The sequence below is a fragment of the Manacus vitellinus genome, unplaced genomic scaffold (genome assembly GCF_001715985.3).
Source record: "Manacus vitellinus isolate BGI_N305 unplaced genomic scaffold, ASM171598v3 scaffold_35_pilon, whole genome shotgun sequence".
Taxonomy (NCBI): domain Eukaryota; kingdom Metazoa; phylum Chordata; class Aves; order Passeriformes; family Pipridae; genus Manacus; species Manacus vitellinus.
In genome coordinates, this window is record NW_021940498.1 from 4738936 (window position 1) to 4804014 (window position 65079).

Below are 65079 nucleotides of genomic sequence, written 5' to 3' on the forward strand. Positions count from 1 at the left end.
GACTAACAAATTAATTGGGTTTAAGATGTGTAAAATTTAAAAACTGCCGTGGGAGGAAAGAACAGGAACCTTTTCCCTAAAATAATACCCCGAGTGCCCATTTGCTGTGTGTGCTGTGTGTTCATGCATTTCTTCTCCTCACAGGGCGGTGGGTGTGCAGAAATGAGACCTTCCTGTTCTCTTCTTTGCATCTTGTTAATGCTGTGAGCCTCTTCTGTAACAGCAGCACCTCTGGCTCTTGCACCACTTTTGCTGGGGAGCCTCCGAGCTCCTCTCCCACCCTCAGACCCACACAGGGCCACTCCACACTCCCCCCTCGGGACGCAGCAGCGTTTTCCCTCCACCCTGTTAGAAAACCAGCTTCGAATTCCACTGCTGGTTTGCAAATCCCAGCTGAGACCCACGGGCTGGAGGGAGCAGTGTCTGTTTTTGCGAGGTCCCAGCTCCCTGAGGGGAGGAGGTGGGAGCAGGAGAGGTGCTGACCCTGTGCCAGATGGGCACAGGGCAGTGCCAGGCCAAACCCACACCTCATCACAGCAGCCTGTTAACCAGCCCCAGCAGCAATCCCACCGGGCTGCAGCCCTGGTGTGGCCATGGAAGGATGGGGAGACACATCCCAGTGCTGGAGGCAGCCAGGACAGCTGGAGCCTCGTCTGCCTGGGGAGCTCAGCAGGGCCTCCTCGGGGGGATTTGCTGAGATGATGCCCGGAGTTTTCTCGTGCTCTTTGGGAAGTGGGACGAGAGGGAACAGTTTAGGTTCCAAAAACACGCTCAAGGAATGTGCCTGGCCATGGGATTGTGGATCCATCCACTGCTGTTTAATGAGCTCCCCCTGGGAGCAGCACCAAGACCCTGCTTGGGAGCTGTGTGGGGCAGGGGCCTCCACCTCCCACTCCGGGCAGCAGGGAAGGACAAGGCACCACTGCACCGAAAACACAGCCCTACTTCGGCTCCAAAAACATTCTGGCACAACTCACTGACTTGGATTTTATCTGCAAACGTTTTCAGCCTGATACCACTGGGAATCCTGATTTTTTCCGAGACTTACCAACAGGAAATCCTGGGGCTGGAGGGCTCAGCTGTAATGAACTTATTGTGTACTCAAGCACTGAACGTCGATTTGGATTACAATGTCAGAAATAAGCACTGAGAGAAGGCAACTGTCCCCTGGGGTCACCTGTCAGGAACTCCCTGAGACTGCCCAGATATGGACCTGAGTTATATTTGTCCCTGTGCAAATGTAACAGCTAAGACTGAACAAACCTACTGTGCCTTGGAGACGAGCCCCCTCATCCTCTCCCAGAGCCTTTTCCCACTTTTCACAGGGATTCCTTGGCTGGGGATGCTCCATCAGAGGCTGCCCAAAGAGCTCAGGGGCATTGGGAGCCTAATTCCCCGTTAGTGCACATCTAAACCAGGGCCACTTGGGTCAATCTGGGAGCCCAGAGCCCCAGGCACAGCCGGGATTCCCACCCTCCCAGGCACACACAGGTGAAGACAAGATCTTGCTCCCTGGGCTGAAGGCACCCAGGAATTAATCTGGAGTGTGGGATGCCAGGGGAGAGGAGCACAGGGGGAAGAGGAACAACACACACCTTGCTCTGCAGGCACGTGGCTCATCCACCCTCTGCTCTCCACAGCCTGGCTGCAGACAGGAGCAGGGAGGCTGCACTGGAAAGCTGGAGACCTCCATTCGTTTCTCACGCCCCACCCTGAGCACTCTGATAAAAATGTGCAGCAGGAACGTGGCTGAATGTGCTTGAACTCCACTGGGAACTGAGTGAGAAGATCCTGCAGCATCATGAACAAGAGTCTTTAGCTCCAAGTTAATGCTCTGAACACTCACAGAACCATTAAGGCTGGAAAAGCCCTCCAGGCCCATCAAGTCCAACCATTCCCCAGCACTGCCAAGGCCACCACCCACCCATGTCCCCCAGTGCCACATCCACAGGGCTTTTAAACCCCTCCAGGGATGGGGACTCTCCCACTGCCCTGGGCAGCTGTGCCAGGGCTGGACAACCCCTTTGGGGAAGGTTTATCTAGATCAGATCCACTCTCTGCAGCAGCATCTCCAGCTACATTTCAAGGCAAATAACTTCCATCTTATTCTTTCCATTCCTTACTCTTCCCTTTCATGCAGCTGCATTTCAGTCACGCTGTTCAACATTGCAAAATAGCTTAAAGTGAAATTTCTGCCTCCTGTATCTTCCCACTCCAGCTCCAGGGCTGTACAGATGATGCCTTGGCTTTTTACTCTCTGCTGACAGACAGATGGGGTGGGAGAAAAGCAAAAAAAAAAAAAACCACCAAAAAAACCCTGCTGTGGGTTTGATGACCAATAAGCCAAGGACTTCTGGGCGCTGGGAAGGACACTGTGGTTGAAAGCAGGAACACAAAGGAGCCATTAAGGAAGACACACAAGTTGAGAGATACTAATCAGTTTTATTTTATAAATACAGATGAGCTTTCCCGCGATTACCAACATGGTTTTAACGTGTCATTTACTCTGGGATATTCTGGTCTTGCTTATTTGAAATACCTGGTCAAGCAAGGATAAGCCAATGCTGTTGTGCTTGCTATAAAAATATAGTGGGATCTGATCTTCCAAAACTAATATTCTCAAAAATCTCAGGAATTCCTAAGCGAGGGGAAAAGACTGCAATGAAATGCTTTCTCCACTTGAAGACATTTGCAGACATTTAACAGTGTCACAGCTGTGCAGGAACTGAAAGGCTTTTGACAGTTGAAAGCACACTGTGATCTATCATCTCACCTCCAAACCTACTGTTGGTTTCTCTCCCACTGCGCTGTTTGCAAAGTAATTTACAGGGGGCTGGATAAAAATAAACACACAAAAAAGGACAGCTAGGAGGTGGCTGCAGCCTGTCCAACCCCCCCCAGGAGCTGGGCAGCGTGGAATCAGCCCTGGGACGCTGTCCCTCCTCACACCACCTGCCACATGGGAAGTGGTACAAGAGGAAGAGAAACCCAGGGATAACTGGAGGCCTCCTGAAGGTACGTCCATGGGAAGCCCACGTGACAGATGCAGAAATCAACCCTCGTGTCAGACACATTAACCATCCCAGGGCTCAAGCAGGAACAGCAACACAACACTGGGGAGCACAACTAGACTTCATTTGGTTTGTGCAACCTGAGAAAACGAGCGAGTCACGAAAAGAGCAATGCTGCCAAGCCCCACTGCTGCCCTGCACACCCCTTCCCACACGGGGCCCAACGACACCGAGACCCCCACGGCCGCCTACGACACACGGCCACCTCACCACGGCTCTCTGGGCTGCTCTGAGGAGTCACCACCACACACAGGTCACGCCTTTCTGTCACACAGGAACACCAGGGCGCCCACAAACAGGTCTGGGCTGCCTCCAGAGCGCCGGATCCCCTCCCACAGCTGAGCCCAGGTACGGAACTTCCCCTGCAGGACATGGTGAGACACAGGCACAGGGCAGAGGATCTTCACTCATCACTACTCAGTGCTGTGCTTCAGGGTGTTCATCTCTCCAGCCAAAGCACAGCAGGAGTTTCCTATCTATCCCTTCCCAAAGATGATGGCAGTACTTCCTCTGGGGAAGCTTTTATGAGGTTGGAATAGGGGAGCTAATTCAGGGGAGAAGATACTCCTGGATGCGTCCAACTTTGCACCTGAAATCACGTTCAGTGTCTCAAATAATCAAGTTCTCTGAGTGCTCCCATCCAGCACCTCATCCTGGGACAGACCAAAGCCAACAAATGGCTGCAGAGAGGCTCGATCCACCCCCCAGCTGCAGACAGAGCTAACAGGGGAGATGTGACTATCATTCAATACAATCACTGAGGTGTCAGCTGGAAACAATGCTTATCCTAGGACAGTGTTATTATGGATATTGGTTCTCACATAGACATCTTGTTCTGACAACAGAGAGCTGAGATTATACAATTCCACATCTGAACAAGGGAATTTAGGCTGGTCTTATGTGAAGGCAGGGAAAGACTAGGTCGTGGTTCAAAAGAAAGCATAAAACCAGGGAAGAACAGAAAGCCAGGCATGATGAAGTGTTTTTTATTCTGCTATATATTTTTATATTTCAGAGCTCGCAGGTGAGCCCAGATCCTCGGGTACACAATATAGAAGGCAAGAGCCATGAAATCCAAACGGAAACAAACACCAGGAATGGCAGAGCAGCTGCAAATTGCTTTCCCATTAGTGCAGCTGAACACGTGTGGCAGTGCTGACCTGCACCTCCAGCAAAGCCCTGGAAGCTTCTTCCTTCCAAGTACAGATGGTTAAAGAAAGGATATTAATTCAGATGAATAATGCAAAGTGCCTCCTTCCTGCAGAGGGTGGAACAATTCCACACAGTTTGCCTAATTCCAAAGCGCTGACTGCACTCTCAGGGATTTTAGGAAGGTGTCTGCAGTGCCCCTGTGTCCCCAGCAGACCCCTGGGAGGGCGGCAGCTGAACCCTCTGTGTTGGCAGTGGGTCCATCAGGTCTCTACTTGTGCCCAACCCCAGTGGGGAAGGGTCAGGCTGAGATCACTGGACAGAACCCTGGAGGCGATTTACTCCTCGAGGTTTCCATGGGAAGGAAGAGCGAGTATGGAGAAGAGGAGGAGTGGGACAAACCCCCAAATGTCACTTCTGATTAACCAGGTGCAGGTATCACACAGGTGCTCATTCTCTGGCATGTCCTCACTGCCAACTGAAGACCCATCAGTGCAAACTAGAACTTCGCAGGCTCCAGAGCCCAGTCAAGAGAAAGCTGCTCAACTGAAACAAATCCATGGTATTTCTCTAACACTGGCTACATTGCTCAGGCACACACAGGAGTACCTGGGAGAAGGCAAAGATGTCTTACCATAAATGTACGTTTAAATTAAAGGTTCTTTTTTTTTTCCTCTTTTGAAAAGATTAAAATAAATTTAACTCTAAAGAATAATTAAGAAATCAACAAATATTCATAGAAGGGCCTGATCAGCGCTAGAAGTCGTTTTCAGGAAAGCCTTTATAAATGGATTTCAAGGCCTAAAAAAAAAAAAAGAATTCCAACAGATTATAAATACCAGACATAAAAGGACTGGAAGCAGAATAAACCTTTACCTGGGGCTGTGCACATACCATGATCCTGCGGCACCGTGCTCGAGTCCACTTGTCTAACACCATAGGAACAGCTTTAGCTCTTTTATTTTTATAATTAATATAAAGAATAAGTGCAATTTGATTTCCCCCCGGAGCACTGATTCCCCCCCGTCCCGGCTCACTTGTCCGAGCTCTTGCGGGCCCTGCGGAAGCTGGACATGTTCTCGTTCAGGGCGTAGATCCTGCGCGAGAACTCCTCGAACTCCCCCAGCACCTGCTCGTCGCACTCCACGGCCACGGCGTGTTCCACCGGGATGGAGTTGAAGTCCTCCAGCTGGTCCCCCGAGCCCAGGGCCGTGGCCTCCATGCCCATGATCTCCTCGGCCTGCTCCACGGCGCAGCAGAGCGCGGGGCCGGGCAGGGGCGGCTCCGGGGCCCCCGGCCCCACCGCCCCGTTTATTGCACTGCACCCGCCCGGCGAGGGGTCCCGCCGGCCCCGGGGAGGGGGCAGCAGGGCCCCGCTCTCCCCGTTGAAGCCGCCGCACAAGTCCTCGCCTTTCCCGGCGTTGCCCCTGGAGGAGTCCAGGGAGGTGTCCAGGGAAGAGCTGATGGGCCCGGGCGTTTTCTGCGGCTCCCCCGCGGGGACGGGCTGGGTTAAAGCGGAGCTGTAGCTGGGAGGAGGGGTTTTGTACTGCAGTCTCTCGTTGCCGGTGCTCGTGGCCCGTTTCCGGGGTCCCTTGTCCGGGGAAGGAAGCCCACTGGAGAAGCCGATGTGCAACCTGCCGAAGCTGGAGCTCTGTCTCTTTGGGACGGGGATGGCGCTGGACGTGTGGTGCCGGTCGCTGCAAGGGAAGGGATAAATCACGGCTGTGGGGCAGCTCCCCAGCAAGGCAGATGTTTAACCAAAGGCTGCAGCAGTTCTTTTATCACAACCCCGGGCTCCGCTTGGCCAAGGACTCGTATCCTAAAGTGCTAAACCGCCCCCCCGTGTTTAGTGCCGTGAGAACCACAGAACACGCCCCAGAGGACGACCTCCCTGAGCAGGAGCTCTGACAGAGCCCCACGGTTTGGAGAGTCAATCACCCAAGAAACCACCACATTATGTTAATTCGCACTGTTAACACCGTTTTATAGGCCCAAGCTGCGCTTTATGAATTATTGCTGTTGACTGTGTATTTATGGATTTATGGCCTGTACTGGGCCGTCATAAACTCTTCAAAAGTGAGGAATTATGGCTGAATCCTCCACGAGCAAAGAATTCAACAGTGGACTTCCCTAACAGCTGCTCAAAGGAGGAAAACCACACCAACGTCACTATTTGCAGAGGGTTATTCTCGCCAGACCTTCTGCTTTTCTGTGTCAATCATTCCAAAACTTTTGGGCAATCATCAGCCTCTGTTTCTCAAGGAACACGAACCAATCAAGCTTAATTTAATTTTTGACTTCACTATTTAATTCGGTTCCACAAACCGCTTTCACTGTCTCAGGTTCCGTAATTTGGAACATCCCCTTTGCACCATCTGGGCTGTGTTACGTGAATTTTCCTTCACTGGCTTAATCCTTACCCAAATATAACCACCACCCTACATGCAAATACATAATATGTGCATTAACATAAGCAACCAGTTCATTTTCCTCCAAATTAAAAAAATAATAACAAAAATACAGCTATTCACAGTTATACACATAACTCTGAGATTCAGCTGCTGTCAGGATGAGCCTCCTTCATGAACTCCATTTAAGAGAAACTCCTGCTCAAGGCCTGATACATTTTGGGATCTGCCTTGCAGGGGAAAATCTTGGAATAGCAGTTCTGAGGAGTCCCCAGTGGGGATCCTTTTCCACAGGACTTTTCTTGTTTTGCTGCCCCTTGTAAATAGGAGAAAGCTGATTGCAACGAGTCCCTGTGTGAAGAGTGAGTGTCCCCACGGCAGGGCAGTGAGCAGCACTGCTGCTCTTCCATTTCCTCTCCCACCCCACCTCCTCCCAGGCTGCCCCTTAATTCCTCTGTAGGGCTTCCTTCTCTTCCATAAAACCCTCAAATCACCTGAAGGAGAGGTTGGTTTTCAGGATACACATTTGCAGAAGTGAAGAAGAGAGGTAAGGGCCACACATGGAGGCAGCAGCAAAACCACCAACGTTTCCTTAAGATTCCAACAGCTGCTTCAGACCTTTTGAATGCAAACTCCACAAAGCATTTGCAGCTTCTTCTGTCAACCAACCCCTTCACAATGAACCATTTATTTTTAAAGTGATGTAATGTGACAAACACAAGGATCTGAGGCAGCAGGCTCGTGAACTGTACTCAGGCAATGTGCACTGCAGATATACTGGGGATGGTCTGCTGGCCCTCCCTTCCCCCAGCTCAGAGCCTTCTGCCCTTGCTCAGAAAACAAATGAATACTCTGCATTACTTATTTGATGAGATTCTGTTTATCTTACAGTTAGATGGCAAGTTTTAGGAATTTACCCAAATTCCAAGATGTGCAAATATTCACAAAGCCAGATATCACTCAAGAACACTTCACTGGTTCCAGGGACACATCATCCTGCATTTCTGTGAACTGATTCCTCAGGACAAGTGACAACTGAGTCCTGCAGATCACTGCTCCAATTACAGGACACTCTGCAATGAAGCAGATGGTGCTTTTCAGGGCAGGAGATCTCAGGTTTTGCTGCCTCCCCAATTCCAGATGCTTGCCTTGGACACTTCCAGGGATGGGGCAGCCACAGTTTCTCTGGGCAACCTGTGCCAGGGCCTCCCCACCCTCACAGGGAAGGATTCCTCCCCAGTATCCAATCTAAACCTACTGTCTGGCAGTTTAAAGCCATTCCCCCTTGCCCTTTGAGCTTCACAGCTCATGGAAGTAGTACAAAAACTATGTCAAAAAGGAAGTCACATTAGAAAGCAATCCTCCAACTGCTCAGGAAGTTTAGAGACTGTCAGGTTCTGTCTCCAGTGAGGAGGGCTTGGCTTGCAGAAGCACAGCCCTTTACTCCAAGGTACAGCCTTGACCTGAATTACTGGGGTTGAGCTGCTCCAGCTTCCAGCCCCAATTCCCTGGCCCATCTCCTGAGGCAGCAAACAGGTGTGGATGCCTGTCCACAAAGAACAGCCTGTGACTGGAGGAGTATAAAACCTGAGCTGATGAACTGTCATCAGGCCCTAAAGACTTTCAGTCATCAGGCTGGATGAGACTGGAGCTGGTTACATATATGTACAGTTCCCCTCAGAAAGCAGGACTTCTAAATTAAAAATAAAAAAAGAGAGAGGAAAACCTCAGGTTTATTGGACATTGTAGATAAGAGAATGACATCATCCCCAATCTCAGCGTTTCAATTGCATCCAAACCTCAAAAGCCAATTTGTAGCAGTGTAACTTCAGCTGTAAGTCGTCCTGGCAGCAAAATTACAAAGTAGCTATTTTCTGCCCCAAATGTTAGTTTGCACCAGTTAATAAATAGTCCATTTGGGCATTCTAAGGCACAAGGCACAGCCTGCCCGCTGTAAACAGGCGAGAGAAAGGGACTGAAGCAGGACACAAACATTTCTGAAGTTATTTTCTTAGTGAACACTTTCTGGTTGTTTGCAGTTCTGATAAAAAGCTCCTTCAGTCGGATTCACTTGTGATTATTTAATCTGTCTGCAAGGGGCTCAGAGAAGCTGTAAAGCAGTATGAGGGACAGAACACAATTCACAGGCTCAAATATGTATCTTTTCCTCCCCACAAAATGTTCCCTCTGAGGAACATTACTGGATCACAGCTGGTTAAAATACTAAATCTTGATTGCCTGGCCAAGAGCCAAAATCCACAGCTACAGCGCTTCGGTATGAGAATGCTTTTTAAAAAAAAAACCCCAACAACTTAAACACCATTTGATCTTTTCTGTTGCAAACTATGACCTCATGGCAGCAAGAACGCTAAATGAAGGTGTTTAGGTTGGTTTACAGCCATCCATGAAATGTTTGAAGCTCCAAGAGCAGCTCGGAGCCAACGCCATGTCAACCGTGCTAAAAAGCAATAATAGTTTCTCACCTTCTCAGAGATTCCTGGTTCAACAAGGTACAACAGCCACGGGGAGGCTGCCAATGTGAAGCTGAGGTGAAACTGCATCTTTTGGCAGCCGAGAATTTCTAAGGTACGTTAAAAAAAAAATATCAAATCTTCATAAATTAAGCTACCAGAGATTTTCTTAACTCTGAAGTTTAGGGCTCCTCTCGGTCCTAGCAGCACATGAATCAAGATGCACCTTCAAAACACAAATTCAAGCCTTCAAGTATTTTTGAGAGAAGCCTTTAAATGCAACTCAAAAGGGCATCTCCCTGACTACAGACAAGCCCTTCCAAAGGAGTATCTTGTATTTGCCAGCATTAGACAAGTCTGTTGTCTGTTCACCAGGAAAAAACCTCCTCCCTGGACTGTTCAAGTTTGCAGAGAGCTCTTTACTTGTTAACAATCACACTGTCCCTCAGAAGTTACACAGAGTGAAACAAAAATAAGCTGAAGAATAGGAGAGAAAATTAGTCAGTCTCTTGATTTGATGCAACCATGATCTAAAGAGTCTGAGCCTGTGAAAGGTACACCTGAATAAAATCATGTTAAAAACATCCAGGAGGTTTGAAAGGAGCTTCTAAAAAAGAGGGAGAGCAATTTTTAAGCAGGCAGAGAGTGATGGGACAAGGGGGGACAGTTCTAAACTAAAAGAGGGTAGACTTAGATTATACATTAAGAAGAAATCCTTCCCTATGAGGGTGGGGAGGCCCTGGCACAGGTTGCCCAGAGAAGCTGTGGGTGCCCCTGGATCCCTAGAAGTGTCCAAGGCCAGGTTGGATGGGGCTTGGAGCAGCCTGGGACAGTGGAAGGTAGGGGATTGGAACTGGATGATCTTTAAAGTTTCTTTAACCTTTCTGTGTTTTGGTCTCAAAAGCTGGAATAAATTGCATGCTCAGAAGAATTTGAGAGAGAAATTGCACAGGGCCTTTTGCATCTGCAAAAAGCTAATCTGAAAACTGAGCTGCTTTTCTGGAAGCCAGTGAAACCCCAGGACTAAAAAACTGGACACGGAGAATTATTCCCAAAAGGAAACAGAAAAGATTCAGGGCACCACAACCGAGACAGTTTAAATCAACAACAACTTTGGCTCATCATCTTTCACCTTCAGATTCAACATGCAGGTCTGATGTCAGGAAGGTCCGTTTCTGCAGCTCTGTAGCCCCTGTAACAGTGTGAGGGAACCAACAGATCTGTCTTGATTTTGTCTCCATCCAGCACAAATCATATTTTGCAGTAGGGGTAAGGGGGGAGAAAAGTAAACACAGCGGGACATTGGTGCCAGGAGAGACATGAAGAGGGAAGCAGAGCTTGTAGACCTGCAAGCTTGCTGCCATAAATCACACGGGGAGGGATGTGAAAACACGGATTAATCATTGCAGTGTCATGCCTGAGGAACCAAAGCAGCACAGATCTCCCCAGGCAGAGGGATCCAGCCAGCAAACCTTCCTGCACAGGCACTGGGCTCTCAGCCCTCCCACAAGGCCAGTGCTGCCCCAGAGACTTGACAGCCAAATCTGCTCTGATGCACAAAATAGGGGGGCTCTTCTACAAAAGCTGTTCAGGGTTGTGTTGGTTTGTTTTTAAATCTGAAGAGGTAAAGAAACTATTGTGTACTTCAAATCTAAACTGATGCTATCAGAGCAAGCTTAAGCCCGAAATAACCATGTATTTCAGTTACACTGAATATCTCAGGGGTTCAGTTCAGTCCAGCCTGCAGAGAAATGCAGATGTCTTGAGTCAAAAGCAAAAGTGAGCTCGATGCACGGCTTAGGAGTTAACACCAGTTCTGTTCAAGGAGAAACCCAGTCCAGTGTAAGTATTGGTTTTACCAGCTCATGATGGTTTGACAGAACTGGAATTCAGCAAAGCCCAGCTCCGGTGCTCAGAAAGGGAACTGAGGAGCAGCAGCAAGACCAAACAAACCTGGCAGTGCAAGGGAGTACGTAAATAAAAACCCTCCCGTGTCCCTGTTCTCATCCTGCAAACCGAGGATAGCCTGGAAATACTTTACTGACTCCAGTTTGTGACACGGGGTATCAGATGATTCACCTGCAGTACCCTGAAAACACACAATTCCTTCCAGTCTTCACTTTAACAGCTGGTGGCTTTGCTGCTTGTTCCAGCAGAGGTGGTCAGCTGTTATCCACAGGACAGTGGGCATCTGTACTCTGCCCAATTATCAAAGTCTAGCCAGCTTTCCCCTCGAGCTGTAAAGCCTCATTTCCATCTAAATTACTAGGAAGCATTAAGGGCATTGTTTGGAATCCTTAGCCTTGAAAAAGGAAAGGTTAAAAAGGAACAACTACTCACACTAGGTTTGGAGGTGAGAAGGAAATGAGGCATAGACATCCATGGGTGAGGGGAAGGAATGTGATACTCCCAGAGAACTAGGCTTAATATTCCTAAACGTTTGGAAGTATTATCCAGCCAAAAAAACGTGCTTTGTGTTGCTAATGACTGTGCATCACCTACAGCAAACAACAAGAGGGTTGTGTGATGGCAAAACCTCTAAGACAGACTGCCCAGGCTAAGACAGAATAATACAGAGGGTGCCCCTGCTACCAACCATTAGATACAGCCTTAAGGCACCAATTAACTCCTCCCCTCCCTCTAGTGAGGAACATTGCTTTTCACACAGGCTTCCCCTCCTACATCAACCTCTGAGAAGGGCTGTGGGCCCATCCTACAGAAGATAAGAAAGCAGTGGAATATTGTGGCCATTTACATGGAGTGTATTTTGGGGAAGTCCCAGTCTCACCAGCTTGTGAAGAGGAGCTGCTTGTTTGTGACATATCCTTACCTCCAAATATTTTTGTAGCATCCACCTCTTTATTTTAATTACAAAAAAAAACCCCAAAAATATACTTACCATCTCACCATTAGCCCAATCTCCATGAAGTTTTTCAGGTTGGGAAGAGTTTGCCTTAGGTCTGGAGTACTCAGCCCATGCTGATACCTAAGCTGCAACAACAGAAAAAAAACCCCTAAAATCAGCACAGCTTTCCAAATCCCACAGAACATAACACCATGGTCACTTAATTTACTAGGCTTTTAAGAAAGTGTGGGATGATTATCCAGCAGTTCCAAGAGATTTATTCCTCTTAAGGAAATGTTCCATTTAATACTTGTATTAGCAAAACCCACCCAAGAACAGGGACAAAATAATCAGTCAATCTGAGTGTGAAACCTCCTTCCCCTTTTTCCATTTTCTGTCTGTAACAGGAGCTTAATGAAAACACAGCCATCAGGGGAAAAGACCAAATTTCAGCACAACACTCTGTGTTCACTAATTCCAAACATTTATTTGTGTGCAAGGGTCACTTGTCAGTCTCAGTGTCTGCTGGAATCAGTAGTGGAGTTGTTACAGTAACACCAACCAGTAAAAATACATATTGTCACACAACTGATGGAAATCTCTGCTCCTTATACAGTTTATATCAACATTTTAAATCCCATAATTAAACCCAGCATTCAAATCAGATGCCACGTAGCAAAGGGAAAGGTTTCAAACGCTGACTGACTTTAACCCCAGTATTGACTCCTCTAAGTTGCTTTTCCCTCCAAACCTCAGATTATGACATCCACATGAAAACTGTCACTGAAGGGAATTTCTCTTTGCAGAGAAATTTATCCCTGGTGTTGTTAAAATATAAACAAACGTGACAATATAATAACATAACTACATAAATACAAATATAAAATATTTAATGTAAATAAACTGTAACTATAAATAATAAATATAAATATAAAAGTATAAATATAAACAAACAATACAATACATTTATCCTTTGTGTGGTTAAAATATAAACAAAAAAAAATCTCTAAATTCCAGTATCTTTCAGGCTATTGGGATGAAGCACTACCCATTTAATAAGGAGGTCTCAGCAGAGGTTAACACCCTCTAGAAGTCCCAGCTGGCCTCCAATACACACACACACAGCAACTGCACGAATCCCATGCTGCTTGAGCTACCTACTGAAACATGGAGAAATCCCACTCCAAGATAAATTCCTTTAGAATTCCACACCTGTTTCCAGAATTCCTGACAGTAAGCTGCAGGCAAGCATCCTCTAAGCTTCCAAAATTTGACTCCTCCCAAACAATCAGTTTGTCCCAGGAAAAGACGCCTGAAATTGGGAATGCTTTTTCTGCTCATCTGAGTTTTAGAAAGAAAAGTTACTTTGGGAGAAAATCCCCCTCAGTCCTGCACTGTGCACCAGGAGGCCATTTATTCCAGGTTATTATTTCCACATGGACACAGCCAAGTCATGTGGTGGCTTGGACTCATACCTGCTGCTACAATGACAGAGCCTGGATTGAGACAACCATACAACATAGATTACAAAACCATCACCACGCTCTCCTGATGGGATTACACTGGATTTGGTTTGCCAAAGAACTCGCCTGGAGCAAAAGAAATGAAGGAGAAAAAAAAAACCCACCAAAATCAAAACCTTTGCATTTGTTCCTCCTCCAACAACCAAAAGTTCATAGAATAACCATCTTTAAGTTCTAAGGTTTTAGAGCATGAAAGGATTGGATTAAGGGCTCTCTCTCTGTCCAACAGCCAAGATCAGAGGAATGCATGGGAGACTCAGATTAAAACATGAGCAAAGCCACTGTTTCTACTAAAACACATTTTCATATAGCTGATAGTAGAGTTGCATATTAAGTAAAGTGAAGGCATAAGTTCTGTGAAACCTCTAGAAAAAAAAACTCTGCTTGAGGGTTGTCAGTCCTCAGCAGTGAACCAGCTCCACTCTGAGCATCTCTGAACCACCACTCCAACCAAGCACCTTCCAAGGATTTACTTCATCAACAGGACTTTTGTACTTCATTAAACTCATGCCAGACAAGGGAAAGCTTGCTGCCTTCCTACAGGCAACAATTCCACATTAAAACCTTCATTCATCCAATCCACCAGATCCCTCCTTTGTGAACTAATTAGAACCCAAACCTGCAAAGGTTCAGTCACTCTCCTATAAAGTCCATGAGAAGGACCAGAACTACTAAAATTTTTTTTCAAGCAAGTTGGCTTGAAAAGAAACCACTTAGTTATCTTGCTATTTCTGGGTAATTGTAGATTGCCCCCAAGATCAGAATTAGGGGTTTTGCCACTCTGGGGCTGCCTTTTAAGAAAAATACCGATATCCTGCGTTCATGTGCAAAGAACAACAGCCCGTTTCCTGCCCTGGTCCCTGGGACAGGTTTAATGACTGGGGCTGTACAAGCACATACATTTACTTTCAGCCAGAAACCACAGAGTACCTGGACTGGAATATCTTTTTTTTTTTTTTTTGGGGGGGGGGAACGCAGAATGACTCCAACTCTGAACTCATCTGTTGATCATTTCCCATATTGCTTCCCCAGCCGTGTCCACCCTGCTCTGAGCCATGTGGAAACAGTCGAACAGCTCAGAATACATTATTAAAGTTCAAAAGAGCTGCCCCTTCACTACATGTTATGCATAACATTGAAGCCTACGCCGAAATCCGCTGTATTTTTGGACTTCCCCGTGTCTCTGCACTGGTCCTTGATGTTGCAGCACCACCTGTCCCCAGGCAGGAGGAGGACCCAACCCACTGCACCGTGCACAGCTCCTGCTCTGCTAAGGCAGTCAAGAGCAATTTGGAATGACTTTCAGCTAAACGAGGAGTTTCTCTTGATAGCATCGAGAATTTCAAAAGAACATCTGCTCCACAAATGTGAAAACCTCCAAACAAAAATAGAAGCAAAAAAGTGTTCTTTCAATCGGCTTTGCAGAGCTGGTCACCAGCCAAGCATTTACAGGAAGGTTTGCAGAGGATGTCAAACGCTGGGACAGAAATGTAAAATGTAAGTTTTAATAAAATGACATAGTTAATTGTTTTACAAGATCCTGGATGACTTTTCAGAGGATGAAGGAGCACTGGCTGGGGTTCAGATGACTAAGCAGTGCAATAATGGAAACAGAAAGTGTTGTTACAACGCCTGTTGCTATACAAACAACCCCGGGGCTCCGTGAAATAATGCCTGCTGCTATATAAACAGTTTGTGTGTTTGTACCTTTAGGGGAAATTATAAACTCTTAGATTATTGAACGCTTCACCTGTTGCTTGCCTCTGTTTTCCTGGAGCTGGGGAGCTGTTCTAGCTCTGAACACCTACGTGGTTCTCCTGAAAACCCCTGAGCTGCAGCATCAGTGAAACACGTTGTGGTACAGAGCACCTCTTTAGAGAACATCAATCTAAACATCTAACATTAATTTTCATTTCTCATACTTAAAAAGACTGTCAGCAAACATCAAGCACAGTTTGGAAGTAAACACCACCAAGGGGGTTTTTAAGTTTTCTTAAGCTTCTTGGGGAAGCAGGAGGGGAAAAAAGCAACATAACAAGCACTGTGATTATAACAAGTCTTCAAGTCCTCAGTGTTGCTTTCAGAAGGAGCAAATCCAGGACTGCCCCAGCAGTGACAGCCCTCATCCAAGCAGCAGGAAGTGCTCAAATACAACAGCTATTTTAATGGAAATTATGACTTATCTTGATATGTCAACACCTGCCTCCTTCCTCCAGACTTCCACCTGAAAAGCAGATGTTTACTTTGCAGTTCTTTCAGAGTACTAAACCAACAAGAAAAACAAGTTACTTCAACATCCTTGAAGACCCGTGTCCTTCATTAATCCACAGGGCACAGGCTGTAAAGTTCCCCAAGCTGACCCAGAGTGCCTAAACCTTCATTAAAACCACTGTAAAGGGCTCCACCACAGCTGGGATTTAGCCATGACAAATAAGGCACACAAACAGCACAGGAAGGAGACAACTGCACTTCATCCTTTACCTTCAAAGAGTGCTTACAGTCACACTGGTGTTTTTAAAGCATTCTTAGTCTAACCTGGCCTGGTCTGTCCTGCATTCACAAGGCAGAGCTGATATCAATAAGATACTTAGTAAGATACTGTCTGTGTGAAGCCATTCCCCCTTGTCCTGGCACTCCAAAACCCTCGTCCAAAGTCCCTCTTCAGTTCCACCTGAAAGGTGGGGAAATACATGCATGAAATCTAAGTACAAGAGGGATTCAGCACTGCCCAAGGAAACTGTATTCTCATCTGATAACAGAACTAATTCCCTTTTACCTTTTTTGGTTTGCCACAGAATTACATTAAGCAGCTTCTTCCCCTCACCTCCACCAAAACACCAAGTCTGGTCTTTATTCAAAGCCAGCAGCAGCCTCGATGACAAACGCTCAACAACTTGTGACATTCTGCCAAACATTTATGAAGGGGTTTTCTTCTAATATTTAAAACTGAAATGGGATAATAGACAATATTTAACACTGGATTTTGGTTTCACAGCAATAGTGTTTATTGGAGATAGACCTCAAGAAAACAAGGAAATAGGAGTACGTGTTTGAGTACATGTGGAACACACTGGAGAACTAAACACTCAGATGAGCCAAAAGCTGTGTTTCCTCCAGGACTCTCTCATGAAACCCTTGCTGAGAGGGAACTCAACACCCCTCCAGAGAGGTCTCACACATCAGCCTTCGTGCTTCCAGTCTGGTGTCCCAGTAAGGATATGGGGACCCAAAAGACAGGCTGGGAGAAACAGCCCCTCACAGAAGTGAACTATTCCTGTAAAACTTGGTGGTTATGGGGCCTGTCATAAAAACCAACGGATATGGGCCCCCATGCCCATAAAGGTGCCTCTCAGATGCCATGACTGTTTCATAAAAAAGGACATTAAAAAAGGCAATTTAGAAGACAGAGCAGTTACTGGCCTCGAAAAGCTTCCCCTGCTCCCCAGTGAAGCACTGAAATAACTAAAACCACGTTTACTGCAGTCTTGCTGCATTTATAGCTTGATAAGATGAAACTATAGAGCATAACCTTTCCAGGTTCAGGTCAGAGCTTCTCAAAAGGGCTTGGGATCACAAAGTGATGTTTATTGGATTATAAGACACTTATTTCCTATGACCTCATTCATCCTGAGCTCTTGTATTAAAAATCCTTACATCAGGCACAGAACAAAAGGTCAGATGTGTAAAAGTCAAAAGGAGAAAGATAAGTAACATTTTGTACCTCCACCTTAAACACAACATTTTCTGGATGTGTTTAGCTCCCCAAGTGTAATTCTGCACACCTGGAGGTTACTTTTTACCTATATAACCCAAATAAGACCCTATAAATATCAGAGGGGCAATCGGGAATGCACAGGCAGGCACAGAGAACTGGCCCACCTTGGCCTGGCTGGAAATCAGAGAGAACACACACATGGTGCTATTCACTCCTCCTCCATTTATCCATTACCTCCACATTTTGATAAATCCACTCCCAAACCAGGCAATTTTCCCACCAGCCCAGCTCTACCCTGTACCTTAAGATGTTGCAGGAAAGGAACCTGCAGGATTACTTCAGTGTGCACAACAACGTGCTCCATCAGGTGCTGCAAGCATTCAGTCTCTCAGCTATTTGTTCTTTGGAGTTAGGTTGGGAAAACCCTTTGTTTTACAGGGGGTTAAATGCAGCTTCTGGCAGTTCACTCATCCAGGTGTGGGAAAGCTGCTCCTCCCAGTGAAAAGGCTCTTTTTGCTCTGACAAAGCACTACCCAAAGAGCAGGTGATTCAGCCCGTGCCACAGAGCCTAAAGGGAGCAAGAATTTGGGGATTCTAAACTGTTTCCCTGTGCTACTTCAGTGGGCAAAGGAGACTGACTTCTAAAAAAGAAGATCAGACAGTGAATCAAATGGGCAAAGCTCTCATTTGTGAGTACAGAATCAACAGTTTAACCTGTGAAAGACTTGCTTCCTCTCAGGATAACATCAGCACTCCCTGAACTCCACATGGCACTGAGACACTGGGAATGGTTCCTCATGTGATGGACAATATCTCAAACTTAACAGCTGAGGTCAGGGAGCATTAAACCAAGGACAGTTCAGCACTGGGCTTCCTGAAAACATCCACTTAGAGGTGCTACACTGAAGCACAGCTTGGTTTTTTAATGACACAATATTAACTTGGGAAATATTCACATGAATTACACACAAGTCCAGATCAGAGAGATACAATAACCCCGTTAGAAAAATTCCAGCCTCTTGGAAAACAAAATACTTTAAAGCTCTGGATTTCCAAACATTCTGGACTGATCAAAAAAGTGAATGAGCCAATAAGGATCAGCCACTTTTATTCCTTTTGCTGGAGGACAACTTGCTCTAAACCTCAAGCAGGGTTCAGAAAAAGCCTGAAAGGCATTTATAGATGATTAGGCAGCTGTCACAACCGAAGCTTTCAAAACAGGTTTTTGCCCTGATGTGCCAAATCTTATGCACAGAAGAATGAGACAAACCCTGCCCCAAAGGAGGACAAAACATACATTTTAAACTGTGCAGCAGAAGAACAAAAGATGTGAGGGGTGAAGTGAAAATAACAGAAGCTTGGGGGGGGAATCAAAACCCCAGAAGCCACAGTTTGTCACTTGCTTGCAAATGACAGAAGAGCAGAATTTTTGTGCATTAAAGTAGAGGAAGTTTCAGGAAGATGCATTTTCTTTTCACCATGGCAGAAGGAAGAGATAGGCTCCTAAAGAGGTCCTGGAATTCCACAGGTGTTAACACCTTATACCTGACAGTGCAGCCTTGCCTCCAGTCACACACCCTACTCATTAGGAAAAATCCTGCACTACAGCTTTTTCCTATGCTGCCACGTTGTGCCAGGGCTTGAGAACAGACTTCCCACTTCCCTCTGTCCTTCAGTTCCACAACAGAGCACTTCCACACACTGCAGAGCAGTTTAGGTTGGCAAATCACACGTGTTTATGGCAGCTTAACGAGACCAGGAATCCATTTGCCTTTTGATTACTAAATTTTGGTTCTATTTTATAAACACACACTCATTTACTTGAGAAACAGAGCAGTCTGAGGAGCTAATGCAGAGCTGGTGACAGCTGCACACACCCCAGTGATGGAACACACAGGGCAGGGGAGGCTCTCCAGATTTTTGGAGAGGTGAGTCCAGGCACAGCTGGTGATGCCACATCTCCTATTCACAGAATCTCAGAATGGTCTGGGTTGGAAAGGACTTTTAAGCCCATCCAGTCCCACTCCTGCCATGGGCAGGGACTCCTTCCACTATCCCAGGGTGCTCCAAGACCTGTCCAGCCTGGCCTGGGACACTTCCAGTGATCCAGGGGCAGTCACAGCTTCTCTGGGCAACCTGTGCCAGGGCCTCCCCACCCTCACAGCCAACAATTCCTTCCCAATATCCCACCTATCCCTGCCCTCTGGCAGTGGGAAGCCATTCCCTGTGTCCTGTTCCTCCATCCCTTGTCCCCAGTCCCCCTCCAGCTCTCCTGGAGCCCCTTTAGGCCCTGCAAGGGGCTCTCAGGTCTCCCTGGAGCCTTCTCTTCTCCAGGTGAACTCCCCAGCCTGTCCCTATGAGGATGATGCTCCATCCCTCCTATCTCCCAACCACACTGCTCATCCCACCTGAGCTGCAGGAGCCTCCAGCTGCAGGTGCAGGGATTGGAACAGGCAGAAGAGCCAAGATCTGCCCCTCCAGAGCGAGTTACCAGCAGCCTTTGCCCACGGGCAAGGACAGGCAGGGTTTGAGCTGCATGAAAGGGGGACTGCTCTTACAGCTAATCCAGGCTCATTTCAACCCACGGGATCTTGGCATGGGCAATAGGAAAGGAAAAAAGGAAAGCCTTTCCAACAAGTTTGCAAAAAGCATATGTAAATTCCCCAGGTTTAAATGCTCTGGCCCACTGCTGCCCTGGGAGACTTTCAGGAATGAAACCTCTCCAAAGAGCTCTTGGCTCTACACAGCTGGAGAAGGTACTTTGTGGTTTTTCAGGTGCAGTCCCTTCCTCTTACCATTAAAATGAATGCTTGGCACTTCCCAAGATGAGGACTCAGCTCTGGCTTCAACCTGTGCTCTTTCAAGAACACTTTTCCCTGTGCAGCTGAACTGGCCCCAAATTCAGACAGTGCATTCTTTCTGAACTGTATGTTTTATGATCTTAGTTTAGGGGCCTTGTAAAAGATGTAGTGTGCAAGTCACAGCATCCTACACTCCCAGGGCCATAACCACTGCATCCACACTGCTACCCACAGCACCCTTAAAGACACTTCTGCTCCCTAGTGTTTATTGCCAAAACAAATTTCTGGGCCTAACATTTCTGCTGTTCAACTTCCCATGGAAAAGTTTAATAGTTTCTATTATAAAGTGGATTTTCTCACATGTTTGATAGTCTAATAGGAGCCAGGAACTGCACATCTTGCCCCATTTCATGATTAAGAGCTGAATTTCAGTTGGGTTTCTTACACATGGCACCAATACATAAGTACTCAACTTTCCTTCCATGCAGTTATTGGAAAGATGGCAGTTTGGCTGCACCTAAAACATGTCAAGGAGTATTTCGCTTTTCTTCTGTGCTTCTGTGCTTGTTCCTTACCTCGTGCCACTGGAGCACAGGGCAGCACTCCCAGGAGAGCAGAACTGGCTGATCATCCCCAGCAAGTCACCCCAAGCACACAATTCCTCCTGGCACCATGTGGACACAGCTCTGGACACACCACAGGAGGGCTGGACCCAGATACTGCCTTGGATCTGCATTGTACTGATGTGAAAACAAACATCCTCGGGGACTGACAAAGGAGGGAGGGGTTTTCCTGTGTCCAACAGCAAAGTTCATGTGTTGCTAATGACTGTCAGATGAAAGCACAACTGTTCCTTGGCCAGGGCTGAGCAAACCATGCCAGTGTCAGTCTGACACCCCTCAAGAGCTGTCTGACAAAACAAATCAGGATCAGACGAGATCCCTCCCTGGGAGGTGATCCTGAGCACGCACCCAGCCTGAACAGGAGGAAGAACAACCTCAACTCCTGCCCTGTAACAAACCCCAAAGACTTCACTCAGCCTGAGAGTGATGCCTGGGAAGGTGATGTGCCACCATCTGCAGAGCCCCTGACAAACACAGCCAGGAACTCTGTACACAGGCAGGCAGGGACAGGACAAGGGGAGCAGTGCCAAACTAAGGGAGGGCAGATTTGGGTTAGATACCAGGAAGAAATTCTTTACTCAGAAGGTCCATGGCTGTGCCAGCAGGATGAGACCCCTGAGAGGTGCCAGCCTTGCCCCTGCTGTGTTCACTCACTGCCCACAGCAAACCTGACCAAGCTTCAGGAGCTCCTAATATTCAACCACTGTAACAGGAGGTTTCCACAGTGTAATCTCAGTCTCTCTGCTGTGAATATCAGGGTGAGAGTTCATTTCCTTCTCCTCCTAAAGCCTCATCTTCCTCAGATATTCCCCACACATGCCTCATTTACCAGCTGTGGAGTCTGGGATCAGCTACCTGCTGAATGCTCTCCCACTGCCCAATGCTTTGGAGAGCTGAGCAATTCACTCCCTTTTTTAGCAACTGTTTTGTACTTTACCTTTGACAATGACAGTGAATTTTTTGGTAGGTATTATTAGACACAAGTCACTAATTTCCCTGTGAAAAGAATAAAACCCACCCCCACATTTGTTTGTTAGAGTCGAAGAGCTGAAATCTTAACTGGAAATTTATGGTCTTACCTAACGTTATCCAACTTAAAAAGCTCCTCTGTGCACTTCGTGAGGGATTCAATTTTACAAACAGAAAATATGGGGATTGAAACAATTTGTGCTCATGTCCAGATGGAAGTTATTATGAGCTCTCGGAATTAACACACATTGTTTTGACTTCGGAATGTAACAGCAAAGCAAGTTTCCCCAAATAAATGCTCTACCAAGCTAGCACTGAGCTGCTTCTAATTCCAGCTGAATTCCCCCGAGAGCAAGATGTGGTTTCCATTGTTATTATCCTGCTGTTTTACAAAACAGTACCACTTTATCTCTAGTAGAGTCTATTTCAGTCATTTTCCTCACTATCAACCCCGTCTCACTTCTCCCCCGCTCACGTTTCTCCTCTGCCAGCACAACTCCAGGTAATTGTGAGAGGGAATAAAACATTATATAAAACTCTGTGAAACTGGGAGAGCTCAAACAAATCCTTTCAAGTATTTCTTTAAGTTGATACAAGTTTTTCTGGGCTCTTTGTCTCTCACCCACAGTGATCAAGACTTGCAGGAACGATTCAAGAGAGGTGATGGAGACCCAGGCTCTTCTCCTAACTCTCCAGTGAAGTCACCACTGTCCCCCCCAGGCACCTCCAGCCTTCCCACAGCACACTGAGGGAACTGGGCAATGGATTCACATCTATTCATGACAAAGAGCCATTTCAGGACCTGTTCTCTGAATTAAGGCCAACACCTTTGGGCCTTAAAAGGATCCTCTTTCAGGTCTGGAGATGAGAGAGAGGCAGCTGCTCATTCTCCATCCAAACTTCATTACTTTCACACATCCACATGAACTAAGCACATGCAGGAGCTCCTCTGAAAGCAGCCCTGAGATCTTCTAAAAGCTACTTCAGTTCAACAGTTCCAGCATCCCCAGGAGTACAAAGGATTCACAGAGTCTCGGGTTTTCAGGTCGAGTCAGCCCCTGAGCACAGAGGGGTTGTGATGTTTTCCTGCAGTTATCTACCTGTTCTGCTTCCACAATGGAATTTCCCCTTGGCAGAACTATAAAAAGCAGCAACATTTGACCAAGGATATCAAAACAAAGGTGACCACAACAGTTTATGTGGACATCAGTAACACTTTCCTGATTAAATAAGTAGGAGAAGCCCCCCCAGAAATCCCAAATTACTTTCATTATGTTTTTATATCCAAGAGTAGACAATCCCAAACATTTCCATGTGAACCACTGGTGTTGCACAAACCACTTCAAAGCCTGGCCACCACTGCTCCAGCTTGCACAGCACCACTGACCCCACGGAAATTTGGAAACTTTTTAAACACAAATACGCACTGAAAGTCTTCATTTACTTTTATGGGTTCAAACACTTGCCAGTGGTTTCAGAAACCAAGTGCCAGGAGCTGGAAGGCAGCACGGGTGAGTGGCCCTGTGTCCAGATGCTCAGAGGCCTCAGAAACAGGACAGGGAGAAAACCAGAATGAGAGGTTTCGGTGGGTCCAACAGGGACAAGTCAGAGATAAACAGGAAAACAAGGGAAGTGGTGACAGTTCCTACAAAATGCAAGAGGCACAAGGGCCAACCAACCCCCAGCACACGGCCTGCAAACAACCAGCACGTGAAGAGGAGGAGGACAAGGAGCCCAGAGGCTCTTGTTTGCATCCCAGGGTGGAATGGCAAACTCCAGCACGAGATCAAAAGCAGCACCACCACTCCCAGGCTACAGACTGAACTAATGGGTTTGTGGAAGCAGAGATTAAGGAAAGCATTGATTTGATAGTAATGGAGAGGGAAAGCTATCAAAGAGTATTTAATCCCTTTTTCTCACCAGTCTTCCCCCATGAAGGTCAAGTGTGAACAGCTGGCTGCTATTACTAATACCACCAACAAAGAGGCACAGTCTAAGCTCCATTAACAGCCTGGTTAAGTGAATTTCCAAGATTAGCAGGGCTTGATTAACTTCATTTTAAGATATTTTAGCCTTTAAATAATTTCAGAGCCGCTGGAGGTTATCATCCAAAATACACTGAGCACGGGCAAGACACCAGAAGTCTGGAAAATGGTAAATGCAATCCAAGCTTAAAAAACAAACAACACAAAAAGATCCAGAAGCTTTACTTCAATCTGGGGTAAGGAATGGCAAAAAAGTGATGGAAGAGAGAACTGGAAAAACAAACAAGAAGAAACTAAGCATTAAAAGGCCAGATTTTTCAAGAATAAAACTGTAAGACTAATCTACTTTCAAGCCTTACAAATGGGTTAGAAACAGAAATGGCATATTTCTGTTGGAATTTAAATCTCTTGGCACTTTCTAGTGCAATATGCTCACAAGCATGCTGGGGAAATGGGATATTCATGAAGCAGGAGGGAGTCCAGAGCAAGGACTCTTTGGGTGCAGTGAGGAATGGCTGCAAATGGAAGTGCAGGGGAAGGGGGGCTCCACCCAGGTGAAGAGAACCCCAGTTCCAGCAATATTTGATTTAGGAGAGCTGGAAATGCAGCAGCACAAAGCTGAGCCTGAGTTCTCAACCCCCCTCTCCCCAGTTTCTTCCATCACCAAGTTCAGGACCGTGGCTGAGAACAAAAGGTGCATCTCTGAGGAGACACTCGAGGTGCAGGAGGTCAAACATGACTGAGAACCTGCACAAACCCAGAGGGGTTTGGGTGCTGTGCAGAAGGTCCCTGGGGCTGCTGCACTGAATGAGATTCACTCTGGGAGTGAAGCTCTGTTCAAAGTACAAACCCAGTGGAACACAGGGAACTGGAACTAAAAGGACAAGAGCTGTGCTGCATTTCTGCCAATCCTCTCCTCAGTGCTTGGAAAGCAGCACTTGCCCAGCTGTGTCCAGCTGTGGGCACTGCACTGCAGGAGAGATGGGGACTCAGGTGGAGAACTGGAGACAGGAAGAATCCTCAGAAACCGAGGGAGAACACTTTAAAAATGGAAGGAGGTCTTTCAGAACATAAAAGTCTGCAAAGAGGAAGAGACTTAAACCAGATTATTATAATAAGTGATTATGTGATGATTTTTAAAATACATGAAAAGCAAAGAAGTAGGGTTGATTGGAGGTCCTTTTTTTAAAAATTAAGTAAGACTTAAATTAAGCAAGACTTCAGATTTTCTACTTGTGTTTTCTTACAAGAGTAGAATACTGGTTAAAGTAATAATACAGCAAATTAAAGACAGCAGTGAGAATGACACAGATGGATCTGTAAGTATGACAGAATAAAAAAGCAGAAAACATTTACAATTTTCAAAGCAGTGTGTACAGACTCATGGAATTTACTATTTGAAAAAGAAAAAAGATTCACTACTATCTGACCAGTCCTTCTCTAAGCACCACAGAATAAAACCTCAAGCCCAAAGCTGTAAGGTAAGACAAGGATTTCAAGGATGTATCTCTTAGTTCACAGATGTTCCCCACAGAGAACAGCATCACCAGACAGCACATGCACACAGGTCATACTGACACTAAGCAGAGGATAGATATAAATAAAGAATAATAATAAAAAAATCACCTCAAGTGTACCTACCTGTGCTATATTTTTGTTGAGAAGATAAACTCCATATTCAAACTGAAGCTTCTCCCCTCCTTTTGGATATAAAGGAAATCTGATGGGAAAGAAAAAAAAAAGAGGGGAAAATATGCATTTAAGGTGAAATAATTCAGATGCTTATGCAAACTTCCAAATCCCCAGACTCCTTCTCTGAGAAGGTAAAGATTTAACAAGCTTCCCTTGCTGACTTCTCCCAGGAACCCCCTCGCAGGATGTTCTTGGAAACCCTTTGCAGCCCCAGTCAATCAGCCTTTTAAAAACTGATGTCAGAACTCAGCTGAGGAATTCCAGATTTTTTGAGCATTTCAGGTTTTTAAAAGATGCTTATTATTGTGGGTTGTTCTGTGATGGGCAGAGCACAAAGCCCATCACACAGAAGACATTTGCAGGCTCATTTACCAGAGGAAGAGTCAGAATAGAAGTGATTCCTTTCACACACCCCCAAAGGTTTAAGTCACAGCACCACAGGTCACGACAGACCTTGCAAATAGGCTCCTGATGTTTACTTTTCCTCTTTAATCAATATTGCTCACCACTGAAATGTCACAGAGAGATTGTGGAACAGCACAGCACCACCTCCCCTGCTGTGTGAGGAGGGAGAACTAAAGTTCAGCCCCTAAAGCACTGAAACCGTTTGACAGCGTCTGCATTCAAAAATACCATTTTATACATCTGTCCCAGAGCTCTCAGCTCGAGTGCAGCAGTTCTCCTGAACAGCTTTCGTGGCTGTACACTGCATTTCTGAGGGTTGGCTTTTAACTCCTCCTCAGCAGCAGAGGTTTGAGGGCAGTTCAGCAATCTCGGTACAATCTGAAATCCACATTTATGGGAACTCCACCATGAAAGGAGCTCCTGCCTTCTCAAGAGCCACATGTCCTGCAGCTCCTAATCAAGATGCTGAGTGTATTATCTGCATAAAACCCCACATTAAGGCAGAAACCAAAGGCTCCCTCAAATATAAGATACAGAAGATCAGTATCTACTAGAAACAACACACATTCTGGAGAGGTGATTAGGCAAAGTGGATTTTATCATCCATCAGCCCCACAGTAGAGTGCATTTGCAACTTTTAAGAATTATATAGTGCCATTAAAGCTAAAGGTCAGCAGGGCACGATCACAGCAGATCAAATATTGAGATGTCAGCTCCAGGTTTTATGCTGCTTTCAAACTCGCTGGGTCACTTCAAGTTGAGGAATATAAAAATCCCTGTGAATAGTGTATATCTAACTCACCTTGCTTAATAGATCTATAAATCCAACTAGTTCCCCATGCAAGAAAATGAAACCTTTCCAAATGAACACATGCTACAAAAATTCCATTCTAAGTGTAAAACACAAAGCAAAAGGAATTCATCTCCATCTCTCCAGTTACACTGCCCGGGCAGAGCAGGGGTTACATTTAAAGGATACCTTTACAATTAACAGCCTAAAACCAACCCAAGTTTGACAATAAAAGCACCATTAGGAACACAAGCCATGTTTCACTCCAAGGTAGTATTTCATGAAGTCACTGGTAATGGGAACCATGTATTCTATTATTAGACACAGAGCTCTTCAATCCGTATAGAAAAGAGGATAAAAACTGGTTTATGATGCTACCATCTCCCACACACAGGGAAAAATTAGGATTTTCTGTTTATCACACTGCTCCTGCTTCTTTGCCAATATTCACATTTCTCCACTCTAACTTGCACTAATTAATCTTGAAAGCTTTTAAAACCACACACATCCCGGGTCAGCCTTCCCAGCATAATCACTGACAGGCCAGTCTGGAGAACTGTCAGTGCTGTCTCTGGCTGTGCACATTCAGGACTCCAGAGACAAAGATCCCCAACTCTTCTGTCTCTCTCTGGGTGTTATCTTGCTTGCCCATTAAGCCTGGTCCCAAGCAATGAACTCGAGGGAGAGGAACCCCAACATTTCACACAGCGCTTCGCTGACTATAATCAAACACAACTCCAACTGCTGGCTCCCCACATCCAATTCTTCTTGCCTGCTCCACAGAAAAGCAGGACTGGGAGCTCAACCCCTCCCTCTGGCATGCTGCAGAAAGCTAAGTCGGCTGTGCAAGGTTTTAGTTATCCTAAATACTTTTGAAAACTACTATTTCAGTACTTTTATAATCACAAAGCACGTAATAAACTGCAAAATAGCCTCTGCCTGCCCACTCTGCTCCAAAGTGCACCTTCCTTTCTTCCACTCCTGCTGGTATGTTTGGGGGGGAAAAAAAGAAATCATTGAAGCTCCTTTAAAGCAGAACACAGATACCTACTCTGAGATGGCAAATTCCAAGGGGGAAGAAGAAAAAACACAAGCCACAGGGACCTGCTGTGTGATCACCAGAAAAGATCATCTGAGAGAAGTTGTCAAGTAATAGGAATTCTGTTCTGAGTCAACCTCTGGTCCTCCTCAGAGGAGCACTTACCACTGCAGGAGACCATCCCCTGCCACGTGAGCAGGCAGCAATTTTGAACTGAACAGCTTCTGCTCAGCCAGGTTCAACCTGTGCCCTCGGAAAAATATGGTGATATTTACTCACAACTACAGAATATAATATTTCAACAGCACTTAGACTCCTTAAAACACAGCCCTAATACACCCTGAGCAGATGATCTGTCTATAAAGAGCAGGGCAGACAGCAGGAGTAATTTTAATAGTGATTCATAAAGAATATCAGTTACTCCTTAACAAAGGGTTATAACCCATCTCTTACTGCCTTTTAAATATATGGATTAAACCCCTGTTTTTGATAAGACAGCCCAGGCAACAATTTGCGACTAAAGTGTCTCCACTGCTCAATAATACTGGTGTATCTAAAAACCAGAAAACTGATTAGAGAAAAAAGATCTTTTCAAGCTGCCTGCAGAAATTGATTCTGGAAAACCACAGGCCTGGTTCAGAGCTAAAACCAGCCTGATTGTGGTGGTGGTTTAAGCATTAGATCTCTCTTACAACTCAGAGAAATTGTGCTGAGTATTCTACTCTAACCACTGAAAACTCCTCTGCACTGTCCCACCTTTCTCAGCTGGCCTTACACAAGTACTTCTGAGCCCTCAAGAGCTCCTCTAATTTCAGATCCTCAGCTCATCTTTAGCTGTTTTACAGAATCTCTTCAGTGTTTGATGAACATGCAAGAGAATCCCAGGATTCTTGGTTCAGGCACACGGTAACTGTGAGGGAAAGATGAAAGAATCCTTATTCCATACATTTACTTCAAACCTCAAGTATCTCCTATGAATTCAAGTCCGGGTACATTTGCTGTTGTGTCCTGTGATTTATGAACTCCTCTGCATCCAAAACTATCACATGTGTACTAATATACTGGTGGTCCATTTTTATTGTCTATAACAGCCTGTCTTTAATACAAACTATTTTTAAAGCTTAAGAAATTGCTTCATCTTCAACTGCCTTCACCTGCTTCTACTTTGGTATTACACCATGTGTTTTAGATCCTTTATTCTCTCTTCTGTTCAGACTTCTGCCCAAATTATATTAAAGTTTAATCTCTACTTCAGAAAGCTCTGAAGAGAAGAAGTGGGTAGAATAATGATTTTTACACCTCACATCTGACTGTCCTCCACAGGCTGAAGTGTGGCACAATTTCAATAGCACCTTACATCCCATTTGGCAAATGTGAGTGAAATCTAGTCTAGAATTATGCTATGAAGCCTTAATTTCCAAAATCATGCAGAACTCCGAGGACCAGGAGTATTTGTAGCTTTGCAAGTCAAACTAACAGCAAGGACACTTATGCCCTAAGAACACTTAATTCTCATAGAAGGGCTTGGGTAGGAAGGGACCTTAGAGACTGGAATCTCAGTCCCAAGACTAAATAAAACCAGCACCACTGTATTTTGACATCACTGTATTTACAGTATCTGACACTTCCTGGCCAACTGCACCAAATTTGTCAGAAAACAAACTCAACCTGGCTTTTTCCTTCACTTCTCATTTCCCAGGACAGTGAGCAGGATGGCTGCAGGGAGATGGCTGTGGAGCAGACTTGGCAGGATGCAGCTGAAACCCAATTATTCACTATTATACAGATAAAGAACTGATGTAATTTGTGTGTCTGTAAGACACTGGTGTGATAACAGAGCCATCCATCAGATCCAGGGAACAACTGTGCCTCACACAACACTACAAAGTATGGGGCAGTTAAGAAAATGATGAGTCTCAAGCTTAAATCTACTGATGGGACACTCTATACAAGGATAGAACCAAACAGCCCAATCCAGATAAGATAATGACCTGAAAAAGTCACAAGTTCTTGCCTGAAGTATGAGGAGTGTACAAGAGTTCTTTCACCCTCACCCCCTTTTGGGGGTCTGCAAGGGAGGAAGGAGGGTTTTCCCCCCAACCCAACCACATCCTGCTTGCTCACTCCAAGGGAATGTTGGATCCAGGAGAGCAAACTTTGTGGTTTAAAAGTGCTGGGACTTCTCTGAACCAGAAGAAAGCAAACCCTTTTAAGTGAGGATGACCACCACTGTCCAGCCAGCACTTGAAATCAGGATTCCCCAGGACAATTCAACCCAAATATTAGGAAAAGTAGGCTGCTCAAAAGCCACAGGCACCAAAATCCCAGCACTTCCAACCTCTTAGCATCCCACCTAAAGGACAGGGCACAAGGAGCTTTGGCTGCACAGCTTTAAAACCTGTTTCCTTCTCAGAAAAGGTGCACCACAGCTCTGTCAGCTTCAGAGCAGAGACTGGCACAGATCTGCAGCAGACGACCCAAAATTAAATGAAAAGGCAGGAAAGAGGATGACAAGTGTGCACTTTACTTGTTGGAGATTAAGGCATGAATATGAATCCCAAATCCCAAGGGAATTCAGGCTGGATTACTATATGGGTTTGAGTTCCTACTTGAGAGGAAAAGCTACACTTGTAAAACAAACTCGATGACAAAAATACAGACTGCCAAGGGGGAAAAGCACATCCTCCTTCAAGCTTTGCACAACACAGAGATAATTAGTTTAGTGGGAAAGGAAAACATCATCAGTGTGACTTTCTGCAGTGTATTTTCAAAATGCCTGTGTGAATAGCTAAGGTGGTGATAATGGAAAGCAGGAGCATCTCTCTGTAATAAGTCTAACTGCTGTGCCCTTGCTCTTGGACAATGCACAGCAGCTTCAGTGTGGGCAGACTGGAGGGAGAAAATACAAAAGCAAAGACCCAGATTCTGAAAGTCAGGCAGTTCCTGATAACAGTCACCAATTTATACAAGAGGGAATCATTCCACTGCTTCAGCAATAATGCTTTCAAAGAGCCCCAAGCACAGAGAGGAACCCAAGGAGCCACTGACACTGATGGCTTTTTGTTAATTGGGCATTTTGTGACAGATTTCAGCTTGGATTCCAGGCTTGCACCATCCAAGCCATGATGGATGTCACAGCACAGGGGCTGTCTGGAAGGGCAGAGCACAAACCTTGCTATCAGAACCGTAAATCTCCTGCCACTGGAGGATCATTTTTAACTGGAGGACACTTTACACAGGGCAAGTCCCTGCTTATTTGAAACAATGAAGTCATGTTTTGAAAAAGAATCTCATCAGGAGTATAATGTTCCAATGGGAGCAAATTAAGCCTAGTATGTCTTCACAGAAACATTTCTCAGCTGGAGATGTCTGGGGTCAGTGGTCTCATCCACTGCAGTAAACAAAAATCTGCTCTCTCAGCCTGGCCAGGAGCATGTAAAAACTTCCAGTTCCCAGAAAGAGTGTTAACAGGACCTAAATTTATTAAAGAACACCTGATCTAATTCTTAATCTATGCACTGCAATATTTGCTGACCCACTGAAGGCACGAGCATTATTTTGGTAATCAAGAATAAAATAAGCCAGGATTCGAGCTAAATATCCTCAAGAATGTAGAATGTAAAAATACAGTTCAAGAGAAGTTCATGGCAGAAAGCATTCTTTGAGCAATATAGCTGCACACTTAACACACACTCCATCTACCCCAAAGATTCAGCTCTGCTTTGACAGCTATTGGATTTCTCAACCAAACATCTCCCTCCATCTGATTTAAGTTTGCCAAGATTTCTCCCCAAAGCTGCCATTTCATTATCTCAGCCAAAGCCCCAAATATGATTAAAGACTTCTCCACTGAGCTGGGGAACGTTCATGTCAGTGAAAAGCTACCCTTCACTTGCTGGTGTCCCCATTTTCCAGGTTGCTTTGTTGCAAGTGGCTCATCTGTTCCCAGGCACAGAGCAGGAACCCTCTCAGTGCTGCTGGACCAAGCCTGTTAAAATTGAGACACTGATTTTCCTGTTCTTCCAACCTGGAGAGAGGCCCCAGCAGTGAGGGTCACCTACAGACCGTGCTCATTCCACAAGTGGGTTCCAAATGCTCCAACATCATCCATAGGCTGGTTCAGCAACACCTATTTGCAAATACAGCTTGTCTTCCAGTTCTTTGAGGTGTGACAACACACTGAGGAAGGTAATTTGGAAGCAGTTTTGGGGCAGAACTGGCAAGGAATCCCACGTTGGTTTTATTCAGAGAGCCTGAGAAGAAACTTTTCACATCAGAACTTCCACTGTCAGTAACTCCCAGCACATGATTTAACCCTGTGAAGCACACACAACACAATGCAAGCTTTCCTGACCAGCAGGAGCAGGGCAGTGCCCATGCCCTGTGCTGGGCACTGCTGAAGCACCCCCAACCCTGGGGGCTTACCCTGTTAGCAGAACTATTTCTTGAAGCCCTTCTCATTTCCAACTCACCTAGCAGGGAAGTAAGAGTTCTTGAAAATCTTTTAAAAGACACAGTGTGAGCAACACTGCAAAAGTCCAACAGAAATAATTGCTCTGAATGTGCATTTCACCTGTCCAGACACACCTAGGGCACTAGAAAGGTGATTAAACTCCAGAAACCCCATTATTTTTCTTAGAGGGGTATATATATTTCCAAACTGTTTATATTACAAAATACTACGACACGAGGAGCAACACCAACACAGGGAATTTCACAGCCTATGTCCCACTCCAGACATAACAATCCTTATTTTGCCCTGAGCTGGAAGCTACTCTGCACTCAAAACTCTGGGAGCAGACTAACAGAAGCATGAAATGCAGGGCTCGACAGACACAGTGTCAGGACACATCACAAAGAGTTTAATCCCAGCATTCTCACGCTGCTGATGAGAATGTGATGAAGTGTTAGGTTTCAGTTGCACCAGAACAGAGCCAAGGAACTGAGGTGGTTTATTCTGCAAACATGCTGCTTGTCACTGCACAGAGGAACATGCTGCTGTCCCAGGGAGCTTCAATCTGGGAGTTACATGTCCATAGAATCATGTAGGTTGGTAGATCTTTAAGAATGACCCAAACCCAACCATTCCCCAGCACTGCCAAGGCCACCACTGAGCCATGTCCCCAAGTGCCACATGCACAGGGCTGTTAAATCCCTCCAGGGATGGGGACTGCCCTGGGCAGCTGTGCCAGGGCTGGACAAGCCCTCCCATGAAGAAAACCTCGTGTTTTAGTAGTACCAAAAGTATGTTTTGAATAAAGAGGAACACACTTACTGAATGGATTATAAAAGCTAATACCCCCATGATTACAGGGCTGACCATACACTGCATGGCAGTCATTCCACACCTCATTCCACCCTCAGGAATCACAGAATCATTACGGTTGGAAAAGACCTCCAAGATCATGGAGTCCAAGCTATGACCCAACACCCCCTTGCCAACCAGACCAGAGCACTGAGAAAAGAAACTTGGAAGTGTAGTAAAATCTTTATACATTATAACTTTAAAAATACACACATTTACTTATTAATTTGCTCTGGAGTGAAAAACTCAGCTATTCCCCCCCCAAAGCACAACTTCTGGAAGCTCCTAATAAGGATCTCGGGGCAACCCTGCCATCAAAAAAAAAGAAGTACAAAGCCAAGTAAAATGTTTAACATAGTCAGTAATCAGGATGTATGTGTTATAATAAAGATTAAATACAGGGATTACCTCACTGCAATTACTCAACAGTTTATGTTGGAGTTTGAAAAGCTGCTAAAGGACAGGTGACTGAAATAAAGAAATTTAATAATGCATGTTAATTGCTGTGCTCAGTGCAGTCAGGAGCAAGGGAGAAACATGAACCATTAGTTTAGAAAGAAAACTGCAATTTATGACATTTGAGGTTTTCTATAGTAACCAAAGTCCTTTGAGAGTTGGTGGGATTGTCTCTCCAATAGCTGGGAAGAGAAGATTCTCAGGCAGGAGCTAATCCTGAAAAAATCTTGCAGAACACAGGTAAATGGCCCAGCAGGGATTCATACTCTTAGCTAAACTTTCTCCTTTCCACAAATCTATTGTGAAATCAAGGATTAAGTCATGAGGGTTTGGAAGGATGTAGCCTGAAGGACTAAACCCTCCAATCTGTCTCAGACAACAGGAAATTGGGTTAATCTTTACACACCCACACACAGGCAGCTCTACTCCTCAGAAATTTGTTTTGCAGATATAAATGTTCTAGTTTGTAATCCTCCTCCAAGTGATGCTCAGGAAGGATATGACCATATGCTTCAAGACCTACACTGAAGCAAAACAAGTTAATGTTCTGTTAAGTCACCCAGGAAGTGTTTGGACAAGTTATTAAAATGGCACCCAAATTACTCTGCAAGACATCATTATGTACTTGTATTTTATTGTGTCAAAACAAGAAGACCTGAGTGATTCCAACTCTTAGGGCAAATTACCTTGTCTGTCCTGCCCAAAGTCACTAAGCTGCAAAGAGAAATCAGACCCTTCCAAGCATCCCCATCCTGTCAGCTAGGCACAATAAAACCCTTCCATCCTGATCTGGATTCTTATGCTGAAAGACAACGATTACAGAACAAACAAAAAGCTCTTTACTGAACATTAAGCTGATTTACAGTAGGTGGCAGTTTACTGTGCTCTTTTTCAATGGATTAAACCCCTCTGTGTTAGAGAAAATTTGTTTCCTCATGTTTCTCTGCCCCCAGCCCAGCACTGGCAGTAGCTCCCAGTGAGGCTGCACTTGCCATCTGCAGTTTATTCCCACAGACAGTAGCAAAACACAAAGGGCAATTTTTCCAACCAGCAGCCAAAACTCACCTTTAAGAAACACTATTTAAGTTTTTCTAGCATTACTGGAAGCCAAATCAGAGGCGTGCGTGTGCCAACAGAGCGAGAACAACAAAGCTGAATTCCCAGAATTCCAACATGAGAAACTCCAATGACTACTGGAAACAGTGCCTTCAAATTCCCTGTCACTTCAGAGGACCCAAAACTGTTCAGGGTGAGGGTTTTTTTCAGTGTTGATTCGTTGTTTTCAAGGAGAGACAAATTGTGTGTCACTTCAGAGCACCCAAACCTGTTCAGGGTGGGGGGTTTTCTGGTGGTGACTTTTTGTTGTGAGGGAAGTGCCTTCCCAACATACTCACTCTCGCTCCTTCTCGGTGAGCTTGTCGTTGATGTTGTCCTTGATGGTGGAGCGGGAGCCCTTGTGGATGATGGGATACCTGAGTGGCACTTGCAGGAAGAAGGAGATCATGGAAACCAGGTGAGCAGTGTAGCCCAGGGCAACGGCGATGCTCCCGTCATCCTTGGCTGCAAGGACAAAGAGAATCCACTGTTGGATCCAGGGAATGCTGGTGCTCAGCCCTGCTGCTCAGAGAGCACCACAGTTAACACAGCCCTCAGAAACCAGAACTTAGGAACACTTAAGTCACTTTGGAGAGCTTTGCACTCCCTGTGTTTGGCTCTCATGGAAAGCTGGTCACGGCTCGTTCTCCTGCCAGTTTTACACGTCCACAGCTGAACTGCCTGGCTGGGGGAGGGCCAAGGAAAGATGGGAAAAGTGGAACAAGGTTCCCAAGACAAAAGTCAAGCCTTAAGCTTTGTGCATTTGTGTGGGTGGACTGCCAGGGTCAGGGGAAGGCTGCACTGCTGCACAGCTCCAGCCACCAGTGAGGTCACTTGGAGAGACACCCTCCCCAGGGCAGGAGCTCTGCTCTGCGCCAGGAACTGCAAAAACTTGGGTTAACCCCTTGGTTGAAAGTATCCTTTTTAATTTGACATTTCAGGTTTCAACCTTGGAGCTTCACCTGCTGGGAATACACTCGGGTCTGGTGATTCAAATGACATCCTTTAGCCACGTCAGGGCTTTTCATTTTCCTTTTCTCTAATTTTAATTCTTTGTAGGGGATACAAACAGCACGAGAGTCACCCCTCCTGATGCACAAGGGAATCCCATGAAGTCAACCAAAGAGGACCAGCAGCAAAACTGGCTTTTTAGGGAATCAATTTTTTTTTTGATCCTTCAGATGCCTAATTTTTTAAAAAAATATTACCTACTGAGTGAGATAAGATCCATGCCAGGTTTCAAATTTAACTGCATGTTTCAATAAGGTGAATGCTTAGTAATTCTTCATCACAATACAGTATTTCTAGAGCCTTGGATAAAGCATTAGTAATTCTTTTGTAAGGAATTAATACCAGGAAACTGAAAATGGGCCAGAAGATGCACACCAGTGATTCCTCAAAAATTACCCAACTGAGTTCATTACAACACTCAGTGCAATCAGGAAAACAAAGAAACAGACTGGGTTTTGTCCTGCTGACAAATTAATTTGTTTTAAAGATTACTCCTCCACTATTCTGCATCTGATATACATATTGTCAGTACAAGTTAGTTACTATGGGATGGCTTTAAAGAGTTAGACAACAGATGCAGATTCTTTTTGCTCAAGAAACCAGAGTGAGCAAATACTGGGAAGTTCTCCAAGGCATTTTCCTGCAGCTCCAGTCACACCAAACACGTGCAGCTGAGTGCATGCAGTTACCTGTACAACTGCTATGCACACAGGCACATGAAATATTGGCCTCTGCAAGAGGATGAGGGTCGACAGTTAAAGCAGCAGCTGACTTGTAAAGCACTCCATACTGTCACAGAGGTTTACAGGCTCCTTTTGGTGAGGTATTTATCCCAGAATTTCACCAGCAGCTCCAGCAAACCCAACAGGGATTCCTGCCTGCTGCCCCAGCAAGACTGATGGACTAGAAGTGGCCCCAGAGGAATTTTAGGTCAGACTCAAACACTCTGCAGAATCCCTGGGTTTGGGAGGCACCTCTGAGAAGGGCTCAGAGCAGGGGCAGGGAGCAGCAGGTTGCCCAGGGCTGTGTCCAGCTGGGCTCTGAGCATCCCCAAGGATGGAGACTCCACAGCCCCTCTGGGTAACTCCATGTTTGGACTCTCAGAACACAGAAGTGCTTTTCCAAGAGCCAACAGAAACCTCCTTTGCAGTAGCAAGGGAGCAGGGATAAATAATTCCTAAGGTTTTTTTTCCTAGTCTAGATCTTTCCGGTCAAAAATTTGGATCCCAAGCCATTATTATCAGTTTACTTAATTCCATGAAATTTAGAAGCAGTGTTAACTGTAACAGCTACATTAAGAATATTCAGCTACCTTGAAAGTCTTCAGAATTAGGAAGCTTGACTCCACAAACAAAGTAATCCTTTTGATCATTCTGTAAGTTTAAAAATCAACAGTGGAAAGTGAGAATGGAACAATAACATCCAGAAAACCAAAACCTGCATAAAATCCAATGACAACAAAGCTATGAAAAAAAAAATCAAAATCAAAACCTAAATATCCACTTAAACTCAGAGTGACTTTGACACAGTATTTTAATCCACATTTCACAAAACTCAGAAAATATATGCAACTTTTTTAAAGAAGGAAGAGCTTCATTTTAAATCATTATATAAAAGGGTTTGGAGTTCAACATTTTGACATCTGTTTCTGTGCACTCTGTTAGAGATCAGTTCACCTACTGTCAGGGTTACTTTACACCACTGTAAACAACATGGCAAATATCCAGTAAATTAGAGCTACAGCTATTCTACCATTGCAGTGGAGACCCCTCCCTGGGAAGCTTGCAATCCAAGGACCAAATGTAAGAAGAAGCTGGGATACACAGGATGAGCAAAGAGCAAATTTCATCATGAATAAAAGAGGATATTTGCTTGCACTGTTCTAAACAGGGAGTTCATTTCAGCTCAGGCAGATTTTTAGGATGCTGCACACATACCAGATCAATGGGGTAGATGTAGGACAGCTCTGACAGCAGCTGCTTGCATCGAATAGTCTGCTGGGCATTTGTCTTCAAAAGCTGTTCTCTGGGGGAAAGAGATCCCCAACTCATTAGTTCCCTCAAAAGCCTTAAATAAGGTTCCCTCCTGCAGCTCCCCAGGTATCCCCTGCCCTCCCCAAAAGCTGGGTAACTCCACCCAAAACAGCACCACAGCAGGCAGAAGTTGCTGTTTTCACACGTTCCTCACATTTCAGGGGATTTTTGACTGAGAATTAGGTATTACAGAGCTGTTACACTAAAACAGACCTAGAAGCCCCAGCAGAGCCCACACAGGCAACCAAGCATCTTGTTTTCTTCTCTTCTAGACTTGCCACTGGTAATCCTCCCCTTAGATATCTGCAAGTTGTAGCAGAGATGTTTTAACAGAAGTTTTGGGGCCACAGGAGGAAGGATTTGGTGCCAGAAGTCCCATTTCCAATGGCCTACTCTCAAGCTTGTCTTTCTTTTCCAATTGCAGAACAAGCAGAGGCCCTTTTACCTCTTGGCAGTGCATTCCTTCCTTAATTCACACAGGGATTCGTTGTGCTCTCCAAGTTTCTCATATTCAGTCCCAAATGCATTTTCTAAACAAGAGGAATCAGGGAAAAAAAAATAGTATCAGGTATTTTCTTAGTTAGCAGAAGTTTTAAAAGTAGATACTGACACAAATGCTGGCAATAATCCTCCACTGACTCTTCCCATTTTCCATGTTATGCTCCCAGAGTAGGAAATGCCAGCACAGTGGGATCTCCAGGCACCCACTCACCATCCAAACACAACCAAATTTCAGCTTCCTTTTATACCTGTTCCCCTCATGGCCAAGTAGGGCAGGAATGAATTATGGCACCCCAACCCTTGCACAGCCAGGATGAAGTACATGGCAAAAAACTCATTTTAGTAGTGACTCATTACTTGAGACTCAAATAGGCTCTAAAAAACAACAAAAAAAATCCTGCAACAAGATCAAGCATTTGTGTAGCTTGGCCTTGGTGAGCTCCAAAGGGGCAGTGATGTAGCATTTTACTGCAGGACACCTTCCCAGTACAGGAAAATACCAGGATGACTGAGCATTTCACCTTTTGCTTACATAGCAGACTATTAAGAGGGATTTTTTTTCTCCTAACACTTGAACTGGAATCCTAATCACAGGAACAGTAACTTTCCCCCTGAGGTTACAAAGCCACTGTTTACTGTATTACAGTGCAGCCCTTCTGATTTTCTCCTAAAATGTTAATTAAGCACGGATTAAAGATTACATTAGAGAGGTGTCACAGTAAGAAGTTATTTAGAGACAAGACACCACAAACTGCTGCCCAAAACTCAGTGTAACACAGATGGTGAAGAAATTATACCTGCCTGCAGATTTCAGATAAAGAAAAAACACAGCACGTGAGAGCCAGACAATGAACAAAACTGAAACAGAAACCATGCCATTTTGGGCACCATGACCATAAACCAGGCTGAGGGTTCCTACACTTACCTCTGTCACTCAAACTACTTTTTTGCTTGTGCAACAAGGCTACTTCTTGACCAAGGGCCTTCTTCTGCCTCTCCAGTTCATTACGTAGCACCAGGATCTTCAGCTGTAAACATTCACTCTCCTTCTTCTGTTGGGAGAAACACAGACTCAAAAAAAAAGAAGGCAAGTTTTTCTGCATGGAAGCAGTTCCACGAAAAAGGGTATAGGAGGGAAGGAATAAATAGGACAAGATTAGTGCCTGGCAGACTAAAGGTTGAGTTCACAGATTACCACAGGTAACAGATTCCCAAAGCCTCTGATGGTTTTCTGCTTTGGAAGGAGAGCAACTCATCCGTGTCCCACACATGGACATGTGCCAGTGAGCACCAGTGCAAGGAAGTCACCACAGGCCACCTCTTTTCTGTCAAACCCACTGCTCTGAGCTGAGCCCAGCTTTGCTGGGCAGAAAGCAGAAACCAGTGCCAACAGACTCTTCTGGAGAGGGGAAGAGGGCAGGCAAAACAAACTGTCAAAAGCTATTGCAAGATCCAGTACAATTCCTGCTTAAAACGAGCATGTCACTTGACTGACAGCTTTTGCTGGAATTCTGTTCATCCAAAGGGAGTTGGGGTGCAGCAATGTACAGCCAGTAGACTCACCTCACCCTGAATCCACCACAGGTTCCTGTCAAGATTGATCTAAATCATTACAAGTTTGTTTTTCCTGAAAAGCCTCTTCCGTGCACTGTGCAATGTTTATGCTTTTATAGCATATAAAAAAAGGTAAAAATAGGCTAAGCAGTCTATCAATCCAGCTGAGCACCACACACAACTCACAGTCATTACATCACACAGCCCTCAGGTGAGTTCCCATTTGAAATGACAGGTCTGAAGAAAGATTTTAAGTTCAAGTGTTAAAAAAAGCCAAGCTTAGGATGAAGACATCAGCCAGACGCTTCAGCGAGCCCACGAAAGGAGGTTGTAATGAATCCAACATACCAGCTCGTTCCGTGTGGATGTACATCTCAGCTTCTCTTCAATCTCCCTCCCTATCCTCTGCACAGTTACCTGAGTCTGTTTGATTGCACACTGTGCTCTGTGGAGCCTGCAGAGAGAAGAGAAGTTACAGCTGTGGCACGTCCTGCAGCAGGGGCTGAGGCTTCTATCCCACACTTCCCAAAAGTCTGGAAGGTTTTCTTACCAAGAAAGCCTTACCCAAAGCTAAAACTTTTAGGCAAAGAGTAATAACTGAGTGACACTTGCCTTTCCTCTCCATCTCATTTTACATTGGGAGAACTTTCTCCATTTAGTCCGTCACGTGATGAAGAGAAAGTTTTACAAGTTTTCACATCCCGACACTGAGGCAGCAAATCCTGACTGCTGGGAGGTGTTTTACTCACTGAAAGAGTGTTTCAGCTCCCAGTATCCTGTGATTTAGGTAACTGATAAATTGTTGGGAAGGTCATTTGCCATGTGAGCTCCTCACAGTGATTTGATCAATTCTCACTACAAAATTTATAGGTTGTTAATAACAAAGTTCTTCTCCCCTTGCCCAAGTATAAGGAACAAACATCCATTCACGCTGACTCCTCAGAACAATCCATATTGTGGAATACTGGTTCAGCTGGGTGAATTCATACCTAAAGATATACCCCAACCTATAAAAACTGCTCTGCAATCAAGTCTGCTTTTAATAAGAACTGGATTTCTTTTTAAGCCAAACATCATCCAGCCATTTCTTGCACTGTAAAACCCCAACAGCGAAACTTGGCTGCCTTGATGCCAAACAGTGCCATTTCCACTGCAAGGCAGAGCATTTTCTGACACTGCCTGACTCAGTCCCAGGATGTTCACTGCTGTTCCAAGAACTTTCAAATGGTAACAGGAGGAACACGACCACATCCAAAGTTAAAGTCTTCCAAGATTAAAATTTTAGGGACTCCATGTCACAAAAGCAGCAACTATGAACAGAAATCTCCCTTTCCCAGCCAAAACCAGTCCCCACGTGGAAATCTGTGGTCATCCAACGAGGGGAATACAAACTAAGCCATAGGAATGCCAGCGTGGAAATTTTGTCCATCATTTCTGCATGCACAAGACAGCCCTTGGTGGAAGCAATTATGATTGCAGCAGCGGATGGAGATCAGCAAGCTGACACCATAAATCTGGATTAAAATTTATAGAGAACGAACGGAGAGAAACTCCAACCCAAATTGACTGCACCTTGTTCCCACTTCTAGGCTGAATGCAGGGCCAGTGCTCCAGCCTAAAGTCAGCCCAAACTGTGCTTTGAGCACAGCCCAGCCTGGCTTAGGAAGTGCCAAGGCTGAGCCCATGGATGGCACAACCCACGTGCTATCAGCCAAGGCAGGATTCTTCCTACGTCATTCAAGACTTCATTTTTCAATATATTTTATTAAAATTATCACATCCACAGCACTTAAGAAGCTAACTGAGGGCTTCAAGAGGCCACTGGCCTGCTACCAAATTTCCTCTGGGGCTGGGAGAGCCAAGGCAGCTCCAGCAGAAACTCCAGCCCTTCTGATGGGATGGTTCAGCCAACAGTGTCGTCAGCCCGTGTCTGCAGAGCTCCCAGCCATTGTCAGCCAGCAGCACAGCAACTGGAAGGGGAAGTGGGACAGATTTACTGCCTGGGGCCCCCAGAGCTGCTGTGCAGTTGTCCAACCTCAGCCAGTTCCACGCTGCTGCCTGGGAAAAACCGGAAAGCAGAGCGGACATTAAAATTCCTGAGCCCTCGGATGGATCCGAGGTGGGGATCCACGGGGCTGCTGTTCCACTTCCAGTCTCATATCACCTGCTCTCTGAGATGGGGGAAAGGGAGAGGAAACAAAACACCCTCCCTTCCTTTGGAAGTCTAGGAGACAGTGAGACAGATTAAAAACATAAGCCACACTGTAAGCTGAGCCCAACAAAAGCTGCACCCCTACTCGGTCTAGGAAGAAGCAGCAGGCATAACCTCAACATCTCTCCTCTTCACTTGCTAGAGCCCAAGTTCCTGAAATACAGGCTGTTTGGGTTCTTTCTTCAAGGCTTTTCAAGTCTGACATCCAATGGCTTCCCTGCTTCCCCATAAAATAAAATAAAAAAAAAATTTCTAAGCCCACAGGCCCCTTTCTCCCTTGGCTGGAAGATCTGAAACAATTCCAGCATACAATGTTCTGCCAGCCAGTTCAATGTGGGTACTGCCCTGGAGGAGAAGTTTTAGACTTCTTCCCATGACAGGATTTTTTTGCCACAAGAATCAAGAAGATCAATCAGTTTTCCTGACCTGCAGGCCTGCACAGTGCACTGGCCCAACAGAACCTGACTGTACAACCCAGGAATGTGCTGTAACAATACATTTACTGTCCTTCAGCCTGCACTAAGTTGGAAGGTTCGGCTGAAGCCCTTTCAGACAGGCTGCAGTGTCCTGGTCCCTCCTGGTCGTGCATTAGCAGTGATTTACTGGTTCACAGAGCAAGTTCCTTGCTGGCTGCAATCTGTAACAACCTGAAAGCTGGAGTGCAGTGAGACTTGTGCCTATTAAGCTCACATATGCTTGTATTTACATTAATGAAAGAGCCTCGGCTTTATTAGACATTTGATACATGATTTTGCAGTTCTATCATCCATTCCAAATATCTATTTGCTTCTATCAGCCACATCTGGATTTTTCATGTACAGGACCCTTAAGCCATAAATACATCAATTAATTACAGCAGTCACATACTACAGCTACTTCTCACAAGAGAAATAAATGCCTCTGGTCTTATTTGCCAGAACAACCTTAGTTTACAGCGAGACTAAATTTAAACTGAGAATTACTACCAGGGATTTAGAAAATAGAATGGAACAATCCTGGCAAGAAGTGAGATGTAGGATCCTGGAAGTAAAGTACCCAAACCTATTATTAAAGAAAAAATAAGCTAAGGCCTTCCCATTAAATATAAAACCTGGAATGCACACTACTTAATATCAACCCAGAAATTGGATTGTGGAGAGTGCCAGCCAGCTATAAAGTACTTTTTACATAACCCCTTAAACCATCATTTGCTACATCTGCTTTCCCACAAGAAAAATTTTTCTAATTTATAATCATATACTCCCTTTCCAATTTCCTCAGAAACCTATACCTACAATTTGTCAAAAGCAGATGTAGGGCAAGAGAAGACAGTAGGGAGTAAGAAAAGAATAAAATGCAAGTCTGACTTACTCATTTATGACATTAAACCTCTCCAAGAGCCAGTGCTGTCAGAAACTCACCCAGGACAGCACAGATAACTTTCCAGCATTCTTCCAAACTGTTTTGAGTCTTACCTGTGAGTCACATGTGAGTCCTATGCTGACATGTGAGTCTCCATTTCAGCCTTGCATGTGCAAGACTCCAATTAAGCTTTTGAATAACCCAGTCCACGTGGATTTGTGCACTGCAGGAGTGGATGCTTTGAGCCATTTGGAAAAGGAGAAGAAAAGGAAAAAACACGCCTATCACATTGGCAGCAGGGCAGGTCAGGGCCTGCAGTGTGAGGAGTACTTAAGGGAAGCAGGTAGGATACAGATCACCTTCAATACTCCCAGGGCATGAAGGGAACAGAAGAGTCTTACTGGGAAGCTCAAACAATTTTTCCAGAAGTGAAGCCACAAAACCTGAGATGTCTCTAGTAGTTTTATTCCAATTCACAGATTAACTCCAGTGCTGGGATGCATTTATGGGTTGATTTTTTTACTCAAAGAACAAATGTATTCGTGGCAAGTAACAGAGGAAGTTTCTTTTTGTTCTATCTCAGTTTGTGATTACAGAAACCTTGTTGCCAGAGCAGAAAAAAAAAATCACACTCCAGACACTGTTTAGTAGACAGGTCAATTAGATGCAAATCAGATTCCCCAAGTGCATAAACACATCGTGCTAACTCCTGCCAGCAGGACAGTGACACCAGTACAATCCAGCTGCCTTTGGCCAACAAACCCTAATAGAAGCTTCAATTCTTGCTCAGACAGTGAGCAAGACTAAGGCTGGAGTTCACTGCACAATGAAAAGGAAGATGCACAAATTCAGGTTGAATGGGTTACAGGCTCCACCCAAGAAGGGAAACAGTTGCTCTCCACTTGATTGTGTTCCTCAGGTCACTGGCCACCCAAGTGAGAAGGTGCCTGTGACAACAGCACACAGGCCTTAGCCACGGAGGGAGGAGGAGGAGGAACACCAGCCAATGTTCAGGTGACTCATGTTTGAAAGCTGCAACTGCTGCACTTTTCCTGGAAGCCACCCCCAAACTCCAATCTAAACTTACTTCCAAGAGAAGCAGAATCTTGCAGCTGCAGCAGAGAAGAGAGATGTCCCACCTGCCAGGGATGGTCAGAACGCTCACAGGAGGGTTCTGCGGCTCCTCAGACATTGGTGCATTCCCTACTCATCCCTGGAAGTGTCCAAGGCCAGGCTGGGCGGGGCTTGGAGCAACCTGGGACAGTGGAAGGTGTCCCTGCCCATGGTACAAGATGGTCTTTAAAAGTCCCTCCCAACCCAAACTGTTCAATGATTCTCTGACATGGTCTGTTTTTCACCAATTCTAACAGAGCCAGGAAAAGGTGCAGGACTGTGTTCTGACTTCTCATCTAATTGAACTTTGCTTCATTAGCACCATCTTTTACACACTGTCACAAACAGAGAGGCAGAACAAAGCTGGTTTTGAAGTTCTGCACAGCTTTGTGTATTTTCTCTTTTAGAAGTGCTCTGAACTCAAATTTGGCCAAGAGTTGGCAACATGCCTGCCCTGTTCACACCGAAAACCTGCCCCTGCAGAGGTGGTTTGTTCCACATGGCATCTGAAGATGAGAGCAGCAGCAGGCTGAGCCCTGCAGTGAGCACACAAAGGACTCCCCCTCTCTGACACTTCACGGGCTGTTTCCCCTGGCCGTGACCCACGGCGCTCTCCACTGCAGCTCCTGGCAACAGCCAGGCTTGTAAACGGACCCCTGTGCTGACTGAGCAGCCTCAGCTCCCAAACAGCTCAGCACCACACATGGAGAACCCCTGGGAATATGTTTGTCCAAAAGCCTGATGCCACAAGTAAAAATCCCTAAGGAACCTCTCAGAAAAAAAATTCCCATCCCAGTTTCCACCTCCTTTGCTGCTTCCCGGGAAGCCACCACCCCACGTGGTTTCCAGGTCAAGAGGGATGACACTTGTAGTAATGTTCATCTATCTCAGAGCTAATTAATTAGGCACAGAGGCACTGGAGAGGTCTGACTGCAGCTCCTGTTCATCCATCCTGGGTTTGCCTGCCCAAAGCCAAGGGATGCCCTGCCTGGCCTTGGCTGCCTCTACAGGACAAAGGGCCAAGTCTTGCAGGTGCAAATGTTTCCTGTTTAGAAACATCAAAGTTGGCCATCACAAAGAACCAACCACACTTATCACCAGCAGAGCAATATTCTGGCAGAGGAACTGAGTGATTTCAGAGCACAGGTCAGGTGAGAGGAATCCTACAACCCATCCCACACTTGTATTTCCACACTGGCTGGGACAGGGACGTGGTAGCAGCAGTAGCAACACAAAATCTGAAAGTCTGCAACACGAGCCAGCAATTTCATTGCCAAGATACAGGAACAGCTGGAGCAAGGCACTGCAAGAGCACCGGGCTCCTGGTGACCACCTTTCCTGGCACATCCACACCATCTCCTCAGGATGTGGCACTGCCCACAGCATGGACATCCTTAACTGCACCATTGAGAAAGGGGTTGCTCGTGGCTATGAGTTGGGGCCCTTCTCTGAGGAAAGGACAGCAAAGGGAAAAGCTAAAAACAAGAGATGTCAGTTCATATTTTAAAATTTAACTAACTCTCTCCTGCCTCCCCTTCTCTCTCTGCATCTCCCAAAATGCCACGAGGGACAGGGCAGCAAAAAGCAGCTCTATTTCCATGTAGTCCCAGATGCTGCCCAGCTCCATTGGATTCACTTCTTCCACGGAGATGAGGATGAACATAGAGGACTCCAGGGAAGTTCAAAGGCAGTACAGCTTTGCATGGCTCGCCCTGGGGTTTGTTATCAGATGAAGTTAGAGAGCAGCTGATAAGAGCAAGTTTCTTCCTGCTTTCCCTCCTTTTCACCCCACTAAACAGCTGGAAGCCTAAAGTTTGGAATTGCTACTTAAACCCACCACACAAGAGCAAAGTGTGACCGAGCTGCCAGGGAGGACACTGGCACTGCTCAGGGCTGACTGTTCTGTGAGCAGCCCCACGTGCCCCAGACACACCTCACACTGAGCAGCTTCAGCCCACCAAGACCCTGCTCAGAGCTTAGGAACAGCAGCTTCACTTCCAGCATCCTTTCCATGAGTTAAAAAGAGCTGCCCGAGGGCAGTTCCTGCATTTGGCACACACAGTCCCACTGACTGGTGTCTCAGACAAACTACTCAGAGCTACCAATGAGCATTTCCCCACCACAGCTGCCTACACTGACCAGGTGTGTTGTCTCCACTTCCAGTTTCAGAGACTCACTTGTAAAAGTTCTAATAAAGTTGGAGGAATTTAAACACAAGCAGTACAGCTATTTAAAAGCATCTTCCCTAAGATAAGCAGAATTAAACAAAAGCTGACTTGATATCATGTCCCCGTGTTTTAGGCTTGCTCACTTGAAGGTGATTTTATGAACATCAGCATTTCAGACCCCAGGCAAATGATACCTACATTTGTGTTCTTAAATAATCTCTTTTCAGTGATAAGACAAACACTCTTCCTTACATGAGCAGTTGTATTACAAATGGCAAACCCCAGAGCAAGGCCTGTCACTTGACCCCTACCCTGCCCTGTGACAGATTAACACCTAGAAATATTATTTAAATCAAATTCAGCCAGATTAGATTCCAGCAATATTACAGCAGCTGCCTGGAGCTGCTCTTCTACCCATCCAGCACTCAAATTGCACCAATAGCAGATGATGATGATGTTGTTGTTAAAAAACACTATTTTTTTGAACAAAAATACAACCAAAATGTTTTCAACCTGGCCTAACTGGCTGGGTAAATACCCCAAACATGCCATGCCATCTGCTGAAGGGATGGTTAAACCACAGAGAGAGCAGCTCTGACTGCAGAGATAAAACCATATGAAGCTGAACTTCAAAGGGGCAGATCTTCACTAGTCCTTAGAGCACTTTTTGTCTCCAGGCAGGATTTGGGAGGATTTCAGGCACTCACATACTTGCACAGGCCAACTGCTCTCTAAGTATCATCAAGGAAAAGCTGCAGAATACACTATATTAGTTCTTGTATTTAAAACTGAAGCAAAATTTTAATATATAGGATTTTAAGCCCCTTCTGTAGTGACATCTCATCTTCCCAACACCACTTAATACTGAAAGGTCTGTTTTTCAAAGCTTAAAGAAAAGAAAGGCTAGAAAACCAAGAGAACACTAAATATAACCTATTCCCATTAGTGCTGCAAATGTGCTGAGAACTTGACTATGGAGACATGTCCAGAACATGAGCTCAGATGAATTTGGCCCTTCCTGAGCTCTGTGTGAAAGGTGAAACATGTTACTGCACAACCCATTACTACCAGCAACATAATATTTAGAAAAAGTCTTTCAGTGACCTCTCTTCAGGAAATCTGACAAGGAACAAAAACCTCAAAATTTGAGTTTTTCCAGGTTTTGTTAGTGAGCCCTTTTAAAAGCCAGGGGTTGGAAGAACATCAGTCCCTTCCACGTGCCACAAACAACTTATTAGCAACCTCATGTCCACCTGAGCATCTTGTCCCTGCCCTGGAACAGGAAGGTTCCTGGGCTGCAAAGGTGCCCAGAACTTCCTGGTGTAAAGCTGAGCTTTGCACCTAAACTTTTCCTCCTGTTTAATTAACTTGTAAATCCCTGTAAGGCAGCACCTGAGCACACAGGCGCTACTTTGATCCAACAGATTAATTTTTTTAAACCAACACAATTTGAGCTGAGCACGTGCTTTCCATTGAGGCCTATTCACAAGTTTTAGCTTCTGAGGAAAACAGTGCCATCACTTCTTCCCCCCCAAAGCAGTTTTGATACAGAGATCAGCCACACAAACTCTCACTGTGAAGTTTGAGCAAAGGGTTGGGCCAGAACCTGTTTTTAATGGAGTATGTTCATACTCCATGGAAGTGCACAAGAAATGTGAAAAACATGTGAATAAAGCAATCAGGGTGAGCTGCACATGTTTGCTTCTTTCTATTTAACAAAGACTTTATGTTTGGTAGCACAAGAGTCCTCTGCTAATGGACTGTGCCAGAACGAAAGCAGAACTTCCTGACACCCCCCGGGTTGTTTCCCACTAAAGGCACAGGAACAGACAGTCTCAGTTTAAATATGCTTTACAGAATCAAGGAACAGCACATTCACACTTTAAGAGAGCTTAGAAAATAAAGACTTCTGAATAAGCAACCTCGAGTTAACTTCTCCTACCCCTTTCTTCAGACAGGCAACACTGACACCTACTGTCAGCACTATGGAATGGATTCAACTTGGGTTAAAAAAAAAGTCAACTGCATTTTTCCAAGGACTTTTGAAAGCATGTTAAACGTTTCTCTTTCAAGGGTTTCCTTCACAGTACATCTAGTGCTGTTCCTGCAGAACCTGCCTTATAAAATGCCTTTTACATACAGATTCCTCAACCTACTGACAGTGGTGGAACTCCATTATACTTCTCCATAAATAACATTCTTAAGCTATTATAATTAAAGCAGATCTGGAAAAGGACATCTTGCTTATGTTTTTATTAGCATTTCATGTTTTCTTATAAACAGAGACATCTAAGTAACCACCCAAAATTAAAAAAAAAACACTGTAGGCTTTTTTATGCCACATGTGCTGGAGTAACTGGGTCTGTTCTCATTTATTTAAATCAATTTTAATGCTGTTGAGGAGGACAGAGAAGGGGCTTTCCACAGAAGCTTTCTAACAGAGAAGTTCCATGATTTTGACACCCACAAGGCCTGTCCAGCTCCACAGCCAGCCCCTGCTCAGAGCTCTCAAACATCCCTGTGGCAGAAGCCCAGTGACCACCACGGAACGTGCAAACACCATGGCCCATCTCCTTGACACCACCAGGAAACTGGCCTGACCTCAGGATCTCCTTTGCACATTCCACACCAGAACAGGGGGGTTTTTTATATTCAGAAAGGCTCCTTCCACACCCAAATTCAAGAAGTTACAGTAGCTACACAGGGTGTTACCAAAAGCCTTACCTAAGCAAAGAGAAGACATCGTAAGAGTTACGGACACAGTTCTGATCCACCTGGAGGAGACTGTTCTTCAGGGTACCTGAGTGATCCTTAAGGCAAGGAAACAACAGACATTTAAGAATCAAAAAATTTTCCACCTTGACCAAAAGCATGCACTTTTGGTTGAACAAATGACCTGGCATTTAATGTACTTTAAATGTCTTCATAATTTTATGAAACAACTCGAGGTGGCAATAACACCACTTGCCTATAAAGGTGTACAAGACCTATCACTTTATCTGTGTTCTAGACACAGAGTGTGTTTTTTTCCTGCACTTTTTAATCCACAGCTGTCCAAATCTTCTGCCCAGGAACACTGAAGGATGCAGTTTACAGAGCTGCCACCCCTTCAGCTCCAGACAGGAGAGCCCAGTCAGGAACGTGCCTGAGCGACACGTTGGAAAGGTCAAAGCCATCTTAGTTTGGGGTGATGTGAACAAGTTTCTGGAAGCTACAAAATCAGTGTCATTCTTAAGAGCCCAAAGCATCAATTCTGCACAGCAGGGATCAGAATCAGAACAGCCCAGCAGCAATTCCTCCTGCTGCAAGGGGCAGCTGTGGAGCTTTTCCATGTCAGGCACGGGCCTGTACATTCCTAGAGAATTCCACGAACTCAGAATGGTTCCTTCAGATGATGAAGTGAATTCTAAGCAGATCAAACCACCTGGCAGCACTGTCAGAAAGCTTATGGATTCCAGGAAAAGAGGTCTTTATTTGAATGCTTAGGCAGCCTCAGCTGTCCCTGTGATCAGCCAGCCTTCCAACAGGGATGGAAGGGGACTCCAGCCCCACAATCCCTGTCTGCAGATTCCTTCCTCCCTCAACAGGCAGCTTCCACACAGGTGGTGTTGAAATGCAGTTACCTGTTAACATCTCCTCACAACTGTGTTAACCACAGGCCACACAGCAGACACTCCCCACCACCAAAAACATGGTCACACCTAAATAATGACTCGTAATAATTAAGTGTGCCAGGATCTAGCTGATTAAAAAAATAATTAAAAAAAATAATAGGCATAGGCTGTGTGCCAAGGAGGCACTTCCCCTCCAGCCAGGGACTCCTTATACAAACTATCTGTACCACAGTACTGCCTCCAGCAATCTGGGATTAAGAAAACCTCTGTCAGATGCACTGCTTACAACAGGCAAATTTAAACTTTTTTATCATCAGTGAGGTAATAATCAGTGACAATATTGGCTGGACAGGCACAAATACTATAGTGAGTCCTCTGGGAAAACAACTTGGGGTGAAACAGTTGAAACAGAGCGAATAAACAGCTTCCCATTAAGGAGCTACGGACTCCAGGGTTCGGACCAAGAACCAAAATTGATTGTGGTTTTATATTTGCCACATAAAGGAGCCTTAACAGCTACATCTTTTGCAATATGTCTGCCTCAAGGAACACAGTCAAAGCTTATTTTCAGTAACCAGAGATTTTTTTTGGACTTAAAATGCTACACTAAGTCTTTTCAAGACATCTCAGACAGCCCTGCAACCGAGGCAAGATGATACTTCTTATCTGTCACGTCAGAGAAGTATTTTTTCTCAAAACGAAGCATTTTAATGTTCTGAGCATCCAAGTGTGAAAAATCAAGCTTACAAGCTGAATTTCAGCTTGCCACCAGTACCAGCAAGCCAGAACAAACACAAGACACCCTCACCTTCTGTTCAAATGAAGCTCCGTAATAACCATCATGGAGACCAAAAATAATCTCGTTTGGGTTTCTGGCATGGATCTGTAAGAAGGGAAGGAAACAAATCAGTTCACAGCCAGCTCACTACAGCTTTCCACAGCAAACAAACACAAATTGCAGCTTTTCATCACCTGCAATTCTGCAGGCACACAAAACCTTGGGGAAAAATGAATTCAAGCCTGGTAAGCTCTGAGGTAAAACTGACATGAATATCTGCAATCAAACTTTAAAACACATCCTTCAAACACAGTCATTTCCTTTCTTAGCATTCTATATATGAATTCATCCAGATGCTTTGATTCCTTAAGTAAAAAGTTGAGGAAAAACCTGTTTTCCCATTACCTGCTGGCCCAAGTACTTCAGGCCATCGAGGTTGACCTTCCATTCAATCAAAAGCTGGAAATGCTCCTTCTTGCCACCCCAGATCCTCACAACGAAACAAGACACAGAGGTATCCAGACGATCAGGCATCAACCCAAAGTCCAGACTCCTCCAGGTTGGATTCTGAGTAGTCAAAGACGGATAAATACATTTAAACAAGCTCAAAGTAGCCCCAAAAGTTGATAATTCAGAAAGTAGCAAAGTCCACATCAAAGATTTTTAAAAAAATCTAAAGAATGAGGAACAGCAGCCATTTCAAGGTTCGCACAGAGCTGAGGCCAACAAGCTCTGCTGCTTCCTTCTCTGGAGAGAATGCCTGGGTTAAAAGCTACATCAGAAACAGAGAGTGGGCTCTGCTTCCTTCCACTACAAAACACTGAAGATTTTACTGCAGAATTTACTAATTCAGTTCAGCCAAATCAGGACATTTCAAAGTGGAAGTAACATTCCTTTCCTATTTACAATTCAGCTTCTGAAAACCAGGGTACAGCTTACATTGCAAAAGTTAAATGCTGATCTATCCCCCAGTAATTAAGTTTACAGAACTTGTTGATGTATTTGTTCACTTTCTTCTCAGTTGTAATAAAGTGTTCAGTTCTGGCCCCTTCGCTGATCTAAACTTGAAAATTTATCAAACTTAAGATGTTTACAAAGTTTAGTTTCTTACAGCTATTAGCTCTTCAATGAATACACATGTTTATATATATCCAGGTATACGTTTCTTACTGTTCTCCTACACAACACACAGATGCTCAAAGAAATCAGCATTTCTATACTCAGTAACTCCCTATTCCAACCTCATGAAAAGGGGGAGAACATGATGCTCCCAGAACTGAAGAGTGGAAAGACACATGAAAGAGTTATGATATTCAGCAGAGAAATCAATATGTTGGTACTAAATAAATAATTTTTAAAAGGAAGTTTTTCCGCATTAAAATAACTTACCAGAGAATTCTTGATCACCTCACTCTTATAAAATTCTAAAGAAAGAGGAGTAAAAAAAAAATACCTTTAGATTAGCTTAAACACTGATACAAATCTTAGTACATGAAATAGAAAAAGCTAAAAAAGTAACACTCAGGAAAGACAAATGCTAGTGGGTCTAGTTTATTAGTAACAGATTCAGGAGAAAGACTTTGAAATGCAGTCATGCTTTTGACTAAATCAAGTGTGGAGGAGTAATTTATTACAAGTCATTATTTAAATTTAGCATTTCATCTTCATCCCCATGATAATTCTGAAGATCTGCTTCGGTTTCTGGGGAAGGAACATGCCCCAGTACTTAACAATATTTGGATGACATTTGCCAAGTGACTGGTTTGTCACACAACATCCTCCTGGGACAGCTCAGCTCAGATAAAATAATTGCAGAGCTTTCCCGAAGAAAGAATTCCAGAAGCTTGGAGAGGGAACTGCCAAGTTATCTGACACAGGTGCCCACAACCCTGGATTTAAATGGGAATAAGCAACTGCTGACACACGGACCTTGGCTTTCCCAGCCAAAGTGAGAGCTTGAAGTCTTTAGGCAGACAGCTCTAGAGGCTGGAATATAGATTTTGTACAACATCCATCCCACTGGAGGCCAAGGATAAAGATTTCATGGAGTGCAGAACAGCCCCTACAAACAGTCATTAGTCACAGGTTCAACCAACCACCACAAGTCCAAGGAACAAGCTCAAGTTGTGTGTTCTTATCCTGCTAAAACAGCAACTCTGGGAAACAAACAAGGTTCAACTGTGCCAGCTGGAAAAAAAAACTAGGAGAAAACCAGAATTCACCTCCAACTACTGTTGATCATATCAAAAGGAGCATAAAAATGCATTTCTACCAACAATGAAGAACCACACACTGCAGTGGGAAGCAAAGCATGAAGAGACACGAGGTGTGACACACACACACACAGTGACCCAGAGCACGACAGGTTGCTCCATGTCACTGGCTGACTATGTTAGTCCTGAAAAACTTGGATAAGTGCTGGTGTCTGCTCTGTAACATAACTGCTGTGCACGAGTGGAACGCCCTCACAACAGGCAACCACGGCTCCAAACCCTTTAACTTTTCTGTGGCCTTGGAAGTTCCCAACTTCTTAAATTATCAGTGGGGGGAGAGCAACGACAAACCGGGCTGGTTTCAGGGGCTCTGCCAAACCTGTCATCTGTTCTGCTGGCCTGGCTGCTCACACTGAGAGCTTTGGGGAAGCTGAGGGGACTGAAGGGCTCTTCTGCAGAGCTACAAAGGTGATGGAAATAACGGCAGCGGGTTGGCAAGGAGGGGAAAAAAGCGAGAGAATTCCTGCCATAAGAACTCAAAGACAAACTGGCAGGGAGGCTGAGGGAAGCCTGGTTACCTTTGTATATCTTGGTGCTGTCACAGAGGTGCAGGGTAAAGTAGGTGTCCAGGAGGCGGTATCCGTTCCTGTTGATGATGTTGCGGGCAGCGATGTTCCGCAGGTGACGCAGCCGGCGCTGAAAACAAGGGGAAAAAACCCCTAAATAGTCCAAGAACTTCCTTAGAAGTTCTTTGTATCAAAACATTTTAAGGGCTCCCAGAGCACTGTTGTCACAAGAAAGCTCACCAAAGGCTCCTGGTGAGTGTGAACGGCAAGGATGCAGCCAAACAACGAGCACCTACGAGCTGGGATTAAGCAACGCTGATACTCAAGACAAGCTATTCTCACTCATGTCCTTTACATCATTCTTATTCCACATGTCTAAACCAACTATTCAGGCAGGGTCAAAGCTGTGACACTCTCAGCTCCAAGCACAGCAGCACATCACCCAGATGTTCCCCGTCACCCCGCTGGAAACATTTCCCAGCCTCGGCTATTTTCAACAAGAATTACTGGACAAAGAGCTCCAACATAAAGCACCTCCTCATGCAGAGCTGTAAGGAACTGGTTGGACAAAGCCTCCTTATTTCACAGTGATCCTGGAAACTGCTCTAACAACCTGAGAGTGAAGTGCATCACAAGGACGTACCAAGACTTTCAGGGAAAACGAAGGGCACAGGGAACTCGGAGGTGTCTGTCAGCTACCATTTGCTTGGATGAGAGTCCTTTTCTCTTGGACTGAATACACTAAAATTCATCACTAAAATCTTTAGTTTAAGTGATTTCGTCCAACTCCAACATTAAGTTACTTTGCTACAATAGTGAGCCTTGAATGAAAATAATCAGATTGAATCAATCTCTCTCTCCCTCTAAGTGCCAAGCAGCTGTAATAGCTGTGGCTAAAATCCTCAGCTTCAAAGCACACCACACCCTTAACCCTGGACAAGCATTTTACATTATTAACCTGTTAAATTTAACTACAGTTAACAAAGCCATCCTGTAGGACTGTCACTCTTCAATCACTGCCCAGCTGTGGTTCCTAATGTGACCATCTCCCATGAATGCAGCACTCAGCAAGCTGCCCCCCTCAGACACAGGAAGCTCTCCCCAAATCCTTCAGTGTCACATTTTCCCAGCCAATCTCTCACCCACCTGCCACAGGGATGCTGACTCCTCATCCTTTCTGCATCACCACAAACCACCTACAAGCCTCAAACACCTGGTTTAGTGCATCTTACACCACACTCTTTTTTTTTCCCCAAAAGCTTATTCATTTGTAAATCTGAATCCACCTTAAAAGTGGATTGACCAAAAGCAGATTTTAAATGCTTCTGAAACCAAAAGACAACTTTCCTGCTTGCAGCTTGTCCTTAAAAGGCTTTTAACAAGAGCTGAAAGGCCATAATCTGTTTCGGAATCACAGTGTGACACTTTATATCACTTAATACCATTAATTCATTTCCTTCCTGAAAATATGAGGAATATTAAATTTCTGTTTCCACAACAGACTAAAAATCACAGATGGATTCATTCCTGCAAAGCCTATTTGTGAGTTATACTAAAAACAGAGCCTGAGATACGATGCCCAGGTACCTCTAGTATACAGAGGAATTACAAAACTAAAAACAAAAAAAAACCAACCAACAAAAAACCTTCTAAGCTGCTTAACTGTGGGACTACATGGTCTTATTTTCTTAGAGACTGGTATCAAGAATGTCAACAGAAAGATTAAGCCTCTCTTAAAAGAAGCCACATGGACCTTGAACATTATTTTTTTCATCTGAACTGGGCATTTTCTCCGGTTGTTTTTATGAGCAACCGAAATGCTCCTTAAGAAAAGGCTTTGAACATGCACTGCAGTCCCTGTAAAAATGATTCAAGAGTTGTATGTGCTGTCTCTCCTTTAATTAACTTCAGGAGCACACAAACCAATCAAACCCCCACCATTATTGATAGGATTGGTTTTAAATCCGATCAATAGTAAAGAAGAGCCCCCATTGCACCTAAAAAAGAAGGCAACTTTCCCCAGGTCTCTTGGGGATTGCACACTCATTGTGGGCCTGCTTTAAGTGTGTGTTACACTGCTCAGCCCTCAGGCAAGGCCAAACAGGTTCCTCATCACTCACTGTCCACAGTGAGGGTTGAACAGAGCTGTCCTAACCTACACCTGCAACTCTGGCGTCCTTATCTCCATGGTTTGGGACTTCTTTGCACCCTTCAAAGCCTGGAGCTTATCCTAAAGTCTCACTTCTCCCAAACCAGCTGGAATAGGACCACTAAATGTGGGGCTGTGAGACCATAACATAGCTCACGACTCAACGTGCACCAGGTGATGTCTTTCTGAATCCCCAGATTAGCCAGTGCTCTCCTCTTCCCTCTTGTCCCTTCAGCCTGGCTGGTGGGGAACAAAATTCCAATTACATGGACAATTAAATCATTCACGTGCTTCAGTGTGAGCTCATGATGACAGAGGGACTTGGATCCCGAAAATAAACCTCCCAGTTTGCCCACCACACTGTCACTGATATAATATTGCATTATCCAGACCTCCTCAGAACTCTCCAGAGGCAGCAGTTAATTAACCTCTCCTGACCACAGCTAATGAGCTTTAGCCAGGAGACCAGCAGCTACGAAGACAACTCAAATAGGCTCTAGAATTCCTCAAAGGCCTTGCAGCTGGACAAGCAGGAAATATAATTTTGAGGGAGTTTGTAAACCTCTATCAAGTGTAACCTGCTATGTGTCTCATATCATTTTTTGCTGGATTTGCTGGAACACACCAAACAAAAACCCCACTGTGTTGCAGCTCAGCTATCACTGGCATGAGCCAAATGCTGCCAATCCCCAGTGCTGCAAATAAGGAATAAAGTAGCTGCAAATAATCCAGAGTTCTTTCATTTCCCTCTTTAGGTGAAGTGCTAAAGAGTGGCCACTTCTCATTGCAGGTAAGCTGCAGCTCTTTTGCTCTCCCTTTCTTAAAAGCATCAAGAAATCTCCATCCCGAGGAAGGTCCCCCCCCCCCAGAGGAGATGCTAGGCACCAAACATCCATTTCAAAAAGCCCAGCTTAAAAACCAAAATACAAGTGCTAAAAAGCACTCCAAGTGCTTTGGCAGCCTCATGAGTCACGTAACTTCAAAAAGGCCAGTGTGTTTGCAAGCTGATAGTGCAGGATCTGCTTTCATAGAGAAAATAAGCAAAATGTGCAGATGAGCAGAGATAATTTTCACTGCTGTGTCCTCAAACAGTTGACAGTCTAACAGCAACACAGGACTGAAGATCTCAGACACTACACCAGGCATCTAAATGAGATATCCTGCTCAAAAAAAAGTTATTTTTCAGGAGAGCACTGATGTAGGTAAGCTCTGACAAAGCAGAGCTGTACCATTAAAAAGGGTATTTAACTTTTCCAGCAGCTCTGAATTCAGCACATGCAGCCTGAACTGGCAGATCTGGATCAGTGCTCAGCAGAGCAGTAGAGCAGGTTCAACAGCTCCTTCTGGGGGGGTTGTGACACGAGTTACTCTGATTACACTTGTCCCAGTCCCTTGCAATTCCCAAGAAAGTTAATGGAGCAGTGAAATTACATAGCAGGCCTTGTTATCATTTGCTTTAATTGCCAGTCTAAGTTGCATTTGAGTAAAAGCAACTGCTCTGTAGCAACTCTGCACTGACCCCCAGGAAAGAAATTAGTGTTCCCTTCTACCCTGAAGATAAGTTACTGCAAACCAGGAGAAGAGAGCCACTAATTTTCCCTCAGAAGAAGTCCTGAGTAGCAGCTTGTATTTAAAAACACTGCTGGAGGTAAAGATATCACAGGTTCCAAGCAGCCAGCTATCCCAAAGATACACAGAAAAGCTGAGCAGGAAAGCTTTAGGAGAGATGTGAAGAGCAGAACCTACCAGCAGGTTCCATCCCTCGTGCCTGCAGAGCCACCAAAGCAGCTTCCTGGGATTCCACAGAGCAGCCAGACCACCCCTGCTCAGCAATGCCCAGCTCCTCTCAAAAACCAGGGGTCTCCTTTCTCACTCAAGAAAAGCACTCAGTTTTCATCACTTGGAAGAACTGTTTGCAGTTGTGTAATGTATCCAGTGTTCCCATTCAAGGACTTTCTGGGAACCCCTCCAGATTTACCACAGGCCATAAACAAGTCAGACTGCTACAGAAGGAAGGATTTTCATCATCAACCTTGTTCATACTTTGCCTGTTCATCAGATGATCCCAGAACTCTCCAGTCTACCAAGTCTCCAGAGGTTTAAAGGACTGAAACTGTCTGGTCCCTTGGTGCTTTAGTTCCCTCACCACTAAGATACCAACCTTTCACCACCTTCAGCATCCAAACACTTGTTCTCATGCCACACAATGTGTTTTGTGCAGTCTCATGGTGAGGGGCAGAGAACTGAACCAAAGTGAAGCTGCTCAAACCAGAACTCAGTCCAACATCTGGGCAGGTTCCTCCAGCTCAGCTCCCCGCAGCTACAAGGATGTGCCCACCACGAGAGCAGGACAGGGCAGGCAAACTAACACTGCATGGGACACTTCAGGGCTTAAACTGCTCCACACACTACCCTTTGCTTCCCTCCAGGCCTGAGAAACTGCAGTGACAAAGCTAGTCACTGGTTTTTTTTGTCTAATAATCTAGCATCATTAAAAAAAACTACTGCAGAGATGGGGGCAGGTAAGAAGAGGCAATAAATTAACAAGAGAGAGAAGTGCACAGTTGTTAACATAAGGTCTGGCCTGTTCATGGAACCACAAGGAGAACAGAACTACCTCAAGTATCCATGGAATTTCATAATTATTTGTTCAGGGTCACATAATGGGTAGCAAAAAAAAAAAAAAAAGGCACAGAGAGTTCTGACTCCTCTTCCATCTCAAGCACTTTATTATTCTCTTACAAGAATCTGATGACCCTGGGAAAAAAATAATACTGTTAGTATATCCAGGCTGGATGAGAACCCGGGTAAGCAGCATTTCTCTGTCTCTCATACTCACCAGCTCTGGCTCCAAGGATCACTAGTGAAGCTCAGGGCATTAACAGGGCAACAGCAAAGCCCCTTCTTATCACGTGGAGCCCATCATGCCAGCAGCAGCTGAGATGATCTAATGGCTCACTGCTGGCAGAAGGGGAGGTTTGTCTTCTCTTTGTCCCACATGTGCCTCCTCTCACTCTCCTGCTCTGCCCTGTCCAGCTCTGGCCCCTTCAGCAAAGCTGGCCAGGAATTCTTGCTCCCAGCAGGCACTTGGACACGTCCAATCAACTTGCAAAGGTGTCAAAGCATCATCTGAACTTCAGCAAGGCACCCATTCCTCATGACTTTTCCACACAACCCATGTAAAGTGCAAAAGCATCACACAGGGTCAAGAGAACATTTCTAATTCCAAAAGGAGCGAGGTGGGGAAAAGAATAAAAACCCAGAAATTCACTTTGGTCTGCAGTGTAAATGCAATGGTAAAACCAGCATAAGGAGGCTGGGAAAACTTCTTGTACAGCAAAGTTGAAATGTACATAAATTACTGAAAAAGCCCAAATTTGCCAAAAGCAAATCAGCACTCGGGGCTCTCCCAGAGGCCTGCTGAGCTGAAAAGCAGTCACTGTTTCTCCAGGAGATGTATCACACGGGACTTTCAACACTGGCTGCAATTCCAACACCAATTCCTCAGCCCTCAGTGGGGCACCCTACCCACCAGAGAGGTTTTATACACACACCAAGACAGAGCCCTCACCTCTGTTCTCAGACTGCTGCCCTCCTCCTGATTCTGTCAGGGGAGAATATTCCATGAATTCCTTTCAAATCAGGATCAGCCCTGACCTCTGTATAAGGCAGTACATGGTGTTTTCACCTGGCTTTCCCAGCTTGCTCCCTTGCTTTATGACCCGCAGTAACTCTGGAAGAACCCAAGGAAAATCCTTCCAACTATTTTAGCATTAAAGCAGGAGGCAAAGATTAGTTAGCAACACACACGTTACCACAGCAAATCCAGTGGTGTTGGACCTCCCAGCCCTGAGCCTGCAATGTCAGCTATTTGGTGTCTGAATATTTGTCAGAATTAAGTCCCATGGAACACAGGGCTCTGTGTGCTTTGGAGCTCACAGCAGGCAGGTGGAGGTGGGTTTTTTTCTTTTCTTAAAAAGCAGAAAAGCTCTAGCTCTAAAATAAAAAAAAGTTATCAAAGTGTGATCTGCATTTAGCCAACGTGAGCATTATTCACTATCACAGCACTGCTCCACACCTGGTTATAATGCCTTCCCACTTCCTCAGCTTTTCACTAACTACTTCAGCTTCTCAGATGTGTTGGTGCTTAAAACCACAGGAAGGACAAGAAAATGCTTGTACTCCAACTTAAACACTTGCCAGGAAGATTTATAAGGTTTGTAATTTAACAGTTTTCCACAGTTCAGAGTCAAGAGAATCACATGTCATTTCAGATCTACTTCAGAAGCAAAGCTGAAGTATTTGATACACAACTCTGTGGGACACACCATAAGGAATTTTTTTGGAATTCTACTTTAATGTCCTTCCAGCACTTGAAGACAGCAGAGCCCTCAAAGCTACACAGCCATCATTAGTTCAATGAATCATTTGTGGTTCTCCTTGTAATTGCACCTCCTTCAGACCTCAATCTCCTCATGACAAGTGAAGGGATTCAACAGCCATCCAGGAACTCACTTCCCTTTTTTAAAATATAGCTGCTTTCTGGCAACAGCTTTAAAGAGCTGTGCCTGCTCTGGACCAGATCTGAGGCCAACACCAGTTCAAAGATGCACCCAGGAACACAACTGCACATCATCACATGCAGAAAAACTGCACCACTTTTTGCAGAGCTCAAAACCAATGAGACAACCAAGAGCAAAACTGATATTCAGTGTAAGATCACTGTGTTCACACACCTCACTCGTTTTCTGCATCCTCATCCTTATTTCCACATCTAAAATTCGTGCTCATCTCTGCAGAAAGACTGAAAAAGCCTGTCATTTAACACATAAGGCAGGGGCAGGTACAGAAGACACAGCATTCAGTCAGGATACAGACAGGACAGCTGGTTAAGAGTGACAAAACAAGAACCACAACACAGAATTAACACAGATGTAATGGTAGCAGGAAGGAGCCAAAAGCAAACCCACGAGCCCATGCAGGGACTTGGGCAAACGAAGTTCTTGCTGTCCATTGTTCCAACAGGTGTGTTTGGTTATGGGCACTACAACATCAAGGGGGACAGATCCAGAGAGCTGGCAAACACCAAAGGGCACTGTCAGCACACCTGACAGACTGGGGTGAAGAAAGTCTTACAAGCACTGTCCACTGCCAGACAAAGTTGCTCTTGGTGGGGGTTTATGAGAGATCCAAATAGCAGGGAAATACACAGTCTTTCCAGCAGAAAGACCATCTTTCCTTATTGACTTCTTCTCAGAGTTTGTCTAAGTAAGTATTTATTCACAAGATCAAAGACCAAAACTCCAACTGCTGCTCTGGCCCAGCGTGGGAACTGAGCCATGGGGCAGAAGGAACATGGGGGTGCAAGTCCCACCTCATTAGTGACACTGCAGCACTTCAGAGAGTCCCTTAAGCCTCTTAACACCACCTTGGACAAGGGAGCATTAGTCCATATTAGCTGTGGGAATGACCTGGGAATACCAGTTAAGCAATGGAAACCAAGATGATGCTCAGAAGGAAGGACACAAAAAGCAACCAGGGTCTTAGGGAACCAAGAGCATCAACAGAATCAGAGCAAAGGCACTTGTGACCTTAAAGAAGCACCAGGTTGCAGAAGCAAACAGCACATGCTGATTAATAACCTGAAGCATATTAATGTTTATCATGTTGCTGGATGACAAACCAAGGGCAAACCAGTGAGTCTCTCTCCATAAATGAGACTTTAGTCTTTAGCTTGCAAGACCTTTTCTTCACTCAGTTAAGAGCATTCCCTAATGCCCCACAAATCTCCCAAATGAAGCACCAAGGCTGATTTAGTACAGCTTTTGGGCAGAACAGTCTCTAACTTACCAGAGATCATTCAGTCTGCAAAACACACCTGCATCCCTTAGGGAAAACTGGTAGTACACTGCAGAGAGCAAAAACCCAGCCCCGGGGGAACAGCCAACCTTTTGGGCTACCACTGGAATTTTACAGAACTCCAACAACTATTTCCTCCTAATTTGTCTCTAACTAACACAGAACAAGGATACAGTTGGGCATGGATACAACCAGGAAAGATCACTCACGCTGTGGTGCTTCACTGGAGCAGCACTTCCCTCCCACTCAGTGTTTAGAGACAGTGTGTCACAGAGAAGTGAAAGCAATATTCAAATACAACACTTTCCATCCACTCTTCTGATTCCCCCCCCTCGCTATTTAGTAGGAAAGGGGAAGTAAAATATTTAAGAGTCAGACTTTGTTTTCATATTACTCAGGGGAGTATATAACAAGAGGTGATGTAAAACTGTTTTAAAAACAGAGACTTGCACACAGTTGTAGTTGAAAGTCTCATCCATGTGCAGCCCTGGGTCCCTACAGCAGTTTTTTCACTTCTCCCATATAGCAGACCCCTCAAACACATTTGCCAGCACACTTTGAATCCCCCCTTTGTGCCATGTTCCCCAAAATGCTGTGTGTGAGTGGTATGCATCTTCAAAAAAAGAAACCATGAAATTATAGCCATGCCCTAATTCACACATACTCTGCTCATGTTGCTTTACCTCTACTCACTTGGATCACCTGAAGTATCCAAACATGCACACAAGGGACTGATTACCCTGGACTGTCACTTCCAGCTGCTGAAAAGACTAGGTTTATTTATTAATGCCATCCAGAAGTACCTGCCATCCAGATGAACTGTTTCTTTTTCCCCGAGGAAGTTCTTGCCAGGAGTACTTCCAAAAGAAACACTTTAAAGTTCACTTCACTCCTGACTTCCACTCATCTGCGTCCTGGGTTATACAGGGCAGCAATGCGAGTTTCTGAACTGTGTACATTAAGCTCCTGTAAATAATAACATCCCAAAAGCTCCAACGCTGTGAAATGTTTACTGTGTACCATTTCTTTCAGTGTAGTTCAGTGGAACGATTTCAGAGAACGGACAGAAACTTCACTTCTGTGGTCTTGTTATCAGATCTTGTTATCAGCTTCCCATTCCTTTATGGGAAGGACCATGGAACAAGAGTTTAAACCCAAAAAGGGCAATCCCAGTCTTTGGTTAGGGTCTGTGAGCTGATGGTACAGGAAATAACGGGGTCACCTGGTCTGGCCCCGTTCCCAGCTGTGCACAATGGCACATTTACCCCTTCCCTCCTCAGCAACTTCACCATGTCTGTCTCCCTCCCTCACATGCACCTTCCCAGGCATCCCCAGGAGTCCACAGCTCGGGGCTTTCCTGTCTCCAGATAACCACATGTGAATCTGTCCTGGCCAGCAATCAGCACAGCAACACTCACCAGATCATTTGACTGCAGCATGACTGGCTCCCAGTGCTCAGCCTGCATTCTTCTGTCCAAACCCTTCCATGGAGGATGGAAGAGCAGGAGAGGTTTGGCTCTCCCACCCCCCACTGCTCTGAACTGCTTATAATGATGGGATTGAATCCAGAAATCCCTAAGTTATCACGACACTCCTGGTTTTCCTGCATCGAGCAACTGGGAAGAGATATTCCTAAGGAATCTCTGCTTCTGGAGTGTAATTCTTTCTCATCTTCGGTTCTGTCAGGATCACTCTTCCAGCAAAAGGAAACAACATCCTGGCACAATTACTGATGGATTCAGATGGGAATTTTATGCTTAACCAGATGCACTTCTTTAGAGCCATATCCTCTATTTCTCCCTCTTGGAATGCAGAATACAACAGCAAAAGGCATTTTTCAGCCTGCTTGTCCTGCCACCAACAAACAACTTAAAGAAGAGCTCAGTCAGTTTGACAGAAGTGGCAAAAGGCTTTGGACGTGACTTTTCACTCCTGCAGAAGTGTCACTAGCAGGAGTTTTGTTCTCTAATCAATGTGGGAGTCACTGGACTAATTAAACCTAGACCAACACCCTCAGTCCTTCGGCCCTTCAGGTGTCACTTCAGTCATTAAACGCGCTCACCTCGCGTTGAGAATCTGGGCTTTAGAGAGATTTACAGCCGTGACTCAGACCATCCTGCTCTCATCCTTGGAGTGAAAAAATGCAGCACTGGGTGTTCCAGAGAAACTGCTACTGAAACAAATCCCAGAGCTGATTTCTGTGCTGCCAGGTAGCAAACCATTACGTTGCCTCACACAGCACCAGCCAGATTCTGGCATTCCAGATGCGGTACAACAAACTGGGAATGACTTTGCCATTCTTTCTCACGATTCTGCAGTAAAATAGCCCCAGTCTGCTGAGCCTCCGAGGTACCCTGCAGTTCAGTAACAGAGTTTTGAGCTCAGACACGGCAGTGGGAGAGGGTGATCTGTTATCAGTGTGTTAGCAGCAGTTTTGGAGCCTCTGGGTTTGGTTGCAGGCACGGACACAGCACAGGTCCCTCAGCACATGGTCCCTGTGTTTGCAGAGCACACAGCACAACAATCCTTCGGCCTGTCACAGCCTCACACTCGCTACAATCAACACACAAGCACCCTAGATGGCTCCAACCAAATATTTACTCAACTGGAACATCCCATAATTGATGACTCAGGTTCTGCTCCTACAAACTCCTAAAACAGTTTCTGCTCCTAGGAGAAAAAGCCTCTGTTTTGGTCTCACTTTCACAAATGAAGTCCAGTGACTAATAGCTCGGGTTTCTCCCTGCAGCATTCACTTGGTCCTTGCACAAGCCTGGGAAAGAATAACACCAAAACTTCAGCAGGGAGAAGGCCACACTGGATCTCCTGGAGGATCCACTGTTCCCTGTAAAGTTCATGCAGAGCAGTGCTCACGTTTATGTTCATTACCACAGAACAGGCCCGCATTTTAGAAGAAGCACTTGCTCTCAAATCACGGTCAGGCAGCCAAGAGCCACCTCCACGCCCTCCCTTTGCCCCTGGGGGGGATGTCTGGTAATACATGTTCATCCCAGGAGCAGTTACAGCTCCACTTCCAGTTGACAGCTATTGATTTCTCTCGAGGAACTCTTCATATTCCCACCTGGTAACACGTAGCTCAAGTAACTCAGATCATGTCTCTACCTCCTAATAACAGTGACTGCACCGAGTCAGTGAACCCAAACACCGAGTGCAGACTCACATCTCAGTGTTTCTAAAGAAAAGCAAGACTTGGTTAATTATCTCCCCCCTCCAGCACTCCTGCTCCAGCTCCTGTGCAATAAGTCACTGCCTGCCAGAGGGGAAAGGGCACAGCCTGGACTTGACAGGGATTGCTAAAGCCCCAGGCCGGGCCTAGGCTTCCTGGCTTACCCTTGCTCCCAGTGCTCTCCCAAACTAACACTTGGGACAGCTGCCCAGGGAGCCAAAAGCCAGCTACCAGCAAACAGGAAAAACAGAGCTGGGAGAAGGAAGGATGTGATGGGGAGGGGACACTTCACCACTCTGCAGAACACACGGTGTGTGTTCCCCGGGCTCACTGCCCAGCCCGCTGGGAGAGGGGGGAGAGGAGCACCCCGGGCACCCCACAACTCAGGGAGCACCCCTATTCACCCCAGGGCGCCCCAAAATTCAGGGAGCATCCCTG

At 45.2% G+C, this 65079-nt stretch overlaps 1 protein-coding gene across 1 annotated transcript; it reads right to left on the reverse strand.

Annotated features, from left to right (window-relative positions):
* Positions 1–4041: 4041 nt before the first annotated feature.
* UVRAG (UV radiation resistance associated) lies at positions 4042–60370 on the reverse strand. The gene is made up of 15 exons (XM_018077127.2): positions 60332–60370; positions 53459–53576; positions 52057–52091; positions 51073–51234; positions 50698–50772; positions 49000–49085; positions 39790–39895; positions 38813–38939; positions 37832–37916; positions 37291–37378; positions 36666–36726; positions 34642–34807; positions 25202–25280; positions 11999–12090; positions 4042–5917 (listed from the first exon to the last, which is right to left on the reverse strand). Exons 1-15 carry the CDS (start codon positions 60353–60355, stop codon positions 5254–5256), a joined length of 1968 nt encoding a protein of 655 aa, XP_017932616.1. The 5' UTR covers positions 60356–60370; the 3' UTR covers positions 4042–5253.
* Between the last annotated feature and the right edge of the window lie 4709 nt (positions 60371–65079).

Excerpts from the sequence above, each read along its gene's own strand:
- UVRAG (XM_018077127.2), bottom strand. The coding sequence starts at position 60,355 with ATGAGGATGCAGAAAACGAGTGAG. Across the intron at positions 51,235-52,056 it reads AGGTGATCAAGAATTCTCTG|AATCCAACCTGGAGGAGTCT; the intron begins GTAAGTTATTTT and ends TTGACTACTCAG. Across the intron at positions 34,808-36,665 it reads TAATTCTGAAGACTTTCAAG|CCAAGGATGACGGGAGCATC; the intron begins GTAGCTGAATAT and ends TTGTCCTTGCAG.